At 44.7% G+C, this 72089-nt stretch overlaps 1 protein-coding gene across 2 annotated transcripts; it reads right to left on the reverse strand.

Moving 5' to 3' along the window:
- Window positions 1–21539: 21539 nt before the first annotated feature.
- On the reverse strand, window positions 21540–43009 carry LOC124025634 (Wilms tumor protein homolog). Of its 2 annotated transcripts, none has more exons than XM_046338979.1 (9): window positions 42173–43009; window positions 33927–34049; window positions 33096–33195; window positions 26239–26316; window positions 25463–25571; window positions 24844–24991; window positions 24651–24740; window positions 24338–24421; window positions 21540–22615 (listed from the first exon to the last, which is right to left on the reverse strand). In XM_046338979.1, exons 1-9 carry the CDS (start codon window positions 42600–42602, stop codon window positions 22494–22496), a joined length of 1284 nt encoding a protein of 427 aa, XP_046194935.1. In that variant the 5' UTR covers window positions 42603–43009; the 3' UTR covers window positions 21540–22493. The 2 variants fall into 2 exon arrangements, with proteins under 2 accessions (XP_046194935.1, XP_046194934.1); XM_046338978.1 differs by having other exon boundaries at window positions 24329–24421.
- Window positions 43010–72089: the final 29080 nt, after the last annotated feature.

Genomic DNA, 72089 nt, shown 5'->3' on the forward strand with positions numbered 1-72089 from the left:
CCTTCATCCATCTCCATCCTCATCCTTCCTCTCTATCCCTCCATCCATCCCTCATCCTTCATCTCTTTATCCCTCCATCCCTCATCCTTCATCTCTGTATCCCTCCATCCATCCATCCATCCCTCATCCTTCATCAGTTAGGGGGAGTGATGAGCTCTACAGCAGAGTCTCACAACTCAATCGCTGGTTGAAAACTGTTTTCTGCCCCTCCCAAAAGATAGAATTTGTAGATAATTGGCCCTCTTTCTGGGACTCGCCCACAAACAGGACCAAGCCTGACCTGCTGAGGAGTGACGGACTCCATCCTAGCTGGAGGGGTGCTCTCATCTTATCTGCCAACATAGACAGGGCTCTAACTCCTCTAGCTCCACAATGAAATAGGGTGCAGGCCAGGCAGCAGGCTATTAGCCAGCCTGCCAGCATAGTGGAGTCTGCCACTAGCATAGTTAGTGTAGTCAGCTCAGCTATCACCATTGAGACCGTGTCTGTGCCTCGACCTGGGTTGGGCAAAACTAAACATGGCGGTGTTCGCCTTAGCAATCTCACTATCCCTGATAAAGACCACCTCCATTCCTGTCATTACTGAAAGAGATCATGATACCTCACATCTCAAAATAGGGCTACTTAATGTTAGATCCCTTACTTCAAAGGCAATTATAGTCAATGAACTAATCACTGATCATAATCTTGATGTGATTGGCCTGACTGAAACATGGCTTAAGCCTGATGAATTTACTGTGTTAAATGAGGCCTCACCTCCTGGCTACACTAGTGACCATATCCCCCCGTGCATCCCGCAAAGGCGGAGGTGTTGCTAACATTTACGATAGCAAATTTCAATTTACAAAAAAAAATGACGTTTTCGTCTTTTGAGCTTCTAGTCATGAAATCTATGCAGCCTACTCAATCACTTTTTATAGCTACTGTTTACAGGCCTCTGGGCCATATACAGCGTTTCTCACTGAGTTCCCTGAATTCTATCAGACCTTGTAGTCATTGCAGATAATATTCTAATCTTTGGTGACTTTAATATTCACATGGAAAAGTCCACAGACCCACTCCAAAAGGCTTTTGGAGCCATCATCGACTCAGTGGGTTTTGTCCAACATGTCTCTGGACCCACTCCACTCTCACAGTCATACGCTGGACCTAGTTTTGTCCCATGGAATAAATGTTGTGGATCTTAATGTTTTTCCTCATAATCCTGGACTATCAGACCACCATTTTATTACGTTTGCAATTGCAACAAATAATCTGCTCAGACCCCAACCAAGGAACATCAAAAGTCGTGCTATAAATTCACAGACAACACAAAGATTCCTTGATGCCCTTCCAGACTCCCTCTGCCTACCCAAGGACGCCAGAGGACAAAAATCCGTTAACCACCTAACTGAGGATCTCAATTTAACCTTGCGCAATACCCTAGATGCAGTTGCACCCCTAAAAACTAAAAAAATGTCTCATAAGAAACTAGCTCCATGGTACACAGAAAATACCCGAGCTCTGAAGCAAGCTTCCAGAAAATTGGAACGGAAATGGCGCCACACCAAACTGGAAGTCTTCCGACTAGCTTGGAAGGATGGTACCGTGCAGTACCGAAGAGCCCTTATGCTGCTCGATCGTCCTATTTTTCTAACTTAATTGAGGAAAATAAGAACAATCCGAAATTCCTTTTGATACTGTGGCAAAGCTAACTAAAAAGCAGCATTCCCCAAGAGAGGATGACTTGCACTTTAGCAGTGATAAATTCATGAACTTCTTTGAGGAAAAGATTATGATTATTAGAAAGCAAATTACGGACTCCTCTTTAAACCTGCGTATTCCTCCAAACCTCAGTTGTCCTGAGTCTGCACAACTCTGCCAGGACCTAGGATCAAGAGAGACGCTCAAGTGTTTTAGTACTATATCTCTTGACACAATGATGAAAATAATCATGGCCTCTAAACCTTCAAGCTGTATACTGGACCCTATTCCAACTAAACTACTGAAAGAGCTGCTTCCTGTGCTTGGCCCTCCTATGTTGAACATAATAAACGGCTCTCTATCCACTGGATGTGTACCAAACTCACTAAAAGTGGCAGTAATAAAGCCTCTCTTGAAAAAGCCAAACCTTGACCCAGAAAATATAAAAAACTATCGGCCTATATCGAATCTTCCATTCCTCTCAAAGATTTTAGAGAAGGCTGTTGCGCAGCAACTCACTGCCTTCCTGAAGACAAACAATGTATACGAAATGCTTCAGTCTGGTTTTAGACCCCATCATAGCACTGAGACGGCACTTGTGAAGGTGGTAAATGACATTTTGATGGCATCGGACCGAGGCTCTGCATCTGTCCTCGTGCTCTAGACCTTAGTGCTGCTTTTGATACCATCGATCACCACATTCTTTTGGAGAGATTGGAAACCCAAATTGGTCTACACGGACATGTTCTGGCCTGGTTTAGGTCTTATCTGTCGGAAAGATATCAGTTTGTCTCTGTGAATGGTTTGTCCTCTGACAAATCAACTGTACATTTCGGTGTTCCTCAAGGTTCTGTTTTAGGACCACTATTGTTTTCACTATATATTTTACCTCTTGGGGATGTTATTCGAAAACATAATGTAAACTTTCACTGCTATCCGGATGACACACAGCTGTACATTTCAATGAAACATGGTGAAGCACCAAAATTCCCTCGCTAGAAGCATGTGTTTCAGACATAAGGAAGTGGATGGCTGCAAACTTTCTACTATTAAACCGGACAAAACAGAGATGCTTGTTCTAGGTCCCAAGAAACAAAGAGATCTTCTGTTGAATCTGACAATTAATCTTAATGGTTGTACAGTCGTCTCAAATAAAACTGTGAAGGACCTCCGTTACTCTGACCCTGATCTCTCTTTTGAAGAACATATCAAGACCATTTTCAGAGGACAGCTTTTTTCCATCTACGTAACATTGCAAAAATCAGAAACTTTCTGTCCAAAAATGATGCAGAAAAATTAATCCATGCTTTTGTCACTTCTAGGTTAGACTACTGCAATGCTCTATTTTCCGGCTACCCGGATAAAGCACTAAATAAACTTCAGTTAGTGCTAAATACGGCTCTAGAATCCTGACTAGAACCAAAAAATTTGATCATATTACTCCAGTGCTCCTCTACACTGGCTTCCTGTCAAAGCAAGGGCTGATTTCAAGGTTTTACTGCTAACCTACAAAGCATTACATGGGCTTGCTCCTACCTACCTCTCTGATTTGGTCCTCCATACCTATACGTACTTCTACGGTCACAAGACGCAGGCCTCCTAATTGTCCCTAGAATTTCTAAGCAAACAGCTGGAGGCAGGGCTTTCTCCATAGAGCTCCATTTTTATGGAACGGTCTGCCTACCCATGTCAGAGACCAAACTCGGTCTCAACCTTTAAGTCTTTACTGAAGACTCATCTCTTCAGTGGGTCATATGATTGAGTGTAGTCTGGCCCAGGAGTGGGAAGGTGAACGGAAAGGCTCTGGAGCAACGAACCGCCCTTGCTGTCTCTGCCTGGCCGGTTCCCCGTTTTCCACTGGGATTCTCTGCCTCTAACCCTGTTACGGGGCTGAGTCACTGGCTTGCTGGGGCTCTCTCGTGCCGTCCCTGGGGGGATCGTCACCTGGGTGGGTTGATTCACTGTTGTGGTCGGCCTGTCTGGGTTCCCCCACCCCTTGGGTTGTACCGTGTCGGAGATCTTTGTGGGCTATACCGGCCTTGTCTCAGGATGGTAAGTTGGTGGTTGAAGATTTCCCTCTAGTGGTGTGGGGGCTGTGCTTTGGCAAAGTGGGTGGGGTTATATCCTTCCTGTTTGGCCCTGTCCGGGGTGTCCTCGGATGGGGCCACAGTGTCTCCTGACCCCTCCTGTCTCAGCCTCCAGTATTTATGCTGCAGTAGTTTATGTGTCGGGGGGCTAGGGTCAGTTTGTTTATCTGGAGTACTTCTCCTGTCCTATTCGGTGTCCTGTGTAAATCTAAGTGTGCGTTCTCTAATCCCTCTCTCCTTCTCTCTTTCTTCTCTCTCTCGGAGGACCTGAGCCCTAGAACCATGCCCCAGGACTACCTGACATGATGACTCCTTGCTGTCCCCAGTCCACCTGGCCATGCTGCTGCTCAGTTTCAACTGGCCTGGGCCCTAGGACCATGTCCCAGGACTACCTGACATGAGGACTCCTTGCTGTCCCCAGTCCACCTGGCCATGCTCCTGCTCCAGTTTCAACTGTTCTGCCTTACTATTATTCAACCATGCTGGTCATTTATGAACATTTGAACATCTTGGCCACGTTCTGTTATAATCTCCACCTGGCACAGCCAGAAGAGGATCCACCCCCATATGCTCTCTCTAATTCTCTCTTTCTTTCTCTCTCTCGGAGGACCTGAGCCCTAGGACCGTGCCCCAGGACTACCTGACATGATGGCTCCTTGCTGTCCCCAGTCCATCTGACTGTGCTGCTGCTCCAGTTTCAACTGTTCTGCCTTATTATTATTTGACCATGCTGGTCATTTATGAACATTTGAACATCTTGGTCATGTTCTGTTATAATCTCTACCCGGCACAGCCAGAAGAGGACTGGCCACCCCACATAGCCCGGTTCCTCTCTAGGTTTCTTCCAGGTTTTGGCCTTTCTAGGAGTTTTTCCTAGCCACCGTGCTTTTACACCTGCATTGTTTGCTGTTTGGGGTTTTAGGCTGGGTTTCTGTACAGCACTTTGAGATATCAGCTGATGTACGAAGGGCTATATAAATAAATTTGATTTGATTTGATTTGATTTATCCCTCCATCCATCCTTCATCTCTCTATCCTTCCATCCATCCTTCATCTCTCTATCCCTCCATCCATCCTTCATCTCTCTATCCCTCCATCCATTCTTCATCTCTCTATCCCTCCATCCATCCTTCATCTCTCTATCCCTCCATCCATCCCTCATCCTTCATCTATTTATCCCTCCATACATCCCTCATCCTTCATCTCTCTATCCCTCCATCCATCCCTCATCCTTCATCTCTCTATCCCTCCATCCATCCCTCATCCTTCATCTCTCTATCCCTCCATCCATCCACATCCTTCATCTCTCTATCCCTCCATCCATCCTTTATCTCTCTATCCCTCCATCCATCCCTCATCCTTCATCTCTCTATCCCTCCATCCATCCCTCATTCTTCATCTCTCTATCCCTCCATCCATCCCTCATCTCTCTATCCCTCCATCCATCCTTCACCTCTCTCTCTCTATCCCTCCATCCATCATTCATCTCTCTATCCCTCCATCCATCCTTCATCCTTCATCTCTCTATCCCTCCATCCATCCTTCATCCTTCATCTCTCTATCCCTCCATCCATCCTTCATCTCTCTATCCCTCCATCCATCCCTCATCCTTCATCTCTCTATCCCTCCATCCATCCTTCATCTCTCCATCCCTCATCCTTCATCTCTCTATCCCTCCATCCATCCCTCATCCTTCATCTATCCCTCCATCCATCCCTCATCCTTCATCTCTCTATCCCTCCATCCATCCCTCATCCTTCCTCTCTATCCCTCCATCCATCCCTCATCCTTCATCTCTTTATCCCTCCATCCCTCATCCTTCATCTCTGTATCCCTCCATCCATCCCTCATCCTTCATCTCTTTATCCCTCCATCCATCCTTCATCTCTCTATCCTTCCATCCATCCTTCATCTCTCTATCCCTCCATCCATCCTTCATCTCTCTATCCCTCCATCCATCCTTCATCTCTCTATCCCTCCATCCATCCTTCATCTCTCTATCCCTCCATCCATCCTTCATCTCTCTATCACTCCATCCATCCTTCATCTCTCCATCCCTCATCCTTCATCTCTCTATCCCTCCATCCATCCCTCATCCTTCATCTGTCTATCCCTCCATCCATCCCTCATCCTTCATCTCTATCCCTCCATCCATCCCCATCCTTCATCTCTCTATCCCTCCATCCATCCTTCATCTCTATCCCTCCATCCATCCCTCATCCTTCATCTCTCTATCCCTCCATCCATCCCTCATCCTTCATCTCTCTATCCCTCCATCCATCCCTATCTCTCTATCCCTCCATCCATTCTTCATCTCTTATCCCTCCATCCATCCATCTCTCTCTATCCCTCCATCCATCCTTCACCTCTCTCTCTCTATCCCTCCATCCATCCTTCATCCTTCATCTCTCTATCCCTCCATCCATCCTTCATCCTTCATCTCTCTATCCCTCCATCCATCCTTCATCTCTCTATCCCTCCATCCATCCCTCATTCTTCATCTCTCTATCCCTCCATCCATCCTTCATCTCTCTATCACTCCATCCATCCTTCATCTCTCCATCCCTCATCCTTCATCTCTCTATCCCTCCATCCATCCCTCATCCTTCATCTATCCCTCCATCCATCCCTCATCCTTCATCTCTCTATCCCTCCATCCATCCCTCATCCTTCCTCTCTATCCCTCCATCCATCCCTCATCCTTCATCTCTTTATCCCTCCATCCATCCCTCATCCTTCATCTCTGTATCCCTCCATCCATCCCTCATCCTTCATCTCTTTATCCCTCCATCCATCCTTCATCTCTCTATCCTTCCATCCATCCTTCATCTCTTTATCCCTCCATCCATCCCTCATCCTTCATCTCTCTATCCCTCCATCCATCCCTCATCCTTCATCTCTCTATCCCTCCATCCATCCTTCATCTCTCTATCCCTACATCCATCCTTCATCTCTCTATCCCTCCATCCATCCTTCATCTCTCTATCCCTCCATCCATCCTTCATCTCTCTATCCCTCCATCCATCCTTCATCTCTCTATCCCTCCATCCATCCTTCATCTCTCTATCCCTCCATCCATCCTTCATCTCTCTATCCCTCCATCCATCCCTCATCCTTCATCTCTCTCCCTCCATCCATCCCTCATCCTTCATCTCTTTATCCCTCCATCCATCCCTCATCCTTCATCTCTTTATCCCTCCATCCATCCCTCATCCTTCATCTCTTTATCCCTCCATCCATCCCTCATCCTTCATCTCTTTATCCCCCCATCCATCCTTCATCTCTCTATCCCTCCATCCATCCTTCATCTCTCTATCCCTCCATCCATCCTTCATCTCTCTATCCCTCCATCCATCCTTCATCTCTCTATCCCTCCATCCATCCCTCATCTCTCTATCCCTCCATCCATCCTTCACCTCTCTCTCTCTATCCCTCCATCCATCATTCATCTCTCTATCCCTCCATCCATCCTTCATCCTTCATCTCTCTATCCCTCCATCCATCCTTCATCCTTAATCTCTCTATCCCTCCATCCATCCTTCATCTCTCTATCCCTCCATCCATCCCTCATCCTTCATCTCTCTATCCCTCCATCCATCCTTCATCTCTCCATCCCTCATCCTTCATTTCTTTATCCCTCCATCCATCCCTCATCCTTCATCTATCCCTCCATCCATCCTCATCCTTCATCTCTCTATCCCTCCATCCATCCCTCATCCTTCCTCTCTATCCCTCCATCCATCCCTCATCCTTCATCTCTTTATCCCTCCATCCCTCATCCTTCATCTCTGTATCCCTCCATCCATCCCTCATCCTTCATCTCTTTATCCCTCCATCCATCCTTCATCTCTCTATCCTTCCATCCATCCTTCATCTCTCTATCCCTCCATCCATCCTTCATCTCTCTATCCCTCCATCCATTCTTCATCTCTCTATCCCTCCATCCATCCTTCATCTCTCCATCCCTCCATCCATCCTTCATCTCTCTATCCCTCCATCCATCCTTCATCTCTCTATCCCTCCATCCATCCTTCATCTCTCTATCACTCCATCCATCCTTCATCTCTCCATCCCTCATCCTTCATCTCTCTATCCCTCCATCCATCCCTCATCCTTCATCTGTCTATCCCTCCATCCATCCCTCATCCTTCATCTCTCTATCCCTCCATCCATCCCCATCCTTCATCTCTCTATCCCTCCATCCATCCTTCATCTCTCTATCCCTCCATCCATCCCTCATCCTTCATCTCTCTATCCCTCCATCCATCCCTCATCCTTCATCTCTCTATCCCTCCATCCATCCCTCATCTCTCTATCCCTCCATCCATCCTTCATCTCTCTATCCCTCCATCCATCCCTCATCTCTCTATCCCTCCATCCATCCTTCACCTCTCTCTCTCTATCCCTCCATCCATCCTTCATCTCTCTATCCCATCCATCTTCATCTCTCCATCCTTCATCTTCATCTCTATCCCTCCATCCATCCCTCATCCTTCATCTATCCCTCCATCCATCCCTCATCCTTCATCTCTCTATCCCTCCATCCATCCCTCATCCTTCATCTCTCTATCCCTCCATCCATCCTCATCCTTCATCTCTTTATCCCTCCATCCATCCCTCATCCTTCATCTCTGTATCCCTCCATCCATCCCTCATCCTTCATCTCTTTATCCCTCCATCCATCCCCATTCATCTCTCTATCCTTCCATCCATCCTTCATCTCTTTATCCCTCCATCCATCCTCATCCTTCATCTCTCTATCCCTCCATCCATCCCTCATCCTTCATCTCTCTATCCCTCCATCCATCCTTCATCTCTCTATCCCTACATCCATCCTTCATCTCTCTATCCCTCCATCCATCCTTCATCTCTCTATCCCTCCATCCATCCTTCATCTCTCTATCCCTCCATCCATCCTTCATCTCTATCCCTCCATCCATCCTTCATCTCTCTATCCCTCCATCCATCCTTCATCTCTCTATCCCTCCATCCACCCCTCATCCTTCATCTCTCTCCCTCCATCCATCCCTCATCCTTCATCTCTTTATCCCTCCATCCATCCCTCATCCTTCATCTCTTTATCCCTCCATCCATCCCTCATCCTTCATCTCTTTATCCCTCCATCCATCCCTCATCCTTCATCTCTTTATCCTTCCATCCATCCTTCATCTCTCTATCCTCCATCCATCCTTCATCTCTCTATCCCTCCATCCATCCTTCATCTCTATCCCTCCAATCCATCCTTCATCTCTCTATCCCTCCATCCATCCCTCATCCTTCATCTCTCTATCCCTCCATCCATCCCTCATCCTTCATCTCTCTATCCCTCCATCCATCCTTCATCTCTCTATCCCTCCATCCATCCCTCATTCTTCATCTCTCTATCCCTCCATCCATCCTTCATCTCTCTATCCCTCCATCCATCCCTCATCCTTCATCTATTTATCCCTCCATACATCCTCATCCTTCATCTCTATCCCTCCATCCATCCCTCATCCTTCATCTCTCTATCCCTCCATCCATCCCTCATCCTTCATCTCTCTATCCCTCCATCCATCCCTCATCCTTCATCTCTCTATCCCTCCATCCATCCTTTATCTCTCTATCCCTCCATCCATCCCTCATCCTTCATCTCTCTATCCCTCCATCCATCCCTCATCCTTCATCTCTCTATCCCTCCATCCATCCCTCATCTCTATCCCTCCATCCATCCTTCATCTCTCTATCCCTCCATCCATCCCTCATCTCTCTATCCCTCCATCCATCCTTCACCTCTCTCTCTCTATCCCTCCATCCATCCTTCATCCTTCATCTCTCTATCCCTCCATCCATCCTTCATCCTTCATCCTTCATCTCTATCCCTCCATCCATCCTTCATCTCTCTATCCCTCCATCCATCCCTCATCCTTCATCTCTCTATCCCTCCATCCATCTTCATCTCTCCATCCCTCATCCTTCATCTCTCTATCCCTCCATCCATCCCTCATCCTTCATCTATCCCTCCATCCATCCCTCATCCTTCATCTCTCTATCCCTCCATCCATCCCTCATCCTTCCTCTCTATCCCTCCATCCATCCCTCATCCTTCATCTCTTTATCCCTCCATCCATCCCTCATCCTTCATCTCTGTATCCCTCCATCCATCCCTCATCCTTCATCTCTTTATCCCTCCATCCATCCTTCATCTCTCTATCCTTCCATCCATCCTTCATCTCTCTATCCCTCCATCCATCCTTCATCTCTCTATCCCTCCATCCATTCTTCATCTCTCTATCCCTCCATCCATCCTTCATCTCTCTATCCCTCCATCCATCCCTCATCCTTCATCTATTTATCCCTCCATACATCCCTCATACTTCATCTCTCTATCCCTCCATCCATCCCTCATCCTTCATCTCTCTATCCCTCCATCCATCCCTCATCCTTCATCTCTCTATCCCTCCATCCATCCACATCCTTCATCTCTCTATCCCTCCATCCATCCTTTATCTCTCTATCCCTCCATCCATCCCTCATCCTTCATCTCTCTATCCCTCCATCCATCCCTCATTCTTCATCTCTCTATCCCTCCATCCATCCCTCATCTCTCTATCCCTCCATCCATCCTTCACCTCTCTCTCTCTATCCCTCCATCCATCATTCATCTCTCTATCCCTCCATCCATCCTTCATCCTTCATCTCTCTATCCCTCCATCCATCCTTCATCCTTCATCTCTCTATCCCTCCATCCATCCTTCATCTCTCTATCCTCCATCCATCCCCATCCTTCATCTCTCTATCCCTCCATCCATCCTTCATCTCTCCATCCCTCATCTTCATCTCTCTATCCCTCCATCCATCCCTCATCCTTCATCTATCCCTCCATCCATCCCTCATCCTTCATCTCTCTATCCCTCCATCCATCCCTCATCCTTCTCTCTATCCCTCCATCCATCCCTCATCCTTCATCTCTTTATCCCTCCATCCCTCATCCTTCATCTCTGTATCCCTCCATCCATCCCTCATCCTTCATCTCTTTATCCCTCCATCCATCCTTCATCTCTCTATCCTTCCATCCATCCTTCATCTCTCTATCCCTCCATCCATCCTTCATCTCTCTATCCCTCCATCCATCCTTCATCTCTCTATCCCTCCATCCATCCTTCATCTCTCTATCCCTCCATCCATCCTTCATCTCTCCATCCCTCATCCTTCATCTCTCTATCCCTCCATCCATCCCTCATCCTTCATCTATCCCTCCATCCATCCCTCATCCTTCATCTCTCTATCCCTCCATCCATCCCTCATCCTTCCTCTCTATCCCTCCATCCATCCCTCATCCTTCATCTCTTTATCCCTCCATCCCTCATCCTTCATCTCTGTATCCCTCCATCCATCCCTCATCCTTCATCTCTTTATCCCTCCATCCATCCTTCATCTCTCTATCCTTCCATCCATCCTTCATCTCTCTATCCCTCCATCCATCCTTCATCTCTCTATCCCTCCATCCATTCTTCATCTCTCTATCCCTCCATCCATCCTTCATCTCTCTATCCCTCCATCCATCCTTCATCTCTCTATCCCTCCATCCATCCTTCATCTCTCTATCCCTCCATCCATCCTTCATCTCTCTATCCCTCCATCCATCCTTCATCTCTCTATCCCTCCATCCATCCTTCATCTCTCTATCCCTCCATCCATCCCTCCATCCATCTTCATCTCTCTATCCCTCCATCCATCCCTCATCCTTCATCTCTCTATCCCTCCATCCATCCCTCATCCTTCATCTCTTTATCCCTCCATCCATCCCTCATCCTTCATCTCTCTTATCCCTCCATCCATCCCTCATCCTTCATCTCTTTATCCCTCCATCCATCCCTCATCCTTCATCTCTTTATCCCTCCATCCATCCCTCATCCTCTTCATCTCTCTATCCCTCCATCCATCCCTCATCCTTCATCTCTCTATCCCTCCATCCATCCCTCATCCTTCATCTCTTTATCCCTCCATCCATCCCTCATCCTTCATCTCTCTATCCCTCCATCCATCCCTCATCCTTCATCTCTTTATCCCTCCATCCATCCCTCATCCTTCATCTCTTTATCCCTCCATCCATCCCTCATCCTTCATCTCTCTATACCTCCATCCATCCCTCATCCTTCATCTCTCTATCCCTCCATCCATCCCTCATCCTTCATCCCTCCATCAAATCTAATTTGATTTGCCACATGCTCCGAATACAACAACTGTAGACTTTACCGTTTACTTATTTACAAGCCCTTAACCAACAGTGTAGACTTTACCGTTTACTTATTTACAAGCCCTTAACCAACAGTGTAGACTTTACCGTTTACTTATTTACAAGCCCTTAACCAACAGTGTAGACTTTACCGTTTACTTATTTACAAGCCCTTAACCAACAGTGTAGACTTTACCGTTTACTTATTTACAAGCCCTTAACCAACAGTGCAGTTCAAGAAGAAAATATTTACCAAGTAGGATAAAATAAAAAGTAAGAACAGAAAGTAACACAATAAGAATAACAATAACGAGGCTGTATTCAGGGGGCACCAGTACCTAGTCAGTGTGTGGGGGTACAGGCTAGTTGAGGTCATCTGTACATGTAGGTGGGGGCGAAATGACTATGCTTAGGTAACAAACAAACAGCAAGTGTACAAAAGGGGAGGGGGGGGGGGGGTTCAATGTAAATAGTCCGGTGGCGATTTTATGAATTGTTCAGCAGTCTTATGGCTTGGGGGTAGAAGCTGTTGAGGAGCCTTTTGGTCCTAGACTTGGCGCTCCAGTACCGCTTGCTGTGTGGTAGCAGAGAAAACAGTCTATAACTTGGGTGACTGGAGTATCTGACAATTGTATGGGCTTTCCTCTGACGCCGCCTATTATATAGGTCCTGGATGGCAGGAAACTTGGCCTCAGTGATCTATTGGGCCATTCGCACTACCCTCTGTAGGGCCTTACGGTCAGATGCCGAGCAGTTGCCTTACCAGGCGGTGATGCAACCGGTCAGGATGCTCTCGATGGTGCAGCCGTAGAACCTTTTGAGGATCTGGGTACACATGCCAAATCTTTTCAGTATTCTGAGAGTGAAAAGGTTTTGTTGTACCCTCTTCACGACTGTCTTGGTATGTTTGGACCATGATAGTTCATTGGTGATGTGGACACCAAGGAACTTGAAACTCTCGACCCTCTCCACAAGGTCATAAGGCTATAAGGCCATAAGAAGAAAATGCTCACCCAGAAGAAGCGCTCCTAGTGGCCGGGGACTTTACAAGCAAACAAATTTTACCAAATGCAACATCCGCATCGAGCTAAAGGCTAGAGCTGCCGCTTTCAAGGAATTGGAGACTAATCTGGACGCTCATAAGAAATCCCACTCTTCCCTCAGACGAACCATCAAACAAGCAAAGCGTCAATACAGGATTAAGATTGAATCCTACTACATCAGCTCTGATGCTCGTCGGATGTGGCAGGGCTTGAAAACTATTACGGACTACAAAGGGAAACCCAGACGCGAGCTGCCCAGTGACGCGAGCCTACCAGATGAGCTAAATGCCTTTTATGCTCGCTTCGAGGCAAGCAACACTGAAGCATGCATGAGAGCACCAGCTGTTCTGGATGACTGTGTGATAACGCTCTCAGTAGCTGATGTGAACAAAACCTTTAAACAGGTCAACATTCACAACACCGCTGGCCCAGACGGATTACCAGGACGTGTAGTCAAAGCATACGCGGACCAACTGACAAGTGTCTTCACTGACATTTTCAACCTCTCCCTGACCGAGTCTGTAATACCAACATGTTTCAAGCAGACCACCATAGTCCCTGTGCCTAAGGAAGCGAAGGTAAACTGCCTAAATGATTACCGCCCCGTGGCACTCACGTCGGTAGCCATGAAGTGCTTTGAAAGGTTGGTCATGGCTCACATCAACAGCATCCTCCCGGACACCCTAGACCTGCTCCAATTCACATACCGCCCCAACAGGTCCACAGATGACACAATCTCAATCGCACCTTACACACCACCCTTTCTCACTTGGACAAAAGGAACACGTGTGAGAATGCTGTTCATTGACTACATGTCAGCATTCAACACCAGAGTGCCCACGAAGCTAATCACTAAGCTAAGGACTCTGGGAGTAAACACCTCCCTCTGCAACTGGATCCTGGACTTCCTGACGGGCCACCCCCAGGTGGTATGAGTAGGCAACAACACGTCTGCCATGCTGATCTTTAACACTGGGGTCCCTCAGAGGGGTGTGTACTTAGTCCCCTCCTGTATTCCCTGTTCACCCACGACTGCGTGGCCAAACACGACTCCAACACCATCATTAAGTTTGCTGATGACACAACAGTGGTATGCCTGATCACCGACAACGATGAGACGGACTATAGGGAGGAGGTCAGAGAACTGGCAGTGTGGTGCCAGGACAACAACCTCTCCCTCAATTTGAGCAAGTCTAAGGAGCTGATCATGGACTACAGGAAAAGGCGGGCCGAACAGGCCCCCATTAACATCGACGGGGCTGTACCTTATAGGATGCCCTACATCCTTCGATCCCTCCATCCCGCCATCCCTCTATCCCTCTATCCATCCGTCTATCACTTCATCCCTCTATCCCTCTACCCTTCTATCCATCCATCCCTCTATCCCTCCATCCTTCTATCCCTCTATCCCTCCTCTTCCTCCATCCCTCTCTCCCTACATCCCTCTATCATTCTATCCATATATCCCTCCATCCCTCTATCCCTCATCTTCCTCCCTCCATCCATCCATCTCTCGATCCCTCTATCCCTCATCCTTCTATACCTCTATCCCTCCTCTTCCTCCATCCCTCTATCCCCCCTCTTCCTCAATCCCTCCATCCATCTATCCCTCTATCACTCCATCCTTCTATCAATCTATCCCTCCATCCCTCCTCCTCGCCCCTCCATCCATCCATCTCTCGATATCTCTATTGGAGGAATAGAGATATCGAGAGATGGATGGATGGAGGAGGGATGGAGGGATAGATTGATAGAAGGATGGAGTGATAGATGGATGGAGGGATTGAGGAAGAGGGGGGATAGAGGGATGGAGGAAGAGGAGGGATAGAGGTATAGAAGGATGAGGGATAGAGGGATCGAGAGATGGATGGATGGAGGGAGGAAGATGAGGGATAGAGGGATGGAGGGATATATGGATAGAATGATAGAGGGATGGAGGGAGAGAGGGATGGAGGAAGAGGGATAGATATTCCTCCATCCCTCCTCCTCGCCCCTCCATCCATCCATCTCTCGATATCTCTATCCCTCCATCCCTCCTCCTCGCCCCTCCATCCATCCATCTCTCGATATCTCTATCCCTCCATCCCTCCCCTCTCCATCCATCCATCTCTCGATATCTCTATCCCTCCATCCCTCCTCCTCGCCCCTCCATCCATCCATCTCTCGATATCTCTATCCCTCCATCCCTCCTCCTCGCCCCTCCATCCATCCATCTCTCGATATCTATCTATCCCTCCATCCCTCCTCCTCGCCCCTCCATCCATCCATCTCTCGATATCTCTATCCCTCCATCCCTCCTCCTCGCCCCTCCATCCATCCATCTCTCGATATCTCTATCCCTCCATCCCTCCTCCTCGCCCCTCCATCCATCCATCTCTCGATATCTCTATCCCTCCATCCCTCCTCCTCGCCCCTCCATCCATCCATCTCTCGATATCTCTATCCCTCCTCCTCTCCCCTCCATCCATCCATCTCTCGATATCTCTATCCCTCCATCCCTCCTCCTTGCCCCTCCATCCATCCATCTCTCGATATCTCTATCCCTCCATCCCTCCTCCTCGCCCCTCCATCCATCCATCTCTCGATATCTCTATCCCTCCATCCCTCCTCCTCGCCCCTCCATCCATCCATCTCTCGATATCTCTATCCCTCCATCCCTCCTCCTCGCCCCTCCATCCATCCATCTCTCGATATCTCTATCCCTCCATCCCTCCTCCTCGCCCCTCCATCCATCCATCTTTCGATATCTCTATCCCTCCATCCCTCCTCCTCACCCCTCCATCCATCCATCTCTCGATATCTCTATCCCTCCATCCCTCCTCCTCATCCCCCTCCATCCATCCATCTCTCGATATCTCTATCCCTCCATCCCTCCTCCTCGCCCCTCCATCCATCCATCTCTCGATATCTCTATCCCTCCATCCCTTCCGATTGAGCCGACATATGCAGATTTTCCCCCGAATACAGTCTCCGCTAACGCAGGAATATTTCCTTTAAATGTCAATCAGGCTACAACATGAAACTTCTATAATATTGATTGAATCCAGCCCAATGTCTCATTTTCCATCCCTCCATCTTCAGGAAGCAGGGTCCTGTGATCTGATGTCTCACATGATGGAAACACATCTAATCTTATTTCAGCCAAGCATCCTCCACAAGAGGGGAGTTGAGAGAAGACGAGATGAGAGAAGACGAGATGAGAGAAGACGAGATGAGAGAAGACGCGATGAGAGGAGGAGAAAGGAGAGAAGACAAGATGAGAGAAGGAGAAAGGAGAGAAGACGAGATGAGAGAAGACGAGATGAGAGAAGACGAGATGAGAGAAGACGAGATGAGAGAAGACGAGATGAGAGAAGGAGATGAGAGAAGGAGAAAGGAGAGAAGACGAGATGAGAGAAGGAGAAAGGAGAGAAGACGAGATGAGAGAAGGAGAAAGGAGAGAAGACTAGATGAGAGAAGAAGAAAGGAGAGAAGACGAGATGAGAGAAGGAGAAAGGAGAGAAGACGAGATGAGAGGAGGAGAAAGGAGAGAAGATGAGATGAGAGAAGATGAGATGAGAGAAGATGAGATAAGAGAAAGCAAGATGAGAAAGGAGAGAAGACGAGATGAGAGAAGACGAGATGAGAGGAGGAGAAATGGAGAGAAGACGAGATGAGAGAAGATGAGATGAGAGGAGGAGAAAGGAGAGAAGACTTGATGAGAGGAGGAGAAAGGAGAGGAGGAGAAAGGAGAGAAGACGAGATGAGAGAAGAAGAGCTGAGAGGAGGGAAAAGGAAAGGAGAGAAGACGAGATGAGAGAAGATGAGATGAGAGAAGGCGAGATGAGAAAGGAGAGAAGACGAGATGAGAGAAGATGAGCTGAGAGTAGGAGAAAGGAGAGAAGACGAGATGAGGAAGGAGAGGAGGAGAAAGGAGAGGAGGAGAAAGGAGAGGAGGAGAAAGGAGAGGAGACGAGATGAGAGGAGGAGAAAGGAGAGGAGGAGAAAGGAGAGAAGAAGAGATGAGAGAAGACGAGACGTGAGAAAGGAGAGAAGACAAGATGAGAGAAGACATGATGAGATGAGGAGAAAGGAGAGAAGACGAGATGAGAGAAGACGAGATGAGAGAAGACAAGATGATAGGAGACGAGATGAGAGGAGACGAGATGAGAGAAGACAAGTTGAGAAAGAGGAGAAAAGAGAGTGCCATGTATCAGAATGTAAAAGTGTGTGTGTGTGTGTGTGTGTGTGTGTGTGTGTGTGTGTGTGTGTGTGTGTGTGTGTGTGTGTGTGTGTGTGTGTGTGTGTGTGTGTGTGTGTGTGTGTGTGTGTGTGTGTGTGTGTGTGTGTGTGTGTGTGTATATATGTATCTGTGCCCTCTCTCTCTAGGGACCATCCCATTGTTCCTTCCTTTTTTCTGTGACAGACTCAAGGTGTTTTCCTCTCCTGTCTTCCCTCTCTCCTCCATCTCTCCTCCATCTCTTCTCCCTGTGTGAGAATGTAACCCTCCCAGGCCGCATCTGAGCTCGGGCCCCCGAGGGCCCTACAGTCCCAATGCTCCAAACCCCAGCAGCCCCTCAGGTTCCCCACTCTACCATAGGGAATACCAAGGCCCCCCAGGCCTTCAGACTATGGAGCAGCAGCCCAGCACAGGGGAGCCAGCCCAGAGGGGGAAACGTGTCTGGGAATACAACTAATGCTTCAGTGAGCATGGAGACAGCTCTTGATAGTGCCTTCTGTTGGTGTAGCTCTGCATGTGTCTGGGCATAATCTGAAGGAGGGCATTTTGCATACACATATGCAGATGTAGGATCTTCATTTGAGACAGTTTGCTACAACATTACATTTGTAATAATTCTGCAGCCACAGGAAATGTGCATTATTATGTGGATTATAATTCATGGACATTTGTGTACATGTTGATATATTTTTCATAAGGGGAAAAAAAGTCAAATTCAAAATGGAAATTATAAACTTCAGAAGCCTTTTTAAACCTCAAATACACTAAAAGTTTTACAAAGGAAAGTTCTCCTGCAACAGGGTGATCAAATTAAGATCCTGTGTGTGCAGGAACACAGGTAGTTGTGCTCAGTAGGGGTCTAGCCTGCGAAGAACTCTGGTTCCCTGCTCTGCTCCTCAACCCACTCACATTCCAGTCAACTGGTTCAGTTCTATAACCTCTGATTTACACCAGGACCTGCTCTGCTCCTCAACCCACTCACATTCCAGTCAACTAGTTCAGTTCTATAACCTCTGATTTACACCAGGTCCTGCTCTGCTCCTCAACTCACTCACATTCCAGTCAACTGGTTCAGTTCTATAACCTCTGATTTACACCAGGTCCTGCTCTGCTCCTCAACCCACTCACATTCCAGTCAACTGGTTCAGTTCTATAACCTCTGATTTACACCAGGTCCTGCTCTGCTCCTCAACCCACTCACATTCCAGTCAACTGGTTCAGTTCTATAACCTCTGATTTACACCAGGTCCTGCACTGCTCCGTAACCCACTCACATTCCAGTCAACTGGTTCAGTTCTATAACCTCTGATTTACACCAGGACCTGCTCTGCTCCTCAACCCACTCACATTCCAGTCAACTGGTTCAGTTCTATAACCTCTGATTTACACCAGGTCCTGCTCTGCTCCTCAACCCACTCACATTCCATTCAACTGGAGAATAGCTGGATCAATGGAAGAAGGTTTAGGTCTGTGTCTTTTACGGTGTGTGTGATCAGGGCCTTTTGACGGCACTAACCAAGATTTTGCCATTGAGTGTAGAAAACTGTTGCATTTTTAAAGCAAGTTTTTTTTTGCAATTCTACACATTTCTGCCATAGGGAGGAGAACAAATGTTACAGTTTTATAACACATTTCATGCAATTCTACACATTTTACCATGAATTATGCCATGCTACTTTGATATCTGAGTGAGAATGACTAACCAAATCAACGGGGCCCCCTGGAGGTCAGGGCCCCTGGGCACGTCGGCTGTGGGCCCCGTCGCTATTTGGCCATGATTACTACAAGTTTAGATAGCTGGCAAAAAATGGTGAGCTGATATGGCTAATTCAGTGACTGACACAAGATAAAAACTGATAAACGATGCACAACCACAATGATAAATTGCACCTGGTGTAGTGTTACCTCTCGGCTCCCTGCAGTCAGACTCCTGCTGGGGGTGTATTGGAGAGAGTAAAACTTGGTAAAACTCTCCTCTGTCTTCTTCTGATCTCTCCCTCCATACTGGTACCCCCACAGAGACAGACCAAAGAGAAGCACTGCTTAATCAGAGTACAGTGGGATTAGCAGAGAGAAAACCCCCCATGGATATCAACCCAGATCACACCAGCCCCGGCTTCAAATGACTGACCCATGACCCAGACATAGAAGGCTGCCATTATAATATTTCTAGTTTAGTTTGGCATGTATCCATGTCCATCTCAGAACTGATTCAGGTGGTGGAGTTGTGTAATGGAGTATCATTAACCCACACAGAGCCATACAGCAGCCCTCATCATTAACCCACACAGAGCCATACAGCAGCCCTCATCATTAACCCACACAGAGCCATACAGCAGCCTCATCATTAACCCTCACAGAGCCATACAGCAGCCTCATCATTAACCCACACAGAGCCATACAGCAGCCCTCATCATTAACCCACACAGAGCCATACAGCAGCCCTCATCATTAACCCACACAGAGCCATACAGCAGCCCCCATCATTAACCCACACAGAGCCATACAGCAGCCCTCATCATTAACCCACACAGAGCCATACAGCAGCCCTCATCATTAACCCACACAGAGCCATACAGCAGCCCTCATCATTAACCCACACAGAGCCATACAGCAGCCTCATCATTAACCCACACAGAGCCACACAGCAGCCCTCATCATTAACCCACACAGAGCCATACAGCAGCCCTCATCATTAACCCACACAGAGCCATACAGCAGCCTCATCATTAACCCACACAGAGCCATATAGCAGCTAACATTGACTCATGTTTTATTAAGCTGCATGCTATAACAGGATCACTCCTCCTCTTACTGCCCTGCACACACACTGACACACAACTCCATCCACATCATGCATTACTTCACAGGCCTGAGCAAACTGCCTCACTCAAAGCCCCTCACACTCAAAGCCCCTCACAACTGGGGTGCATCAGTTCAGAATGTGATGGATCAGGACTAGGGAAGGTACTGGTCTGGTAACAACAGAGGGTAACATCAGCTTTAGCCCTCCTCCTTTTCATTCCACAATCTCAGATCAATCTGACACAGTAGAATTTGGCCTTTGATTCTCACTGACAGGCAGACACTGCCCTCGTGTGGCAGGAGGGTGTAACATCAGAGCATTTAAATTACTCAGGTGTCAGGAATGGGGATCATGGTGAACATACAGATCTCGGCCAGGTTTCAATCTGTGGAGCGTTGTGGACAACGCGCCATTTAAAGGTATTTCCGATTGAGTCGACATGTGAAGCGTTCACCGTGAATGCGAACGTGCGAACAGATCGATAGATTGGATAGAATCCCGGCCTTAGACCTTGATATATGTAGGCTTTTACATGTGTGGTGATGAGACCCAACCAATGGTGTTTATATGTGGTGATGTGACCCAACCAATGGTGTTTATATGTGGTGATGGGACCCAGCCAATGGTGTTTATATGTGGTGATGGGACCCAACCAATGGTGTTTATATGTGGTGATGAGACCCAGCCAATGGTGTTTATATGTGGTGATGGGACCCAGCCAATGGTGTTTATATGTGGTGATGGGACCCAGCCAATGGTGTTTATATGTGGTGATGGGACCCAGCCAATGGTGTTTATATGTGGTGATGGGACCCAGCCAATGGTGTTTATATGTGGTGATGGGACCCAACCAATGGTGTTTATATGTGGTGATGAGACCCAGCCAATGGTGTTTATATGTGGTGATGAGACCCAGCCAATGGTGTTTATATGTGGTGATGGGACCCAACCAATGGTGTTTATATGTGGTGATGGGACCCAACCAATGGTGTTTATATGTGGTGATGAGACCCAGCCAATGGTGTTTATATGTGGTGATGGGACCCAGCCAATGGTGTTTATATGTGGTGATGGGACCCAGCCAATGGTGTTTATATGTGGTGATGGGACCCAGCCAATGGTGTTTATATGTGGTGATGGGACCCAGCCAATGGTGTTTATATGTGGTGATGAGACCCAGCCAATGGTGTTTATATGTGGTGATGTGACCCAGCCAATGGTGTAGATGTCTCTCTAGAAACAAGGGCGATATTGAAGCACATCCAGAGGAATGCATGTTTCTCTTCTAATTTATAGGGGTCCATATGTTCCTGGTTTTGGAGATGTGTGTGGGAGATTTAGGAGGGGGAGACCTGCACCTTGTCCGGGTCACGGAGGGGTTGTGTTATCTCAGTCTGAACCCCGTTGGCTCCTCCTAAGGGTAAGATGTCTTGATATGAAATATGAGACAACACCACATACCAAAAAAACGACACAACAACACTGACCAAAAGATCAACATTTAGTACATTTGAACAGTACAAAAATACAAAACGACTGTTTAAAAAGGATAGCAATGAGTCATATATACACAAAGGAAGTGACATTTTACACTGTAGGCACATAAAACACATCTACACATTTCCTCCAGCAATCACAGTATCATTTTCTGTTTTACTCGTTGTCTCGTTGGACATAGTGACATTGTCTGTTTCCTAACTCCAGTTTACATGGTCCATCTCCTGTACATACAGGTCTAGGATCTTAATTTGATATGCAGAAAATGTCAAACTTGTTTGAGGTTTTAAAAGGCTTCTGAAGTTTATAATTTCCAATTTGAAATTTCAGACTTGATTTTCCCTAACAAAAAATATATCAACCCCTACTTAAATATCTATTAATTATAATCCACATAATAATTCCCATTTCCTGTTGCTGCCGTATTATTTTCTTGCTGTAGCAAACCGTCTCAAATTAAGATCCTACATCTGTAGTAAAACATTTATGGCAGAAAAATGAACATAAAGCCAGTGCAATTATAATACAACAACAAAATAATAACAATTGATGTTCTTCTCACCCAGACAGCAGATTCTTAATCATGACTCAGGATGAAGCTGGTTGGGTACATAAGAAAAATATCAACTATTTGATTTCTAACAATAAAACCAGGGAATCGTAGTGCTGGGTTATCAGGGGTTGAAGCTACAGTAACCGTTGATATTCATTGGCTGATGTGACATAAATCTGAGGTGGCGTTGATCTGTTCGTCTTCCATTCAAAGGGGTGCATGGTGAAACTATGTTCTTTAGTTGGAGCAATAGAGGCCATATTTGAGTTGTACTTTCCACTTATGGCATCGGTGGGCATAGGTCCAGTCATCATTGTTGCTCAGATGGCTATGAGTTTGGTACGGTCCAATCCAGTCCTGTCCAGTCCAAACCAGGTTTAGTACTGGTCAGATGGCAGACTGTAATTTGATCAGGTTCCTCTGGTGCATGCTGTGGTGGCGAACTAACTCATCAGACCTGGCAAACTTCTTCTGACAGCTGGACCAGCGGCATGTAAAGGGCTTCTCACCTGAGAGGAGGAGAAGAGAGGAGAGGATAAGAGAGGAGAGGAGGAGGAGGATAAGAGAGGAGAGGAGAGAAGGAGAACAGAGGAGAGAAGAGAGAAGAGAGGGGTGAAGGAGAAGAAAGGAGGGGGAGAAGAGCGGAGAAGAGGAGAGGATGGAGAGAGGAGTAGAATAGGGGAGAGGAAAAGAGAGGGGAAGAGAAGAGAAGAGAGGAGAGGATGAAGAGAGGAGGAGAAGAGAGAGGAGAAGAAGAGAAGAGAGGAGGAAGAGAGGAGGAGAATATGGGAGAAAACAAGACGAGAGGATGGAGGAGAAGAGAGGAGAGGAAAAGAGAGGGGGAGGAAGAGAAGGAGGAGAATGAAGGGAGAGGAAAGAGAAGAGAGGAGAGGAGAAGAGATGAGGAAGAGAGGAGGAGAATATGGGAGAAAACGAGACAAGAGGAGAGGAGAAGAGAGGAGAGGAGGAAGAGAGGAGGAGAATATGGGAGAAAACGAGAAGAGAGGAGAGGAGAAGAGAGGAGGAAGAGAGGAGGAAGAGAGGAGGAGAATATGGGAGAAAACGAGACGAGAGGAGAGGAGAAGAGAGGAGAGGAGAGGAGGAAGAGAGGAGGAGAATATGGGAGAAAACGAGACGAGAGGAGAAGAGAGGAGGAAGAGAGGAGGAGAATATGGGAGAAAACGAGACGAGAGGAGAGGAGAAGAGAGGAGAGGAGAGGAGGAAGAGAGGAGGAGAATATGGGAGAAAACGAGATGAGAGGAGAGGAGAAGAGAGGAGAGGAGAGGAGGAAGAGAGGAGGAGAATATGGGAGAAAACGAGACGAGAGGAGAGGAGAAGAGAGGAGGAAGAGGGGAGGAGAATATGGGAGAAAACGAGATGAGAGGAGAGGAGAAGAGAGGAGAGGAGAGGAGGAAGAGAGGAGGAGAATATGGGAGAAAACGAGAGGAGAGGGGAGGAGAGGAGGAAGAGAGGAGGAGAATATGGGAGAAAACGAGACGAGAGGAGAGGAGAAGAGAGGAGGAAGAGAGGAGGAGAATATGGGAGAAAACGAGACGAGAGGAGAGGAGAAGAGAGGAGAGGAGAGGAGGAAGAGAGGAGGAGAATATGGGAGAAAACGAGACGAGAGGAGAGGAGAAGAGAGGAGAGGAGAGGAGGAAGAGAGGAGGAGAATATGGGAGAAAACGAGACGAGAGGAGAGGAGAAGAGAGGAGAGGAGAGGAGGAAGAGAGGAGGAGAATATGGGAGAAAACGAGACGAGAGGAGAGGAGAAGAGAGGAGAGGAGAGGAGGAAGAGAGGAGGAGAATATGGGAGAAAATGAGACGAGAGGAGAGGAGAAGAGAGGAGGAAGAGAGGAGGAGAATATGGGAGAAAACGAGACGAGAGGAGAGGAGAAGAAGAGAGGGGGAAACAAGAAGGGAGAAGAGAGGATTGTCAGTGGTGGCGATGATTTAGTGGTGAGCTGAGCCATAACAAAAAAATCTAATCTGTTATTTAAATCTACAATTAATAATAAATGTATACACTCATTAGCATGGTTACTAAGGTAATCATTAGGCCTACTGGCTATTTAATTAGTTGTATTTCATTAGGATCCACATTAGATGGAGCTACCACAGCAGCTATTCTTCCTGGGGTCCACATCATAGAAGCAGTGTAGTGACCAGGATAATTAACACAGTAGAAAAGCAGAGGAATAGGTAGAAAATAAAGGTATACGCACTTGTTTTACCTGTATGTGTCCGAGTGTGTGTCTTAAGATGGTCTGACCGTGAAAACTTTCTCTGACACGTCTCACACTGGAATGGTTTCACTCCTACACAGAGAGAGGTGGAGAGGGGAAGACAGGTGGGGTTAAGAGTTTATAAAGATTATTTTTAAACTCTAGGTAAAGAGAAAAGAGTTGGAGAGAGCAAGAGAGAGAGAGAGAGCAAGAGAGAGAGAGAGAGAGCGAGAGAGAGAGCGAGAGAGGGGAGAGAGAGAGAGAGAGAGAGAAAGAGAGGGAGAGAGAAGCTGAGAGAAGCTGAGAGACAGAGAGTTCTGACCTGTGTGTCTGCGTTGGTGTCTCTTCAGTTGATCTGATCTGGAGAATCTCCGTCCACAGTCTGTGAAGTCACACTGATATGGCTTTTCTCCTGCAACCATAATCATCATCATCACCACCATCATCATCCTCATTATCACAACCACCATGCCACTGTAAAGCAAATGACTGTTGTCTATATGGGGTGTACTGACCCGTGTGTTTCCTGCCATGCATCTGCAGGTGGGAAAGTTTGAAGTATCTCTTATTGCAGCCGGGGTAGGCACACAAAAACGGACGCTTCTCATTGGTCTCTGATGACCTCACCACAGACGGTGTGATACCAGGCACCCGCCGCACATCCTGAGAGAGAAAGAGAGAGAGTGTGAGAGAGAGAGAAATAAAGAGAGAGAGAGAGGTAAAGAGAGAGAGAGAGAAATAAAGAGAGAGAGAGAGGTAAAGAGAGAGAGAGAGAAGTAAAGAGAGAGAGAGAGAGAGGTAAAGAGAGAGAGAGATAGGTAGAGAAAGAGAGAGCGAGAGATAGAGAGAGAGAAAGAGAGAGAGAGAGAGAGAGAGAGAGAGAGAGAGAGAGAGAGAGAGAGAGAGAGAGAGAGAGAGAGAGAGAGAGAGAGAGAGAGAGAGAGAGAGAGAGAGAGAGAGAGAGAGAGAGAGAGAGAGAGGTAGAGAAAGAGAGAGAGAAAGAGGGAGAGGGAGATAGAGAGATGGAGGGAGAGAAAGAGAGAGAGAGAGGGAGGAAGAGAGAGAGAGTAGGTGAGAGAGTAGGTGAGTGTGTGTGTGCGCGTTTATGAGTGTTTATGCGTATCGGACCCTGACCTGTAGTCCTCTGTAGAGGCCGTGTGTGTGGATGTGGTACTGGGCACTACAGCTGAGGACCACCGGAGGAGGGGGGGGAGCGGGGTCACTCTCATATCCTGTCCCATGACTGTAAGGGCAGCAGAGGTGAGGCTGAGGTGAGCACAGTGCAGTACCATGACAACAAGACTGAACATCTAACAACATGCTACTCTAACAGTCAGTGATGTCACACTTCTTCCAGTTAATCCTGTTGGAGTGAGAGGGAGGATGGTGGACAAGGGTCAGAGAGGGATGCTTCTATCTGCTATCCTCACACCTTCAGCCTGTCCTCTGTTCAGGGACATATCAGTTCCTACTCCTGTGTTGGTCTTGGTGAGGGGGTGTAAAAATGGGGAAGAGAGAGGTGAGAGAGAAGAGATTGAGAAAGAGGGAGAGACAGGGAGAGAGAGAGAGAAAGAGAGGGAGAGACAGGGAGAGAGAGAGAAAGAGAGGGAGACAGGGAGAGAGAGAAAGAGAGGGACAGAGGCAGCAGCTGTGTATCCATTTCATTGTACTCTCATCCCCGTCTTTCTATCCCCCTGGGCAGCAGACCAAATCTTACCTCCCTCCTCCCATCCTTCTCTTCCTCCTCCTCCATTACCTCCCTGACTATGGTCAAGGCTCCGCTAAATAAATATACTACAAGAAGCTAAACACACACACAACACACACATATACACACAACACACGCAACACATACAACACACATTGATGGACCATACAGATAGAACTCCACAGTCAACCCAGCTTGGTACCTTTTGATGGTGGACAGTGTGTTAGCAGGGTTCCACGCTACACACTCCAGCTGAGAGGCCATCTGGTACAAGTTATCACTGAGGAAAACACACACAGACAGAAAGATCACAGGTTATCACTGAGGAAAACACACACAGACCGAAAGATCACAGTTTATCACTGAGGAAAACACACACAGACCGAAAGATCACAGGTTATCACTGAGGAAAACACACAGACAGAAAGATTGCAGGTTATCACTGAGAAGAAAAAAACACACACAGAAAGATTACAAATTGTCACTGAGGAAAACACACACAGACAGAAAAATTACAGGTGATCACTGAGGAAAACCCACACAGACAGAAAGATTACAGGTTATGACTAAGGAAAACACACATACACAGAAAGATTACAGGTTATTACTGAGGAAAACACACAGATAGAAAGGTTGCAGGTTATCACTGAGAAAAACACACACACACAGAAAGATTACAGGTTACCACTGAGGAAACCACACACAGATAGAAGGATTACAGGTTATCACTGAGGAAAACACACACAGACAGAAAGATTACAGGATATCACTGAGGAAAACACACACACACACAGACAGAAAGATTACAGGTTATCACTGAGGAAAACACACAGACAGAAAGATTGCAGGTTATCACTGAGAAAAAAACACACACAGAAAGATTACAAATGATCACTGAGGAAAACACACACAGACAGAAAGATTACAGGTGATCACTGAGGAAAACCCACAGATAGAAAGGTTGCAGGTTATCGCTGAGAAAAACACACACACAGAAAGATTACAGGTTATCACTGAGGAAAACACACACAGACAGAAAGATTACAGGTTATCACTGAGGAAAACACACACACACACACAGAAAGATCACTGGTTATCACTGAGAAAAACACACACAGACAGACAGGTTGATTACAGGTTGTCGCTGAGGAAAACACACAGACAGAAAGATTACAGGTTATTGCTGAGGAAAACACACAGACAGAAAGATTACAGGTTATCACTGAGGACAACACACAGAAAGATTACAGGTTATCACTGAGGAAACCACACACAGATAGAAAGATTACAGGTTATCACTGAGGAAAACACACAGATAGAAAGGTTGCAGGTTATCACTGAGAAAAACACACACACACACACAGAAAGATTACAGGTTACCACTGAGGAAACCACACACAGATAGAAAGATTACAGGTTATCACTGAGGAAAACACACACAGACAGAAAGATTACAGGATATCACTGAGGAAAACACACACACACAGACAGAAAGATTACAGGTTATCACTGAGGAAAACACACAGACAGAAAGATTGCAGGTTATCACTGAGAAAAAAAACACACACAGAAAGATTACAAATGATCACTGAGGAAAACACACACAGACAGAAAGATTACAGGTGATCACTGAGGAAAACCCACACAAACAGAAAGATTACAGGTTATGACTAAGGAAAACACACACACACAGAAAGATTACAGGTTATCACTGAGGAAAACACACACAGACAGAAAGATTACAGGTGATCACTGAGGAAAACACACAGATAGAAAGGTTGCAGGTTATCGCTGAGAAAAACACACACACAGAAAGATTACAGGTTATCACTGAGGAAAACACACACAGACAGAAAGATTACAGGTTATCACTGAGGAAAACACACACACACACAGAAAGATCACTGGTTATCACTGAGAAAAACACACACAGACAGAAAGATTACAGGTTGTCGCTGAGGAAAACACACAGACAGAAAGATTACAGGTTATCGCTGAGGAAAACACACACACAGAAAGATTACAGGTTATCACTGAGGAAAACACACACAGACAGAAAGATTACAGGTTATCACTGAGGACAACACACAGACAGAAAGATTACAGGTTATCACTGAGGAAAACACACACAGAAAGATTACAGGTTATCACTGAGGAAAACACACACAGACAGAAAGATTACAGCTCCACATTATTTACTGTATACACCATTGAAGCTAACAAAAGCTTGATCTCGGTTAACGCTGAACTAAAATCTTGCATAATGTGGTTTACTTAGTCTGTCCACGAGACATCAACACAAGCTATACTGATATGATTTGACTCACTGAAATCAGTTGAACAGAGAAGAGACAGAGGGGGTGCGTAATGGCTGGACAATTTGCTTTTACGGTCAGAAACCCCCCTCCCTGAGAAACCACACACCCTGAGGAAAACCCTCCCTCCCTCCCTCCCCCCTCCCTCCCTCCCACTCTCCCTCCCTCGCTCCCCCCTCCCTCCCTTGTTTCTGGATAATGAAGACATGACAGTATGGGAAACCCCACATACTTCCTTCATGAACACATCCAGTCCTCAAAGAGCTCATTAGAAACCATGGGCTGTGAAGCCATTAGTCACATTGGCAGATGATTACACTGGCTACAACACACACACACACACACACACACACACACACACACACACACACACACACACACACACACACACACACACACACACACACACACACACACACACACACACACACACACACACACACACACACACACACACACACACACACACACACACACACACACAGAGAGAGAGAGAGACGTGATACACACCCACAGGCATTGAGGGTGAGTTTGACCGTGCCTAGTACATGGTGAACCAGTGCATGACATCACTCTGTCCTCACAGTATCATTACTGGAGGAGGTGGAGGAGGAGGAGGAGGAGGAGGTGGAGGAGGAGGAGGAGGTGGAGGGAGGAGGAGGAGGAGGAGGAGATGGGAGGAGGAGGAGGAGGAGGGGAGGAGGTGGAGGAGGTGGGAGGAGGAGGAGGTGGAGGTGGAGGAGGAGGAGGTGGAGGTGGAGGTGGAGGTGGAGGTGGAGGTGAGGGAGGAGGAAGAGGAAGAGGAGGGGGTGGAGGTGGAGGAGGAGGAGGAGACGGCGGAGGAGGTGGAGGAAGTGGAAGAAGAGGTGGAGTTGGAGGTGGAAGAGGTGGAGGAGGTGGAGGTGGAGGACAGTGTACAATATCCTGTACATCAGTGGAGGCTAGTGAGGGGAGGAAGGCTAATAGTAATGGACATAATGGAGTGGATGGAATGGAATGAATGTTTCCATGTGTTTCATTCCATTCCAGCCATTGCTATGAGTCGTCCTCCCCTCACCAGCCTCCACTGGTGTACAGAAAACATAAATGACCTGTGTGACATACCAGGGTCAGTTGTACTGTATGAGGCAGCACTGTTGGGAAGCAGGCTGATGATAAGTGTGTGGGTGTGTTAGTGTGGGGGGGTTGATCTGATGGTTCCTAGCTCTGGGATAGGAGACGAAAGTCCTGGCTATAAAGGGAGAAGGGACTCTTCTCTTCCTCTCTTATCAGAACCTGTTCCTGTAGTTTGAGTTCCTTCTGTTCCCCCTCTCCAAAAACAAACTGAGGTCAGCATTTGAAGAATCCTGGCTCAGTTTGCCTGCTGAGCTGTTTTGGGTTAAAGAAATCCCCCCATGTTACAGAAAAACAGAAATCCTCCCCTTCCACCCACCACTTTACCTCTCCCTCTCACTCTCCTCCCTCTCCTCTTCCTCTCGTCTCCTTCTCCTCCTCTCCCTCTCCTCTCTCTCTCCACCCCATCCAAAAAACAGAAATCCACCCCATCCACCCACCACTTCACCTCTCCCCTCCTCTCCCTCTCCTCCTCTCCCTCTCCTCTCCCTCCTCCCCTTCCACCCACCACTTCACTCTCTCCTCCTCCTCTCCCTGACTCCCTCCTCTCCCTCTCCTCCTCTCCCTCTAGCCCTCTTCCTCCCACCCTCTCCCTCCCTCCCCTTCCACCCACCACTTCACCTCTCTCCTCCCTCTCCTCTGACTCCTCTCCTCTCCTCTCCTCTGACTCTCTCCCTCTCCTCTCCCATTCTCCTCTCCTCTCCTCTCCTCTCCTCTCCTCTCCTCTCCTCTCCTCTCCTTTCCTACACTCCCACATTTTACCTGTTGTTTTTCCTCTCCATTTCCTTCCTCTCACATTCCTTCTATGACTCTGTACCGGTACCCCCTGTATATAGCCTCCACATTGACTCTGTACCAGTACCCCCTGTATATAGCCTCCACATTGACTCTGTACCGGTACCCCCTGTATATAGCCTCCACATTGACTCTGTACCCGTACCCCCTGTATATAGCCTCCACATTGACTCTGTACTGGTACCCCCTGTTTATAGCCTCCACATTGACTCTGTACCGGTACCCCCTGTATATAGCCTCCACATTGACTCTGTACTGGTACCCCCTGCTTATAGCCTCCACATTGACTCTGTACCGGTACCCCCTGTATATAGCCTCCACATTGACTCTGTACTGGTACCCCCTGTATATAGCCTCCACATTGACTCTGTACCAGTACCCCCTGTATATAGCCTCCACATTGACTCTGTACTGGTACCCCCTGTTTATAGCCTCCACATTGACTCTGTACCGGTACCCCCTGTATATAGCCTCCACATTGACTCTGTACCAGTACCCCCTGTATATAGCCTCCACATTGACTCTGTACCGGTACCCCCTGTATATAGCCTCCACATTGACTCTGTACCGGTACCCCCTGTATATAGCCTCCACATTGACTCTGTACCGGTACCCCCTGTATATAGCCTCCACATTGACTCTGTACCGGTACCCCCTGTATATAGCCTCCACATTGACTCTGTACTGGTACCCCCTGTTTATAGCCTCCATATTGACTCTGTACCGGTACCCCCTGTATATAGCCTCCACATTGACTCTGTACCAGTACCCCCTGTATATAGCCTCCACATTGACTCTGTACCGGTACCCCCTGTATATAGCCTCCACATTGACTCTGTACCGGTACCCCCTGTATATAGCCTCCACATTGACTCTGTACCAGTACCCACTGTATATAGCCTCCACATTGACTCTGTACCAGTACCTCCTGTATATAGCCTCCACATTGACTCTGTACCGTAACACCCTGTATATAGCCTCCACATTGACTCTGTACCAGTACCTCCTGTATATAGCCTCCACATTGACTCTGTACCGTAACACCCTGTATATAGCCTCCACATTGACTCTGTACCGGTACCCCCTGTATATAGCCTCCACATTGACTCTGTACCTGGTACCCCTGCTTATAGCCTCCACCCCTGTACCCCTGTAGCCTCCACATTGACTCTGTACCGGTACCCCCTGTATATAGCCTCCACATTGACTCTGTACCGGTACCCCCTGTATATAGCCTCCACATTGACTCTGTACCGGTACCCCCTGTATATAGCCTCCATTGACTCTGACCCCTGTATATAGCCTCCACATTGACCCCCTGTATATAGCCTCCACATTGACTCTGTACCGGTACCCCCTGTATATAGCCTCCACATTGACTCTGTACCGGTACCCCCTGTATATAGCCTCCACATTGACTCTGTACCGGTACCCCTGTATATAGCCTCCACATTGACTCTGTACCGGTACCCCTGTATATAGCCTCCACAATGACTCTGTAACGGTACCCCCTGTATATAGCCTCCACATTGACTCTGTACTGGTACCCCCTGTTTATAGCCTCCACATTGACTCTGTACCGATAACCCCTGTATATAGCCTCCACATTGACTCTGTACCGGTACCCCTGTATATAGCCTCCACATTGACTCTGTACCGGTACCCCCTGTATATAGCCTCCACATTGACTCTGTACCGGTACCCCCTGTATATAGCCTCCACATTGACTCTGTACCGGTACCCCTGTATATAGCCTCCACATTGACTCTGTACCGGTACCCCCTGTATATAGCCTCCACATTGACTCTGTACCGGTACCCCTGTATATAGCCTCCACATTGACTCTGTACCGGTACCCCTGTATATAGCCTCCACATTGACTCTGTACCGGTACCCCCTGTATATAGCCTCCACATTGACTCTGTACCGGTACCCCCTGTATATAGCCTCCACATTGACTCTGTACCGGTACCCCCTGTATATAGCCTCCACATTGACTCTGTACCGGTACCCCTGTATATAGCCTCCACATTGACTCTGTACCGGTACCCCCTGTATATAGTCTCCACATTGACTCTGTACCGGTACCCCCTGTATATAGTCTCCACATTGACTCTGTACCGGTACCCCCTGTTTATAGGCTCCACATTGACTCTGTACCGGTACCCCCTGTATATAGCCTCCACATTGACTCTGTACCGGTACCCCCTGTATATAGCCTCCACATTGACTCTGTACCGGTACCCCCTGTATAAAGCCCCGCTATTGTTATTTACTGCTGCTCTTTAATCATTTGTTTTTCTTATCTATTTTTTTAGGTACTTTCTTAAAACTGCATTGTTGGTTAAGGGCTTGTTAGCCAGCATTTCACTGTAAGGTCTACTACACCTGTTGTATTCGGCGCATGTGACAAATAACATTTGATTTGATTTGATTTAGCTCTGTGTACAGTCTCAGACGTACACCTCCTTCATACCCTGCTGATCTAACTTCCTTCCTACCCTGGTGATCTCACTTCCTTCCATTGGTCATAAGGTCCTCCTCCCTCTCAAAGACAGACTGACATTTGATGAGCTCATCAAAGGCAATTGAAAATATATATATATATTATTATCTCTATAGGACTTCCTGGTTGAAATATAAATACAGTACAATGAGTATCTATCTGTGATCATCACTGGAGTCAGATCCTAAATAACTACGTAGTCAAAATGAACCCTGGTATCCTAGCAACGGTAGCACAAACATGTACAGTGTAATGGTATGAGAGTCAGGCGTATGGATCTCAAGCTAAGGGGATCCAAGGTGATGAGAAGGCTTGTCAACAGAAAGGTACCTGTTATAGTTCCTCAGCAGTAGAGCCTGGCTGGTTGGACAGTTCTCTGAGGGGGGGTGGCAACCAAACATGGGGGGAGGGGCAGGGTACTGCTGGTCACCTGCATAGCATACAGTAAATGAACCAGACAAACAAACCAATGAATTAGCATAAAGACCTGTTGGACAGTAGTTACAGCACGATGAAACCACATGCTCAATATAACACCAGATTGGTCTGTTTACCAGCTGACTATCTCTGCTGCTATATCCCCAGGAGTCACAGAGAAAAGATCTGTCATCCCCAAACACACACACACACACACACACACACACAGACGGACGGACGCACTCCCACACAAACACCAATAACAAGACGTTTCCTCTAAACAATGATCAAAACAGCAGTCCTCCCAGAGGTGGTAAACCAATCCATCTCCTTTTAAAGGACCTGCATAGCTCTTCTCTGGCTCAGTTGTGGATTGGTCCCCTGGTGGCGGTCAACATTCCACCAAGTCTCTCATAAAGCTGTTTCCTTATCATCTCCAGAGCCAGTATATTCATTTGACCAAAATGAAAAGAAAACATACCCAGCTTTGAATAAGAGCATAGTGAGAGGTGGTGTTAAAAACAGAGAGGTTGAGGGGAGACAGGGAGAGAGAATGGATGATAGTCATTTATAGCCCTGTAACCTCTGGGTGACTTCCTTACTAACCTTGCTGAGACCTCAGAGTCTTCATTGTTTGTGAGGTTAACTTTCACATGCTGCACACACACACACACACACACTAAAACACACACACACTATCATACACACAGGTGGACAGGAAGTGTTAAGGACAGTGAATGTTACCCATGGTAGTTGGAGGGGACAGGATGTCCTCGTGTTTGAAGGAATGACAGGAGAACTGAGGGGAGTGGTGAGACGGAGTGTGACCATAGCTGGGAGCCCCGTCCAGACCTACTGTCCCATAACCTACAGAGAAAAGACACATTATAAAGACAATACTTTCTCAGTTTCACCATCATGGCAACATTTTGGAGGAAACTGTGAGTCTCCGGGAGCCGGACGGATGTCTGAATCCTCATAGCAACATCACTGTAGTAAGTTAATGACACCACTGAACCCCGTCTCCCTGGAAGGTTTTCATTCACGGTTTCAGTAAAGCTGGAGAGGAAAGTTGGCATCCAGAGACTATGAAGGTCAGTAAATCTAAGGACCAAGTGGTGTGTGTGTCTGCACTTGCTCATACACACAAACGCACAACACACACACACACACACACACACACACACACACACACACACACACACACACACACACACACACACACACACACACACACACACACACACACACACACACACACACACACACACACACACACACACACACACACACACACACACACACACACACACACACACACACACACACACAAACATGCACATAATCACGCATACACACTTGCGCATGCACTCACATACACACACGCACACACTCACCCACACATGACATTAGCAGGACAGGAGTCAAGGGGAGTGTTGGACAGTTCCTGAGGAGACTGACTCACCTACACGTCTCTAAATCACTGGAGCCCTTAAAGTCCCACACTGACCCTCAGACCACTTCATCAAAAACTACTTTCCACAGAATCAACAATCTCTCAGTGCTCAGTGGGTCTGAGCCTCACATTACCAATCACACAGGCTAAACCCTATGAGCCTCACATTACCAATCACACAGGCTAAACCCTATGAGCCTCACATTACCAATCACACAGGCTAAACCCTATATGAGCCTCACATTACCAATCACACAGGCTAAACCCTATGAGCCTCACATTACCAATCACACAGGCTAAACCCTATATGAGCCTCACATTACCAATCACACAGGCTAAACCCTATATGAGCCTCACATTACCAATCACACAGGCTAAACCCTATGAGCCTCACATTACCAATCACACAGGCTAAACCCTATGAGCCTCACATTACCAATCACACAGGCTAAACCCTATGAGCCTCACATTACCAATCACACAGGCTAAACCCTATGAGCCTCACATTACCAATCACACAGGCTAAACCCTATGAGCCTCACATTACCAATCACACAGGCTAAACCCTATGAGCCTCACATTACCAATCACACAGGCTAAACCCTATGAGCCTCACATTACCAATCACACAGGCTAAACCCTATGAGCCTCACATTACCAATCACACAGGCTAAACCCTATATGAGCCTCACATTACCAATCACACAGGCTAAACCCTATATGAGCCTCACATTACCAATCACACAGGCTAAACCCTATATGAGCCTCACATTACCTAAACCCTATATGATCACACAGGCTAAACCCTATATGAGCATTACCAATCACACAGGCTAAACCCTATATTCACATTACCAATCACACAGGCTAAACCCTATGAGCCTCACATTACCAATCAGCAGGCTAAACCCTATGAGCCTCACATTACCAATCACACAGGCTAAACCCTATATGAGCCTCACATTACCAATCACACAGGCTAAACCCTATATGAGCCTCACATTACCAATCACACAGGCCTCACATTACCAATCACACAGGCTAAACCCTATGAGCCTCACATTACCAATCACACAGGCTAAACCCTATGAGCCTCACATTACCAATCACACAGGCTAAACCCTATGAGCCTCACATTACCAATCACACAGGCTAAACCCTATGAGCCTCACATTACCAATCACACAGGCTAAACCCTATGAGCCTCACATTACCAATCACACAGGCTAAACCCTATGAGCCTCACATTACCAATCACACAGGCTAAACCCTATATGAGCCTCACATTACCAATCACACAGGCTAAACCCTATGAGCCTCACATTACCAATCACACAGGCTAAACCCTATATGAGCCTCACATTACCAATCACACAGGCTAAACCCTATATGAGCCTCACATTACCAATCACACAGGCTAAACCCTATGAGCCTCACATTACCAATCACACAGGCTAAACCCTATGAGCCTCACATTACCGATCACACAGGCTAAACCCTATATGAGCCTCACATTACCAATCACCAATCACACAGGCTAAACCCTATATGAGCCTCACATTACCAATCACACAGGCTACCAAACACCTAAATATGAGCCTCACATTACCAATCACACAGGCTAAACCCTATATGACTAATGGAAGTATGAAGCAATACTGAAAATAGACTCTATCGTTGTTGACAAATTATCATGTTTATTGCTGTTGTCAAATTTGATAAAGTCTCAATAATAACACACAGGAAACAGAGAAATTAAATATAAATTCAGATAAATATCAGTTAAACATTCCCCTGACTTATCTTCTGGGGTCAGATCTTGGGGGAACAAGACCCCAAATACTATTGGGACTAATAAATAAAAGAAACCCGTAAGTCAGCGCTTGTTTTTAAATGAAAATAATGAACAATATGGGATTTGGAAATTGGAGAGCAATATAGACCCTAGATATTCTTTTAGTCTTTGTGTAAATCTTGGAGTAAACATCTTGACCCAATATATCATTTTGATTTAGAAAAGCCTGTTTCGGAGTGGATCATTGCAATATGGGCTCAGGATAGGTTTCTCCGTTGGAAGGAAAAGTGCTCTCAAGGTCTGGATAATTGTCACGATAGTCGTAAGCATACTCAGACCAAAGCGCAGTGTGATATGGGTTCCACATCTTTTATGATAAGTGAACCGTACAACAACACAACAAAGAATAACCGAAACGTGACGTTCTGGAGTGCTGACAGGCAACAACACAAAAACAAGATCCCACAAAACACCGTGGGGAAATGGCTGTCTAAATATGATCCCCAATCAGAGACAACGATAAACAACTGCCTCTGATTGGGAACCCTACCAGGCCAACATAGAAATAAACAACCTAGATAGGAACACCCCGACCTAACCGAAATAGAGAATAACAAAGCTCTCTATGGTCAGGGCATGACAATAATAAAGTAAGGCTAAGGGTTAGTCTGTAAAAAGTGTGTTTGAATGTGAGGTATTTTTGAGGAAACTACATGAAAACACTCAAACATTATCACACATAGAACACATAACATCAAATGTTACAACATTCCAGAAATCCTAAGAATCAGGCGTGTGTTTTCACGTGTGTGTGTGTGTGTGTGTGTGTGTGTGTGTGTGTGTGTGTGTGTGTGTGTGTGTGTGTGTGTGTGTGTGTGTGTGTGTGTGTGTGTGTGTGTGTGTGTGTGTGTGTGTGTGTGTGTGTGTGTGTGCATGCATGGATGAACGCGTGTGTGTGTGTGTGTGTGTGCGTGTGTGTGTGTGTGTGTGTGCGTGTGTGTGTGTGTGTGTGTGCATGTGTGTGTGTGTGTGACGTGTGTGTGTGTGTGTGTTGTGTGTGTGTGTGTGTGTGTGTGTGTGTGTATGGTGTGTACTGTCGTGCGTACTGTCAACATCTTCACACCGTGTTTTTGTGCTTTTGAAGGTTGCATGGATGAGCGTGTGTGCATGCGTGCATTATGCTGTGCGCATGTGTTATCAATTTTCATAAACACGGTCCAAGGTAATGGACCTGTATGGAAACGCTTTACTAGTCAACATCTTTCTTTAAACTACTTTGAAGGCTTCATAGAGCATACATAAAGGCTTCATAAACACTACATAAAGGCTTCATAAACACTACATAAAGGCTTCATAAACACTACATAAAGGCTTCATAAACACTACATAAAGGCTTCATAAACACTACATAAAGGCTTCATAAACACTACATAAATGCTTCACTAATCATCTTTAAGCTTATCTCATGCTCTGTAAATGGTGTATGAACATACATAGTGCGTTTTGTCACATTTGGCAATTCAACCTACAATGGTTTTGTCACCCTTTATACACCTTCTATAGAGTATGACATACACTTATAAATGATTTATGTAGTGCTTATGAAGCCTTTATGCATAGTATATAAAGCCTTTATAAGGTCTACTTTGTTTAAGGGGGGGACCGAATAAACAGTAACATGACTGTAACTAGACACAGTAAGAAACTGTACAACTAGGAATATTATACAGGAAAATGTTGTCTTCCTAACAGGTTCATTTAAATCAGGAAACATTATGATAGGAAGGTTTTTATTTGATCATTTGTCATCATACTGCATTAGTATTTTAGTTTGTAAAACAAATATGATTACATTGTTTTGACTGAGGGGAAACACTGATAATGTAGCTAAACTGGGAAAATATAATTACATTGTTTTGACTGAGGGGAAACACTGATAATGTAGCTAAACTGGGAAAATATGATTACATTGTTTTGAATGAGGGGAAACACTGATAATGTAGCTAAACTGGGAAAATATAATTACATTGTTTTGAGTGAGGGGAAACACTGATAATGTAGCTAAACTGGCAAAATATTATTACATTGTTTTGAGTGAGGGGAAACACTGATAATGTAGCTAAACTGGCAAAATATAATTACATTGTTTTGACTGAGGGGAAACACTGATAATGTAGCTAAACTGGCAAAATATAATTACATTGTTTTGACTGAGGGGAAACACTGATAATGTAGCTAAACTGGCAAAATATAATTACATTGTTTTGACTGAGGGGAAACACTGATAATGTAGCTAAACTGGGAAAATATAATTACATTGTTTTGACTGAGGGGAAACACTGATAATGTAGCTAAACTGGCAAAATATAATTACATTGTTTTGAGTGAGGGGAAACACTGATAATGTAGCTAAACTGGCAAAATATAATTACATTGTTTTGAGTGAGGGGAAACACTGATAATGTAGCTAAACTGGCAAAATATAATTACATTGTTTTGACTGAGGGGAAACACTGATAATGTAGCTAAACTGGCAAAATATAATTACATTGTTTTGAGTGAGGGGAAACACTGATAATGTAGCTAAACTGACAAAATATAATTACATTGTTTTGAGTGAGGGGAAACACTGATAATGTAGCTAAACTGGGAAAATATAATTACATTGTTTTGACTGAGGGGAAACACTGATAATGTAGCTAAACTGACAAAATATAATTACATTGTTTTGAGTGAGGGGAAACACTGATAATGTAGCTAAACTGACAAAATATAATTACATTGTTTTGAGTGAGGGGAAACACTGATAATGTAGCTAAACTGGCAAAATATAATTACATTGTTTTGAGTGAGGGGAAACACTGATAATGTAGCTAAACTGGCAAAATATAATTACATTGTTTTGAGTGAGGGGAAACACTGATAATGTAGCTAAACTGGGAAAATATGACATCATATGAATTCCTCCCGTAATGGACTGAATCCTAATTTGAGATTAGTGTGCATGGTAGGTCTGTCTTTCATATGCACGTCAATACTGTATTTACTCCCTCATCTCAGCTATGGATTCGGCCCATTATGAATTTGAATTTGAGTTGAACAATTAATTAGGGAAAAGTGAACATAAAATGGTATTATGAAGTTGGTGGTTCGAGCCCTGAAATGCTGATTGGCTGAAAGCTGTGGTATGCCAGACCGTATATCACAAAACAAGAATTTTATTGTTATAATTATGTTGGTAACCAGTTTAAAATAGCAATTAGGCATCTTGGGGGTTTGTGATATATGGCCAATGTCCCACGGCAAAGGGCTGTGTCCTAGCACTCCTGTACCATGGTATATTGGCCATATACCACACCAACTCAGCCTAATTGCTTAATTAAACAACATTTTGTATTATAAATAGATTTTGTGAACAACAAGTTTATCATGCTTATTATCATAGCTATAATAATGTTGTACCAACCACCACATCTATGAGGTAGAATATGTGTCCGTCGTTGACAACATTATTTTGTGATAGCTAGGTAGAAATAGATTCCGTTCATTATGTCAGGCATTACTATGATGTAACAATGTTCCTGTTTATTTCATTTAAAAAAAGATATTATTATTTTTTTACAAACAAAAAACGTAAATGCAGAATGATGAGAAATGATCAAATTAACTTAAATAGCTGATGGTTTGAAATTAGCTGAATAAAAAAGAAGACAGTTTTTACAAAATACTGTCCAGAACTACAGCATCAAAACAATATTCATTTATAAGTTTTACAAAATACTGTCCAGAACTACAGCATCAAAACAATATTCATTTATAAGTTTTACAAAATACTGTCCAGAACTACAGCATCAAAACAATATTCATTTGTAAGTTTTACAAAATACTGTCCAGAACTACAGCATCAAAACAATATTCATTTGTAAGTTTTACAAAATACTGGTGGGGGATAAAGGGGAAATCTGCAGTTGCTACATCCATTTTGGGATTTATAAATGATGTACACATTGATTCTTCAATAATATAATTTATAAATGCTTCATGATCTTAGTTCAACTGTCCTACCCCATCAGAACCCATCATATAATCTTGTTTTGCTACAATGTTTGTAAATAAACACTACAGTATATAGCCTCAAATCATGGTTAAAACTATCATTTGTATATCATGGCTGGCCAGTTCTTGTATCCATAGCTCTGTCTATGTTTTTGAGAGAGGTTACATTTCTCCAGCCCAATCCCTCAGCTTTTAACCAAAACAGGGATGGGGAAAACACGTTGTTATTGTTTCAACCGCTAATTGCCCCTTTAACTTGGATATTACAATCAACAATACATTTATAGCTGTATTTAAATCCGGTATTTTTTTTAAACACTGCTTTTAGTATTATTATGTTTCATTATTTTGAAGCACTATGTTCTTTGAGAATAAAGGACATATTAGGACATATTGTTGCATTAACTCTGTGTGAAAGTGAACATGTTGAACACAGGCTGAGGGAGACCTCTAGGCCATATTGTTGCATTAACTCTGTGTGAAAGTGAACATGTTGAACACAGGCTGAGGGAGACCTCTAGGCCATATTGTTGCATTAATTGTTGCATTAACTCTGTGTGAAAGTGAACATGTTGAACACAGGCTGAGGGAGACCTCTAGGCCATATTGTTGCATTAACTCTGTCTGAAAGTGAACATGTTGAACACAGGCTGAGGGAGACCTCTAGGCCATATTGTTGCATTAACTCTGTGTGAAAGTGAACATGTTGAACACAGGCTGAGGGAGACCTCTAGGCCATATTGTTGCATTAACTCTGTGTGAAAGTGAACATGTTGAACACAGGCTGAGGGAGACCTCTAGGCCATATTGTTGCATTAACTCTGTGTGAAAGTGAACATGTTGAACACAGGCTGAGGGAGACCTCTAGGCCATATTGTTGCATTAACTCTGTGTGAAAGTGAACATGTTGAACACAGGCTGAGGGAGACCTCTAGGCCATATTGTTGCATTAACTCTAACTCTGTGAAAGTGAACATGTTGAACACAGGCTGAGGGAGACCTCTAGGCCATATTGTTGCATTAACTCTGTGTGAAAGTGAACATGTTGAACACAGGCTGAGGGAGACCTCTAGGCCATATTGTTGCATTAACTCTGTGTGAAAGTGAACATGTTGAACACAGGCTGAGGGAGACCTCTAGGCCATATTGTTGCATTAACTCTGTGAGTCGGGCCAGCGATGGGAAAACTGACAGCTCTCTTCCCTGTACAGGGCAGAACGACCCTGTCTAGTACAAAACATCCTGTTCAGACACAACACTGTGGACAAGGCCCAAACATCAACTCTGGACAATTACACCCAATGCAAGTAGACACAGTCCAACACATACACACAATGACCCAGGAAGTGCGGCATGGCCACATGAGAAATTCACAAACACACACCGTCACTGACATCAGACAGTGTAGGTGCAACGCTGATGACCTCACAATCAATCAATCAAATGTATTTATAACGCCCTTTTTACATCAGCAATTGTCATAAAGTGCTTATACAGAAACCCAGCCTAAAACCCCAAACAGCAAGCAATGCAGATGTAAAATAACTTTGGCCTTGAGTGGTGAGGAGTAGACAGCTTAGCTTGAGCTGAATTCAAGAGATGCTGCAGAGGATAGAGTGAGCCCAGAGATGGTCAATGAGGTGGCTATAGAGGAGGAGAGAGGGGAGCAGAGAGCAACCTTACCCTGGTTCCTGTGGGTCGGCGGGCTGTCCACACAGCCTGGGAGGTAGGCTCCATTAGGAAACACCCTGGACTGGCTTGGAGCTGGCTCACCGAAGGCCCCAACCCGACAGGGGCTTGTCCCAGTGAACTGGCCAGAGAAGTGCAACGTGAAGGCCCCCAGGCCACAGTGAGGGTCCTCCAGAGGGTCGGTGGAGCCCCAGCCAGGCTCCTGCTTGATGAGGGAGTGGTGGGAGGGCAGGGAACTGTAGGGAGAGCCAGGGTGGAGGTCCAGGTAAGGTGCCCACTGAGGGGCACCCCCAACGGGCAGGCCACAGCCCCCGCTGCTCACTGGTAGGGAGGGTACGGAGGGCACCGGGGGTAAGAGAGAGCTCAGGTCTCGCACCTCGGAACCCATGGACCCCATCATCCCATACGGCTCTGTCAGCATCATGGAGGGTGGCAGAAGATGGACCCTGAAAAACACAACCTCCTGAGAGGCAGAGACTTGAACAGACTCCTGAGGCGCAGAGAGGAGGATAGTCGAAAAATCTAACTCTATATGGGTGTAAGAGCCGCCTTAGGAACAGTGAAGAAAAAGATTGAAAAAAATAGTCAAGGCAACTTCTCTTCGATGCGATTTAACCCGGAACTGAACGCAAAGTCAAAAAGTCCACCAACGAACCATCTTTTTCCACTTGGATCCTCTCTGTTTCAGTCCATTTCAGCGATCGTCCAATGGAGTCGTAGAGTGTTCAGGTTGTCAGTTCAGTGGACAGGCCAGAGAGTGTAGTATCACAGCCGTGTGGATGCTGTGCTGTGTGGAAGTGTGTGTAGTAGTAACAGTGCCTGGTCTCTGAGTGTGATGTCTGGTTTTCCTTACACTGCTGAAGGCTCTACTGCCTTACTCACAGGCCAGGGGAGGAGCAAGGACCGAAAGGCAGAAAGGATGACTCCTTCACTTCATTCACTACAGGCATACCATAGAGATAGATAGAGGACTCTATTGCCCAAAAGCTCATTTTAACATGGGCAGCACTATGGAGGACTTTCACCATTTTGAAGTTGTCAACTGGTTGGGGACTTCCTATGGGTTAAGGAAGGTCGCCAGGAGGGATCAGCCAATTCATTTTATTTGTGAGCAAACATTCCATAACTGCAGGGGGCAAATCTTTGACCAGATAGGGGTGGCAGGTAGCCTAGCAGTTAAGAGCATTGAGCCAGTAACCAGAAGGTCACTGGTTCAAATCCCTGAGCCGACTAGGTGAAAAATCTGTCGATGTGCCCTTGAGCAAGACACTTAACCCTAATTGCTCCTGTAAGTCACTCTGGGTAAGAGCATCTGCTAAATGTAAACAACAATCTCCTGGTGGCAGTACGCACCTTTTCAGTTTGTTTACCGACTCATAGAAGTAGTCGTAGAATAAAACAGACTACTTCAAAATGGAAGTGGCCTCAATGGCCCTGCCCATCATAATGGAACAGATACAATGATGTGATATCTATCTAAGTCTATGAGACACATACACTCACTAAGCTGTGTGTGTGCGTGTTTGCATTTTTCATCACTTTTGATATAAACTTCTAAACATGGATAATTCTAAACATGGATGTTCTAAACATGGATCGTTCTAAACATGGATGTTCTATATATGGATCATTCTAAACATGGATGTTCTAAACATGGATAGTTTTAAACATGGATGTTCTAAACATGGATGTTCTAAACATGGATAGTTCTAACATGGATAGTTCTAAACATGGATTATTCTAAACATGGATCAACATGGATAGTTCTAAACATGGATGTTTCATGGATAATTCTAAACATGGATGTTCTAGACATGGATCATTCTAAACATGGATGTTCTCAACATGGATAGTTCTATACATGGATCATTCTAAACATGGATCATTCTAAACATGGATGTTCTAAACATGGATAGTTCTATACATGGATCATTCTAAACATGGATCATTCTATACATGGATCATTCTAAACATGGATCATTCTAAACATGGATGTTCCAAACATGGATAATTCTAAACATGGGATGGATAATTCTAAACATGGATGTTCCAAACATGGATAATGGATTCTAAACATGGATAATTCTAAACATGGATGTTCCAAACATGGATAATTTAAACATGGATGTTCCAAACATGGATAATTCTAAACATGGATGTTCCAAACATGGATAATTCTAAACATGGATGTTCCAAACATGGATAATTCTAAACATGGATCATTCTAAACATGGATAATTCTAAACATGGATGTTCCAAACATGGATAATTCTAAACATGGATAATTCTAAACATGGATGTTCCAAACATGGATAATTCTAAACATGGATGTTCCAAACATGGATAATTCTAAACATGGATGTTCCAAACATGGATAATTCTAAACATGGATGTTCCAAACATGGATAATTCTAAACATGGATCATTCTAAACATGGATAAACAAACATGGATAATTCTAAACATGGATGTTCCAAACATGGATAATTCTAAACATGGAACATGGATCATGGATGTTCAAACATGGATCATTCTGGATGTTCATGGATCTAAACATGGATGTTCCAAACATGGATAAACATGGATGTTCTAAACATATTCTAAACATGGATGTTCCAAACATGGATAATTCTAAACATGGATGTTCTAAACATGGATAATTCTAAACATGGATGTTCCAAACATGGATAATTCTAAACATGGATGTTCTAAACATGGATCATTCTAAACATGGATGTTCTCAACATGGATAGTTCTATACATGGATGTTCTCAACATGGATAGTTCTATACATGGATCATTCTAAACATGGATGTTCTAAACATGGATCATTCTAAACATGGATGTTTCTAGTTCTATACATGGATAAACATGGTTGAAAAACATATGTTCTCAACATGGATCTATTGTAAACATGGATGTTCTAAACATGGATCATTCTAAAAATGGATGTTCTCAACATGGATAGTTCTATACATGGATCATTGTAAACATGGATAAACATGGATAATTCTCATGGATGTTCTAAACATGGATGTTCTCAACATGGATATTTCTAAACATGGATGTTCTAAACATGGATGTTCTCAACATGGATCATTGTAAACATGGATGTTCTCAACATGGATAGATCTATACATGGATCATTGTAAACATGGATCGTTCTAAACATGGATGTTCTCAACATGGATAGTTCTATACATGGATCATTGTAAACATGGATGTTCTCAACATGGATGTTCTAAACATGGATGTTCTAAACATGCATTCCCTAAATGTCCTTTTATTCTGACATGTTTCACACACAGAAACGTCTCCTTAGGTCCGCTACATATGAGCTTATTGGACATTTTACAATTACAATGAACTTTTTTATCAGGCTATTCAAATATGTTAAGCAGTTAAAATTATGTTTTGTTGGGTACAAATAACCAAAATACAGCATTTTCAATCAAAGCCTACTGTTTGCTCTACGATATTGCCAATTATTTTGCACAACTTTGTCATTCTTTTTAATATAAAGATTTATTAGCAGTGTTCCGTTGGAGCACAGCACACGCCTTTTGTTGCCAAAGCTTCGTGTAAAACTTGCTGACAGCTTTGGGAGAGCTTGAAGCGAGGGCCCAGCTGCTCCTTAGTGCGCGCATGTTTCATCCACATTCCTCGAGACGTATTCGCTGCTAATAAACACAAAATACAGAAGATCCGCTCACAGTCAACATCAAAACATCTACAAATAATACTTGTTTGTGTCGATAGATACATTTTTCGATGATAATGGAATGTATCAAACTATTACAAAATATAGCGTCTAAATAACGCCTAAATATAGTCTATTATCAGACTGTTTAAACCAATTACAAATTGTTCCAGGTTAAAATTAGGATAGGGCAAAAAATATTTCCCGTTCATTCTTTTAATTACTTATTAAATCATACAATTATTACGAATCTATATTGTTATATATGCCTACTTACTTACTGTGTAATGAGTAAAATGCACAATCCCCTTAAATACAATTTTAAGAAATATGTAGGCCTAGTCTGCAATGAAAAACAATTGTTCATATTCACTTCTTGAACTAAATTAAACTGAAACGAATTATTTACTGGCTGAAGTGGATAGTTTGAATTGGATGGGACCTTATTAAAAATATATTGACGCTTACGACAGCATCTTTGCTGGTGCTGCCGTTTATTACTATATTGGTTGATTTGCGAAGGGATGTTTATCTTTGACTAGAGAGGTGATGACCCAGGTTTGGATGGACTGGGACAAAGAGGAATGGAGACAGGATTCTGGAATTCTGGAAAACTCCATAGCTTCTGAAGATTCATGAAGATTCAAAGGTTTCCCCTCACAGCAAATTGTCCAGTGTTAAATCAACACTGAGAGTGTCAAATGTAACACTGGTCCAGTGTCTCTACTAGTCCACACTTTTCAGGTCAACACCTTTCAAGTCAATTGTAGAGTTTCCACCCGTGACCGTATTTGATAGTCTTCTGTGTTGGGTTCTAATGGGGTTAAACAGTCTTCTGTGTTGGGTTCTAATGGGGTTAAACAGTCTTCTGTGTTGGGTTCTAATGGGGTTAAACAGTCTTCTGTGTTGGGTTCTAATGGGGTTAAACAGTCTTCTGTGTTGGGTTCTAATGGGGTTAAACAGTCTTCTGTGTTGGGTTCTAATGGGGTTAAACAGTCTTCTGTGTTGGGTTCTAATGGGGTTAAACAGTCTTCTGTGTTGGGTTCTAATGGGGTTAAACAGTCTTCTGTGTCGGGTTCTAATGGGGTTAAACAGTCTTCTGTGTCGGGTTCTAATGGGGTTAAACAGTCTTCTGTGTTGGGTTCTAATGGGGTTAAACAGTCTTCTGTGTTGGGTTCTAATGGGGTTAAACAGTCTTCTGTGTCGGGTTCTAATGGGGTTAAACAGTCTTCTGTGTCGAGTTCTAATGGGGTTAATCAGTCTTCTGTTTTGGGTTCTGATGGGATTAAACAGTTGAACTAAGCCCGTGAGGCATTTATAAGTTACTTGTATATTCTTCAATAATCAATAGGTATATATTATGAATTTAAAAGTTAAAAAAATAGATGTAGCAATCGCAGATCCGTCCTTTACGATACGTGACCCTAAACATGAGGTTCTTAATGATGATAATGTATTGAAAGAATGTGAAAGTAATCCAGAGGTTGCTACAGCCCTGATGATGGGAGTTAATGAGAAGCTCCACACCCTGTTTCTCCTCTCATGACTGTGGCTAGCGGTCCACTGAAAAGCCACTTGATTGGTTATGTCTGACTTTACTCTGCATGGGTCTGAGGTGTGGGCTAGGCCCTAGTAGGATGAGTGCCTGCCTCAGGGAACTGCTACCCAGGAATTGAGTGAAGTTAGTGGGCCGCTTCTCGTCACCACCTCCTCTCCTACCACCACCTCCACTATGTGGAATTTCAGTCTTGTACTCCAGAGAAAGTCACTGACCCCTGATTCAACTGGGGAAGGAGGAAGGGAGCGTGAGCAGTCTGTCATGAATGGATAGCCCAGTGTGTCAGAGTGTGCTCTGTTTTATCATTATCCAGGGGATTAAAGCTACTGGAGAAAGTCCTCACTTTGGCATTAGACTGAGAAATACATACAGCAGACTCTCACAACCCTGTAGAAGTGAAGAAATCAACATATCTGGGTGAGAAGACTACAAATTAAACAAACTTCATTTATCCTTGTAGGAACATTGTTTCTGGGCTGAAAGCGACGATGCAGACAACATACACCAACAGACAGGACAGATTCTTACATTAACACACTTCCTGTTGCTGGACTCAAAAGACATGGAGTGCTGATGAAGCATTATTGCTGTTATTCTGTTTTCAGACAGAGTGACGCAACAGACGTCTCACTATGGCCTGGATGAAGAAATGTTCTTTCAATGTTTTCCCTTTTCACAACGTTTGCCAAGAAATTGTCACAGTTCCTATATATGTTGGTTATTGTGGTGAAGGGATGGGTGGACTGGACACACAGAGGCTGATTCACTGCTTGAGTTAGAGGGACATATTTACTAAGAGTTTGCACCATGACTGCACCATGACCTCCAGTTTTGTAGTAATTGGTCATTAATAATTCCATATTTACGATAAATCCAACACCATTTTAATCTATTCACATCCTTGAAATGATAAGGTTGTGGTGATGAATAGAACAGTGTGCTCTCTGACTCACTCTATTTCTGGGACAAAAAAATAGTGCAAAGGCAGCTTTCTCTCCCGAAGGAGCACACAGACATTCTGAAGACGTCCAGGCGGCCATTTTGACAAATTACAGCAAAAAAAAGAATGGATCCCAATACAATTCTAATGTATTTCTTCCCATCCACAGCAAACAACAAATTATCTAGTGTACTAATATATATAGAAACCCAGTGTACTAAGCACAGAGAAGTGTTCCTGACTCTAATATAGAAACCCAGTGTACTAAGCACAGAGAAGTGTCCCTGACTCTAATATAGAAACCCAGTGTACTAAGCACAGAGAAGTGTTCCTGACTCTAATATAGAAACCCAGTGTACTAAGCACAGAGAAGTGTTCCTGACTCTAATATAGAAACCCAGTGTACTAAGCACAGAGAAGTGTTCCTGACTCTAATATAGAAACCCAGTGTACTAAGCACAGAAAAGTGTTCCTGACTCTAATATAGAAACCCAGTGTACTAAGCACAGAGAAGTGTTCCTGACTCTAATATAGAAACCCAGTGTACTAAGCACAGAAAAGTGTTCCTGACTCTAATATAGAAACCCAGTGTACTAAGCACAGAGAAGTGTTCCTGACTCTAATATAGAAACCCAGTGTACTAAGCACAGAGAAGTGTTCCTGACTCTAATATAGAAACCCAGTGTACTAAGCACAGAGAAGTGTTCCTGACTCTAATATAGAAACCCAGTGTACTAAGCACAGAGAAGTGTTCCTGACTCTAATATAGAAACCCAGTGTACTAAGCACAGAAAAGTGTTCCTGACTCTAATATAGAAACCCAGTGAATCATAAAACACGGGACGAGATGTTAAAAACTGTCCATTGTGCCAATAGATGGAATGCACTCGCATGAGATTTGCCGTGATGTTGACAGAGTGGCATGGGAGGTTTATTTCTTAGACTGGGGTAAGATGTCAATTTTTGGGACACATCCTCAGTAGTGTGCCTTCGAATCAGTGGGTGTTTCGGCCTTTAATCACTAAACACCCTCATCAAAGGTGGCCAGCTAAAGGGTGATCAAGCCTTAGCTTGTGTCCCATGCCCAATTAAGATGTCCCACAGGACTGTGCAAGGCAGGGGCGTCCTCTTCTCTGAGCCAGCCATACAGCTGACCGCATACCTCATATGCCCTCCTCAAGTTGGAGGGATCTGAATTGAGTTCTCAGGTGGGGGTGAGGGGTCATGAAGTTATAGCCCAGCAAGGGTCCTTCCGTTTGATCCAGATCCACTGGCTACCTCTTTCAGCTGCTTGAGAAACTGCTCTGACGGTCTGCCGCAGAGCCTGTCCATGGATTCCAAGTTCTTTCAGCAACCTGATGATGGAAGAAGCCACGAATCCTCTGCATCCCACTTCAACTGGCCAGACTTTTGCATTCCAGCCACGCTGAGTTGCGTCTGCTGCCAACTCTGTGTAACGCAGTTTCTTACGTTCGTAGGCCTCTTCAACAGAGTTTTCCCACGGGACTGTGAGCTCTATGATGTACACAGCCTTTCGTGAAGGGGACCAGAGTACCATGTCTGGCCTAAGGTTGGTAGAAGCAATCTCAGGTGGAAAAATGAGTTGCTGGCCAATATCGACAAGCATCTTCCAGTCCCGGGCCATAGCTAGGTGTCCAGTTTCTGGCTTTGTAGGAGGATACTTGGGCCTTTTCTGTCCCTCCCGGATGAATGTTGTTGTTTTGACGGGATTGCTTGTTTTTGGAGGTAATGAATTGGTTGCACTCCTCTTGGTCTCAAGTGCTGCAGCCAGGCTCTTGAGGACCTGATTGTGCCTCCAGGTGTAGCGGCCTTGTGAGAGGCTGGTCTTGCAACCTGTCATTATATGCCTGAGAGTCGCTGGAGCTGGGCAGAGGGGGCAGGTCGAGTCCTCGCCATACCATTGATGTAGATTTTTTGGTGATGGAAGCACATCATAAACAGCTCTTATGATGAAGCTGATGTTGCTTGCCTCCATTTGCCAAAGCTCACTCCAGTTGATCTTTCTCCTCTCCAGGCCTTCCCACCGCGTCCATTGCCCTTGTTTAGCAAGAGAGACAGCCTTTGCACTTCTTGCAGTCTCCTCCTGTCTGCGCACCTCCTCGACCACCAGCTTCCTGCGTTCAGATGTTGTTGCCTTATGGAACGTTGGTTTGCTTGCTGCCAGGCCAAAGCCTCCTCTTCCATGCTGGATATTCCCCACAATGTCTTGGTGTCTCAGGGCTGATGTTGCTTGCTGCACAGCATTGGATGATGTCCATTTCCGTCCAGTTTGTAGGGGAGGTGCAGCCTTGCTAATGGTCTGGTCTTTGGAGTCCTTCAATGTCATCTGAAGTCTTACTTTAGAGCACTTGTACTCCTCCGTTAGACTTGTAAGAGGTAGTTCAAGGACCCCTTTGCCATAGAGGCCGATGTTACTCAGGCATCGTGGGACACCCAGCCATTTCTTCACGTATGAGGTAATGGTTCGCTCCATCTTCTCCACTGTTGTTATTGGGACCTCATAGACGGTGAGTGGCCACATTATCCGGGGAGAAGTCCAAACTGTAGGCACCAGAGCTTGAGCCTCCCAGGCAGTAGGGTCTTGTTGATGTTCTCAAGACCGTCGGCGATGTCCTGCCTTACTTGCTGCACTTGATCTTTATCCCGGAGGCTTTCGTTGTACCATCTACCCAGGCTCTTGATGGGTTGCTCAGACACCGTTGGTATCGGGTCATCTCCAATGCAGAACCTCACATCTTTAAGCTGTCCCTTGACTATGGAGATGCTTCGAGATTTGCTTGGCTTGATTTTCATCCGTGCCCACTTGATGTTATCCTGCAGTTTTGCAAGTAGCCGCCTGGTGCATGCTGCAGTGGTGGTCAGTGTAGTCATGTCATCCATGTATGCTCGGATAGGTGGGAGACGGAGCCCTTCCTTAGTTCTCTCACCACCGACCACCCATCTCGATGCCCTGATGATGACTTCCATGGCCATAGTGAAGGCCAGAGGAGAAATTGTACAGCCTGCCATTATGCCTACTTCCAAGCGCTGCCATGTTGTTGTGAAGTCAGGTGTTGTGAAACACAATTGCAGGTCTTGGAAATAGGCCTTTACCAGTGTAGTGATGGGTTCTGGTACGTGGAAAATGTTGAAGGATTCCCAGAGGAGTTCATGGGGAACTGAGCCAAAGGCATTGGCCAAGTCGAGGAAGATGACATAGAGGTCTCTCTTGTCCTTCTTAGCTGTTTGGATCTGGTGCCAAATCATACTAGTATGTTCCAGGCAACCAGAGAAACCAGGAATGCCTGCTTTCTGTACAGATGTATCAATGTACTTGTTCCTTTCCAGATAAGTGGACAGCCTCTGTGCTATTATACTGAAAAAGATCTTCCCTTCGACGTTGAGAAGGGAGATTGGTCGGAATTGACTGATGTCTGTCGCATCCTTCTCTTTCGGGATTAGCACACCACCAGCCCTTCGCCATGCCTTTGGTATTATTTCCTTCTGCCACACTATCCTCATGAGCCTCCAAAGAAAGCGTAGAACATCCGGGCGTTCTTGTAGAGCTTGTATGGTACTCCATTAGGCCCAGGAGCCGAGGCCGCTCTTGCTCTTCGGACAACGTTCTCTACTTCCCTCCATTTTGGAGGGTCAGTGTCCAGATTGAATTCTGGTGGTTGAATAGGTGGGATGTCATGTGGGATGATTATCTGCTCATGCCTTTTCATGTCCTGGTGGACCTTTTCCAGATGTTCTTCCAGTTCAGGCTTTGTAGTTTTTAGGATTCCGCACTTTTCCTTTGCGAAGAGATCTTTGACAAACTTAAAGGGGTTTTTATAGAACCGTGTTCTTGAGTGTTCCTTCTTCCTACGAAGTTTCCTTAAGTTTTCCGCTCTTCGCAAGGTTGCCAGCCGACATTTAATGTCTGCTTGGAGTAGCATGAGACCTTCTCTCTCTGCATCAGAGGCCTTCTTCCACTGCTTCCTCAGCTGCCTTCTCTCTCTGACAAGTATCTCGATCTCCTGCTGTCTCCTAGATTTGGCTGGCGGGAGGTGTCTTGCCACTTCTCCTTTCGTTTACGCCAAAGCGCTCTTCTCCGTAGTGGTAGATAATGTCTCCCATCCTTTCAAGCTTTTTCTCTGCTTTTCCTACCTGTTGTTCCAAGATTTTTGTCAGGTCGTTGTTGATTGTTTCCCACTCTCTCTTTTCAACGGCTTTGGGCCACTTCACACTCGGTCTGTGCCCTTTGATCTTTTCCTCTTTTAGAGGTCTCTGTGGTTGGGTAAGTTCATCCACCGGCATTTCTGTGCTTGTGTTATCCTCCTCAGTTACAGGGGTGCTGATGCTCTGCGAACTTTGGTTTGCGTCCCGTCGCTGTGCTTCATTCGACTGATTTGACTGGCTGCTTCGTAAGAAGTACTGGTCAATGCGAGGTCCCTGTCTCTGCTTCTCTAACAAGCACCTTTTCCTCCCTTGATGGATCCTTAACCCCCTTGCCGATGTTACTCTCTCCCAACCACAGCTGCACACCTGAAGTGTGTGTCCTGCTGCTGTTATGGTTGTCTCATGTGCTGTGTTCCTACTCGTAGTCGTTTCCGTTCCTGGGTCCGTAACCGTGTGATCAGTCGTTGAGCCATCTTGCGCCCCAGCTCTCGCAGGCTCTAGGGGTATGTTCCTTTGTTGACTTTCAGTAGCACTTAGCGGGTGTCTCCAACATACTGAAACAGCGTCGGAGACTGCCAACATGGGTAGCTAACCCATGACAGCCCCAGTGGGGTCTATTCCCTCCGGTCAGCTGTCTCTCCAAGCTGTCACACAGACTTTCCTATGTTGTCAGCTGTCCTTTCACAGCAGTCACTGGACTGGTCCAGATAATCAGAATCATAAAACACGGGACGAGATGTTAAAAACTGTCCATTGTGCCAATAGATGGAATGCACTCGCATGAGATTTGCCGTGATGTTGACAGAGTGGCATGGGAGGTTTATTTCTTAGACTGGGGTAAGATGTCAATTTTTGGGACACATCCTCAGTAGTGTGCCTTCGAATCAGTGGGTGTTTCGGCCTTTAATCACTAAACACCCTCATCAAAGGTGGCCAGCTAAAGGGTGATCAAGCCTTAGCTTGTGTCCCATGCCCAATTAAGATGTCCCACAGGACTGTGCAAGGCAGGGGCGTCCTCTTCTCTGAGCCAGCCATACAGCTGACCGCATACCTCATATGCCCTCCTCAAGTTGGAGGGATCTGAATTGAGTTCTCAGGTGGGGGTGAGGGGTCATGAAGTTATAGCCCAGCAAGGGTCCTTCCGTTTGATCCAGATCCACTGGCTACCTCTTTCAGCTGCTTGAGAAACTGCTCTGACGGTCTGCCGCAGAGCCTGTCCATGGATTCCAAGTTCTTTCAGCAACCTGATGATGGAAGAAGCCACGAATCCTCTGCATCCCACTTCAACTGGCCAGACTTTTGCATTCCAGCCACGCTGAGTTGCGTCTGCTGCCAACTCTGTGTAACGCAGTTTCTTACGTTCGTAGGCCTCTTCAACAGAGTTTTCCCACGGGACTGTGAGCTCTATGATGTACACAGCCTTTCGTGAAGGGGACCAGAGTACCATGTCTGGCCTAAGGTTGGTAGAAGCAATCTCAGGTGGAAAAATGAGTTGCTGGCCAATATCGACAAGCATCTTCCAGTCCCGGGCCATAGCTAGGTGTCCAGTTTCTGGCTTTGTAGGAGGATACTTGGGCCTTTTCTGTCCCTCCCGGATGAATGTTGTTGTTTTGACGGGATTGCTTGTTTTTGGAGGTAATGAATTGGTTGCACTCCTCTTGGTCTCAAGTGCTGCAGCCAGGCTCTTGAGGACCTGATTGTGCCTCCAGGTGTAGCGGCCTTGTGAGAGGCTGGTCTTGCAACCTGTCATTATATGCCTGAGAGTCGCTGGAGCTGGGCAGAGGGGCAGGTCGAGTCCTCGCCATACCATTGATGTAGATTTTTTGGTGATGGAAGCACATCATAAACAGCTCTTATGATGAAGCTGATGTTGCTTGCCTCCATTTGCCAAAGCTCACTCCAGTTGATCTTTCTCCTCTCCAGGCCTTCCCACCGCGTCCATTGCCCTTGTTTAGCAAGAGAGACAGCCTTTGCACTTCTTGCAGTCTCCTCCTGTCTGCGCACCTCCTCGACCACCAGCTTCCTGCGTTCAGATGTTGTTGCCTTATGGAACGTTGGTTTGCTTGCTGCCAGGCCAAAGCCTCCTCTTCCATGCTGGATATTCCCCACAATGTCTTGGTGTCTCAGGGCTGATGTTGCTTGCTGCACAGCATTGGATGATGTCCATTTCCGTCCAGTTTGTAGGGGAGGTGCAGCCTTGCTAATGGTCTGGTCTTTGGAGTCCTTCAATGTCATCTGAAGTCTTACTTTAGAGCACTTGTACTCCTCCGTTAGACTTGTAAGAGGTAGTTCAAGGACCCCTTTGCCATAGAGGCCGATGTTACTCAGGCATCGTGGGACACCCAGCCATTTCTTCACGTATGAGGTAATGGTTCGCTCCATCTTCTCCACTGTTGTTATTGGGACCTCATAGACGGTGAGTGGCCACATTATCCGGGGAGAAGTCCAAACTGTAGGCACCAGAGCTTGAGCCTCCCAGGCAGTAGGGTCTTGTTGATGTTCTCAAGACCGTCGGCGATGTCCTGCCTTACTTGCTGCACTTGATCTTTATCCCGGAGGCTTTCGTTGTACCATCTACCCAGGCTCTTGATGGGTTGCTCAGACACCGTTGGTATCGGGTCATCTCCAATGCAGAACCTCACATCTTTAAGCTGTCCCTTGACTATGGAGATGCTTCGAGATTTGCTTGGCTTGATTTTCATCCGTGCCCACTTGATGTTATCCTGCAGTTTTGCAAGTAGCCGCCTGGTGCATGCTGCAGTGGTGGTCAGTGTAGTCATGTCATCCATGTATGCTCGGATAGGTGGGAGACGGAGCCCTTCCTTAGTTCTCTCACCACCGACCACCCATCTCGATGCCCTGATGATGACTTCCATGGCCATAGTGAAGGCCAGAGGAGAAATTGTACAGCCTGCCATTATGCCTACTTCCAAGCGCTGCCATGTTGTTGTGAAGTCAGGTGTTGTGAAACACAATTGCAGGTCTTGGAAATAGGCCTTTACCAGTGTAGTGATGGGTTCTGGTACGTGGAAAATGTTGAAGGATTCCCAGAGGAGTTCATGGGGAACTGAGCCAAAGGCATTGGCCAAGTCGAGGAAGATGACATAGAGGTCTCTCTTGTCCTTCTTAGCTGTTTGGATCTGGTGCCAAATCATACTAGTATGTTCCAGGCAACCAGAGAAACCAGGAATGCCTGCTTTCTGTACAGATGTATCAATGTACTTGTTCCTTTCCAGATAAGTGGACAGCCTCTGTGCTATTATACTGAAAAAGATCTTCCCTTCGACGTTGAGAAGGGAGATTGGTCGGAATTGACTGATGTCTGTCGCATCCTTCTCTTTCGGGATTAGCACACCACCAGCCCTTCGCCATGCCTTTGGTATTATTTCCTTCTGCCACACTATCCTCATGAGCCTCCAAAGAAAGCGTAGAACATCCGGGGCGTTCTTGTAGAGCTTGTATGGTACTCCATTAGGCCCAGGAGCCGAGGCCGCTCTTGCTCTTCGGACAACGTTCTCTACTTCCCTCCATTTTGAGGGTCAGTGTCCAGATTGAATTCTGGTGGTTGAATAGGTGGGATGTCATGTGGGATGATTATCTGCTCATGCCTTTTCATGTCCTGGTGGACCTTTTCCAGATGTTCTTCCAGTTCAGGCTTTGTAGTTTTTAGGATTCCGCACTTTTCCTTTGCGAAGAGATCTTTGACAAACTTAAAGGGGTTTTTATAGAACCGTGTTCTTGAGTGTTCCTTCTTCCTACGAAGTTTCCTTAAGTTTTCCGCTCTTCGCAAGGTTGCCAGCCGACATTTAATGTCTGCTTGGAGTAGCATGAGACCTTCTCTCTCTGCATCAGAGGCCTTCTTCCACTGCTTCCTCAGCTGCCTTCTCTCTCTGACAAGTATCTCGATCTCCTGCTGTCTCCTAGATTTGGCTGGCGCGGGAGGTGTCTTGCCACTTCTCCTTTCGTTTACGCCAAAGCGCTCTTCTCCGTAGTGGTAGATAATGTCTCCCATCCTTTCAAGCTTTTTCTCTGCTTTTCCTACCTGTTGTTCCAAGATTTTTGTCAGGTCGTTGTTGATTGTTTCCCACTCTCTCTTTTCAACGGCTTTGGGCCACTTCACACTCGGTCTGTGCCCTTTGATCTTTTCCTCTTTTAGAGGTCTCTGTGGTTGGGTAAGTTCATCCACCGGCATTTCTGTGCTTGTGTTATCCTCCTCAGTTACAGGGGTGCTGATGCTCTGCGAACTTTGGTTTGCGTCCCGTCGCTGTGCTTCATTCGACTGATTTGACTGGCTGCTTCGTAAGAAGTACTGGTCAATGCGAGGTCCCTGTCTCTGCTTCTCTAACAAGCACCTTTTCCTCCCTTGATGGATCCTTAACCCCTTGCCGATGTTACTCTCTCCCAACCACAGCTGCACACCTGAAGTGTGTGTCCTGCTGCTGTTATGGTTGTCTCATGTGCTGTGTTCCTACTCGTAGTCGTTTCCGTTCCTGGGTCCGTAACCGTGTGATCAGTCGTTGAGCCATCTTGCGCCCCAGCTCTCGCAGGCTCTAGGGGTATGTTCCTTTGTTGACTTTCAGTAGCACTTAGCGGGTGTCTCCAACATACTGAAACAGCGTCGGAGACTGCCAACATGGGTAGCTAACCCATGACAGCCCCAGTGGGGTCTATTCCCTCCGGTCAGCTGTCTCTCCAAGCTGTCACACAGACTTTCCTATGTTGTCAGCTGTCCTTTCACAGCAGTCACTGGACTGGTCCAGATAATCAGAATCATAAAACACGGGACGAGATGTTAAAAACTGTCCATTGTGCCAATAGATGGAATGCACTCGCATGAGATTTGCCGTGATGTTGACAGAGTGGCATGGGAGGTTTATTTCTTAGACTGGGGTAAGATGTCAATTTTTGGGACACATCCTCAGTAGTGTGCCTTCGAATCAGTGGGTGTTTCGGCCTTTAATCACTAAACACCCTCATCAAAGGTGGCCAGCTAAAGGGTGATCAAGCCTTAGCTTGTGTCCCATGCCCAATTAAGATGTCCCACAGGACTGTGCAAGGCAGGGGCGTCCTCTTCTCTGAGCCAGCCATACAGCTGACCGCATACCTCATATGCCCTCCTCAAGTTGGAGGGATCTGAATTGAGTTCTCAGGTGGGGGTGAGGGGTCATGAAGTTATAGCCCAGCAAGGGTCCTTCCGTTTGATCCAGATCCACTGGCTACCTCTTTCAGCTGCTTGAGAAACTGCTCTGACGGTCTGCCGCAGAGCCTGTCCATGGATTCCAAGTTCTTTCAGCAACCTGATGATGGAAGAAGCCACGAATCCTCTGCATCCCACTTCAACTGGCCAGACTTTTGCATTCCAGCCACGCTGAGTTGCGTCTGCTGCCAACTCTGTGTAACGCAGTTTCTTACGTTCGTAGGCCTCTTCAACAGAGTTTTCCCACGGGACTGTGAGCTCTATGATGTACACAGCCTTTCGTGAAGGGGACCAGAGTACCATGTCTGGCCTAAGGTTGGTAGAAGCAATCTCAGGTGGAAAAATGAGTTGCTGGCCAATATCGACAAGCATCTTCCAGTCCCGGGCCATAGCTAGGTGTCCAGTACTAAGCACAGAGAAGAGCTGATAATGCCATATAGCCATGTGTTACAGTGAGTCATCAGTAAAACAAAACTCACTCTGAACAATGTTCCTTTATCTGCCTTCTCCTCTCTCACCATAGAGATAGTGACAGACAGTCAACAACATCAAAACAACTGAAGGTCCATTGTACTGTACACTTCAGCATATCAATAAGTATACACTTGGGACAGCAGGTAGCCTAGTGGTTAGAGGGTTGGGCCAGTTACTGAAAGGTTGTTTGATCGAATCCCTGAGCTAACAAGGTAAAAATCAGTTGTTCTGCCCCTGAACTAGGCAGTTAACCCATCTATTCCAAGGCTGTCATTGTAAATAACATTTAGTTCTTAACTGACTTTCCTAGTTAAATAAAGGTAAAAACAGTGTCCCTACAATCTGTCCAACATTTAGCAAACCTCCAAAAGTTACCCAGCAAGCTACAAAACACTATTTACTATATATTTTTTATTATCAACTCTCAACATACTTCAAAGTGAGCTGGGTATCAGAGTGGAGATAAGAAAAGGGGAGCTAGCATGAGACACAGCACTGGTCTAGAGGCTGGCTGATGGGTCACACTCCCTCCGGTCACCCCCACCTAATCTCCCTGCTTTAGTCTCTCTGTCCCCCACAACATGATACAGCAATGCTCTCTCTCTCTCTCTCTCTCTAGCTCTTTCTCTCTCTCTCTCTCTCTCTCTCTCTCTCTCTCTCGTTCAACTCTCCCATTCAACTGTCTCTGTCTCTGTCTCTTCCTCTCTCTCTCTCTCACTCTCTCTCTCTCTCGTTCAACTCTCCCATTCAACTGTCTCTGTCTCTCTTCCTTCCTTCCTCTCTCTCTCTCTCTCTCTCTCTCTCTCTCTCTCTCTCTCTCTCTCTCTCTCTCTCTCTCTCTCTCTCTCTCACACACAAACACAGGAGACAGCCTCAGATAGCACAAAGACAATATACGAGATGAAATAAAGTCAGTGCAGAATGACAAACTTCTGAAATGAAAACACGATAAGACCAGACGTCTGAAGTCCATAGTGAGTGTATCAAATGTGCCAAAATGTATCAATCAAGGCCTCAGAGTACATTTCAAGGGACGATAACTAGGGATATGTCAAAGGTCAAAAACTACAGACATTCCAATCAGTATCACATGTGGTGATAGATGTTTGATATGAAACAGTGGATGATATGAAGGGAAGACTAAACTTGATGGTTTCCAATGAGAAGCTGTTTCCAAGAGTGTCTGGAGACACAACGAAGTACAGCATCTGTTGGAGCTGGCACAACTTCAGAGGAGAGGAAGGGAGGAGAGATACTGGGACTATTCAAGAGGACCAGCATATAATATGTTGTAGTTGGACACTGGATTAGGCCCATATACTGCTAGCAAGAGTGGTGCCATTCACACATCCCTCTATCCCTCTCTCTGCCCACGCTGCAGCTTCAACAGCCTGGAACTATAGTTCTTCTTGAGGAAAAACTCCAGCTCCAAGTGATAGTCTGGGAAATGGGACAGGATCCCTCCAAGCCAGGGTGGTCACAATCACCCAGACAGTGGATGGGATGACTGAGGGTCGTTATGTTGGCTAATTACTTGGTAAGAGTGATCGATAATTTTTAACCTAAACAATGGAGACTAACATTTCTGACTCCCAGTACTCTAATACTGAGGCTCCATACTCCAGTACCATGCCTAACAGGCTACAGTGCCTAACAGGCTACAGTGCCTATCAGGCTACAGTGCCTAACAGGCTACAGTGCCTAACAGGCTACAGTGCCTAACAGGCTACAGTGCCTAACAGGCTACAGTGCCTATCAGACTACAGTGCCTATCAGACTACCGTGCCTAACAGGCTACAGTGCCTATCAGACTACAGTGCCTAACAGGCTACAGTGCCTATCAGGCTACAGTGCCTAACAGGCTACAGTGCCTAACAGGCTACAGTGCCTATCAGACTACAGTGCCTAACAGACTACAGTGCCTAACAGGCTACAGTGCCTATCAGACTACAGTGCCTAACAGGCTACAGTGCCTAACAGGCTACAGTGCCTATCAGACTACAGTGCCTAACAGGCTACAGTGCCTATCAGACTACAGTGCCTAACAGGCTACAGTGCCTAACAGGCTACAGTGCCTATCAGACTACAGTGCCTAACAGGCTACAGTGCCTATCAGACTACAGTGACTATCAGACTACAGTGCCTATCAGGCTACAGTGCCTATTAGACTACAGTGCCTATCAGGCTACAGTGCCTATCAGACTACAGTGCCTATCAGGCTACAGTGCCTATTAGACTACAGTGCCTATCAGGCTACAGTGCCTATTAGACTACAGTGCCTATCAGACTACAGTACCTATCAGGCTACAGTGCCTATCAGACTACAGTGCCTAACAGGCTACAGTGCCTAACAGGCTACAGTGCCTATCAGACTACAGTGCCTAACAGGCTACAGTGCCTATCAGACTAGAGTGCCTATCAGGCTACAGTGCCTATCAGACTACAGTGCCTAACAGGCTACAGTGCCTATCAGGCTACAGTGCCTATCAGACTACAGTGCCTATCAGGCTACAGTGCCTATTAGACTACAGTGCCTAACAGGCTACAGTGCCTATCAAACTACAGTGCCTAATAGGCTACAGTGCCTATCAAACTACAGTGCCTAACAGGCTACAGTGCCTATCAAACTACAGTGCCTAACAGGCTACAGTGCCTATCAGACTACAGTGCCTATCAGACTACAGTGCCTATCAGGCTACAGTGCCTATTAGACTACAGTGCCTATCAGCCTACAGTGCCTAACAGGCTACAGTGCCTAACAGGCTACAGTGCCTATTAGACTACAGTGCCTATCAGGCTACAGTGCCTATTAGACTACAGTGCCTATCAGACTACAGTGCCTATCAGGCTACAGTGCCTATTAGACTACAGTGCCTATCAGGCTACAGTGCCTATCAGACTACAGTGCCTTTCAGGCTACAGTGCCTATCAGACTACAGTGCCTATCAGGCTACAGTGCCTATTAGACTACAGTGCCAATCAGGCTACAGTGCCTATTAGACTACAGTGCCTATCAGACTACAGTGCCTATCAGTCTACAGTGCCTATTAGACAACAGTGCCTATCAGGCTACAGTGCCTATCAGACTACAGTGCCTATCAGACTACAGTGCCTATTAGACTACAGTGCCTATCAGGCTACAGTGCCTATTAGACTACAGTGCCTATCAGACTACAGTGCCTATTAGACTACAGTGCCTATCAGGCTACAGTGCCTATTAGACTACAGTGCCAATCAGGCTACAGTGCCTATTAGACTACAGTGCCTATCAGACTACAGTGCCTATCAGTCTACAGTGCCTATTAGACAACAGTGCCTATCAGGCTACAGTGCCTATCAGACTACAGTGCCTATCAGACTACAGTGCCTATCAGGCTACAGCGCCTATTAGACTACAGTGCCTATCAGGCTACAGTGCCTATTAGACTACAGTGCCTATCAGACTACAGTGCCTATCAGACTACAGTGCCTATCAGACTACAGTGCCTATCAGGCTACAGTGCCTATCAGACTACAGTGCCTATCAGGCTCTATGAGGCTAGAGTGCCTATCAGGCTACAGTGCCTATCAGACTACAGTGCCTATCAGGCTACAGTGCCTATCAGGCTACAGTGCCTATTAGACTACAGTGCCTATCAGGCTCTATGAGGCTAGAGTGCCTATCAGGCTACAGTGCCTATCAAACTACAGTGCCTATAAAACTACAGTGCCTATCAGGCTACAGTGCCTATCAAACTACAGTGTCTATCAAACTACAGTGCCTATCAAACTATGGTACCTATCAGGCTACAGTGCCTATCAAACTACAGTGCCTATCAGGCTACAGTGCCTATCAAACTACAGTGTCTATCAAACTACAGTGCCTATCAGGCTACAGTGCCTAACAAACTACAGTGCCTATCAAACTACAGTGCCTATCAAACTACAGTGCCTATCAGGCTACAGTGCCTATCAAACTACAGTGTCTATCAAACTACAGTGCCTATCAGGCTACAGTGCCTATCAAACTATGGTACCTATCAGGCTACAGTGCCTATCAAACTACAGTGCCTATCAGGCTACAGTGCCTATCAAACTACAGTGTCTATCAAACTACAGTGCCTATCAGGCTACAGTGCCTAACAAACTACAGTACCTATCAAACTACAGTGCCTATCAGGCTACAGTACCTATGAGGCTACAGTGCCTATCAGGCTACAGTGCCTATCAAACTACAGTGCCTAACAGGCTACAGTGCCTATCAGGCTACAGTGCCTATCAAACTACAGTGCCTATCAAACTACAGTGCCTATGAGGCTACAGTGCCTATCAGGCTACAGTGCCTATCAGACTACAGTGCCTATCAAACTACAGTGCCTATCAAACTACAGTGCCTATCAAACTACAGTGCCTATGAGGCTACAGTGCCTATCAAACTACAGTGCCTATCAAACTACAGTGCCTATGAGGCTACAGTACCTATGACGCTCACTGGTTTACCACAGCAGGTGTTCGTGAGTCAGAGCTCTGGAAGGATACAGACGCCCATCATCAGCTCTTTACAGTAACACTGTCTTCACCCTACCACACCCCAACAGATGTGTCTGTCTGAGGAACACACCCAGCAAGTTCAACTGTGTTTATTAGTCATATACACTTCATATACGTGGAGTACAAAATGCAACAATAAAAAAGTACTGAAGTGAATAAAAGAGTAGTAGAAAATAAAAGCTTGATGAATAATAATAAGATACTAATATAATACAACAAGATACTAATATAATACAACAAGATACTAATATAATACAACAAGCTACTAATATAATACAACAAGATACTAATATAACACAACAAGATACTAATATAATACAACAAGCTACTAATATAATACAACAAGATACTAATATAACACAACAAGATACTAATATAATACAACAAGCTACTAATATAATACAACAAGATACTAATATAACACAACAAGATACTAATATAATACAACAAGATACTAATATAATACAACAAGATACTAATATAATACAACAAGATACTAATATAATACAACAAGATACTAATATAATACAACAATATACTAATATAATACAACAAGATACTAATATATCACAAGATACTATTATAACACAACAAGATACTAATATAATACAACAATATACTAATATAACAAGATACTAATATAACACAACAAGATACTAATATAATACAACAAGATACTAATATAATACAACAAGATACTAATATACTATAACACAAGATACTAATATAATAAGATACTAATATAATACAACAAGATACTAATATAATATACAACAAGATACTAATATAACACAACAAGATACTAATATAATACAACAAGATACTAATATAATACAACAATATACTAATATAACAAGATACTAATATAACACAACAAGATACTAATATAATACAACAAGATACTAATATAATACAACAAGATACTAATATACTATAACACAAGATACTAATATAATAAGATACTAATATAATACAACAAGATACTAATATAATATACAACAAGATACTAATATAATACAACAAGCTACTAATATAATACAACAAGATACTAATATAACACAACAAGATACTAATATAATACAACAAGATACTAATATAATACAACAAGATACTAATATAATACAACAAGATACTAATATAATACAACAATATACTAATATAATACAACAAGATACTAATATAACACAAGATACTAATATAACACAACAAGATACTAATATAATACAACAATATACTAATATAACAAGATACTAATATAACACAACAAGATACTAATATAATACAACAAGATACTAATATAATACAACAAGATACTAATATACTATAACACAAGATACTAATATAATAAGATACTAATATAATACAACAAGATACTAATATAATATACAACAAGATACTAATATAACACAACAAGATACTAATATAATACAACAAGATACTAATATAATACAACAATATACTAATATAACAAGATACTAATATAACACAACAAGATACTAATATAATACAACAAGATACTAATATAATACAACAAGATACTAATATACTATAACACAAGATACTAATATAATAAGATACTAATATAATACAACAAGATACTAATATAATATACAACAAGATACTAATATAATACAACAAGCTACTAATATAATACAACAAGATACTAATATAACACAACAAGATACTAATATAATACAACAAGATACTAATATAATACAACAAGATACTAATATAATACAACAAGATACTAATATAATACAACAAGATACTAATATAATACAACAATATACTAATATAATACAACAAGATACTAATATAACACAAGATACTAATATAACACAACAAGATACTAATATAATACAACAATATACTAATATAACAAGATACTAATATAACACAACAAGATACTAATATAATACAACAAGATACTAATATAATACAACAAGATACTAATATACTATAACACAAGATACTAATATAATAAGATACTAATATAACACAAGATACTGATATAATACAACAAGATACTAATATAACACAACAAGATACTAATATAATACAATAAGATACTGATATAATACAACAAGATACTAATATAATACAACAAGATACTAATATACTATAACACAAGATACTAATATAATAAGATACTAATATAACACAAGATACTGATATAATACAACAAGATACTAATATAACACAACAAGATACTGATATAATACAACAAGATACTAATATAACACAAGATACTAATATAACACAACAAGATACTAATATAATACAACAAGATACTAATATAATACAATAAGATACTAATATAATACAACAAGATACTAATATAATACAACAAGGCACGGAAACGAATTAAAGCAGGATATTTATACATGTTCTGGGGTATTGACATTGTGCAGTAATATACTATACATCAGCAAGTATCTGAGATAGCTTGTGTGGTTTTCCTTCTTTTGCAAAGTCCTTTTACCTGTTACCTACAGGGAGTTTGGATGTATTTTGATGATGATAATGGTGATGATAATGGTGATGATGGTGATGATGATGGTGATGATGGGGAAGATGATGGTGGTGATGATGATGGTGATGATGGGGTGGTGGGGGTGATGATGATGGTGATGATGATGGTGGTGATGATGGTGACAATGATGTTGATGGTGGTGATGAGGGTGATGATTAAGATGAGGAAGATAATGATGGCTAGGGGGAAGTGTGTTAGGTCAGACGTGGTTTTAAAAGTGGTCCATATGTCACAGTGAAGGAGATGGCTCACCACATATCAGTTTATTGTGTTCCAGTAAGAGGCCAGTTGTTTTCTTACTGACCTCACCTAGAGTGCCAAGGAAGCAGCACACATATAGATCCACCCACTCTCTCCCCTTTTACTAAGCTTATTTCTAAGAAATCCTGACGGATAGTGAAAATGAGGATGATGTTATTTGATATTTCTAAATCAGTGCTTTCCGAGTATTCAGACCCATGAGACAGGTTGTCAGCACAGTCATCCAGAGTCAATGTGTGAGGATAAAATGTTTGTGCTTCTGGGTCTGATTCTTATCTTAGTGTGACCAGTTTCCTGAGGTCATTCGCCAGTGGAAGCTGATTAAATAAATGGCACAGTTCAGGAGAAATTCTCAAAGTCAAGTACTTTAAAATGCATCAAGGTATACTGGGAAATGAATACACCACTCAACAACAGGGTATTTATCTGCTGTAATTACATTTGTGATCAAATCAAAACGAGTGTAGACCTTACATTGAAATGCTCACTTACAAGCCCTTAACCAACAATGCAGTTTTATGAAAAATACCTAGAAAAAAGTTAGAAATAAAAGAAACGAACAATTAAAGAGCAGAAGTAAAATAACAGTAGTGAGGCCATGTACAGTGGATACCGGTACAGAGTCAATGTGCCGGGACACCGGTTAGTCAAGGTAACTGAGGTGATCTGTACATATAGGTAGAGTTATTAAAGTGACTATGCATAGATAATAACAGAGAGTAGCAGCAGCATAAAAAGAGGGGGTAGGGGGGGCAATGCAAATAGTTGGGGTAGGCATTTGATTAGATGTTCAGGAGTCTTATGGCTTGGGTGTAGAAGCTGTTTAGAAGCCTCCTAGACTTGGTATCATGTGCCGTGCGGTAGCAGAGAGAACAGTCTATGACTAGGGTGGCTGGAGTATTTGACCATTTTTAGGACCTCCCTCTGACACTGCCTGGTATAGAGGTCCTCGATGGCAGGAAGCTTGGTCCCGGTAGTGCGTACAGGGCCGTACGCACTACCCTCTGTAGTGCCTTGCGGTTGAAGGCCAAGCAGTTGCCATACCAGGCACTGATGCAACCTGTCAGGATGCTCTCGATAGTGCAGATGTAGAACCTATTGAGGATCTGAGGACCCATGCCAAATACTTTCAGTCTCCTGAGGGGGAATAGGTTTTGTCGTGCCCTCTTCATGACTGTCTTGGTGTGCTTGGACAATGTTAGTTTGTTGGTGATGTGGATTCCAAGGAACTTGAAGCTCTCAACCTGCTCCATTACAGCCCCGTCAATGAGAATGGGGGCGTGCTCGGTCCTCCTTTTCCTGTAGTCCACAATCATCTCCTTTGTCTTGATCACATTGAGGGAGAGGTTGTTGTCATTGCAGCACACGGTCAGGTCTCTGACCTCCTTCCTATAGGCTGTCTCGTCGTTGTCGGTGATCAGGCCTTCCACTGTTGTGTCATCGGAAAACTTTATGATGGTGTTGGAGTCGTACCTGGCCGTGCAGTCATGAGTGAACAGGGACTGCAGGAGGGGACTGAGCACACACCCCTGAGGGGCCCCGTGTTGAAGATCAGTTTTGTTACCTACCCTTACCACCTGGGGGTGACCCATCAGGAAGTCCAGGATCCAGTTGCAGAGGGAGGTGATTAGTCCCAGGGTCCTTCGCTTAGTAATGAGCTTTGAGGGCACTATGGTGTTGAATGCTGAGCTGTCAATGAATAGCATTCTCACATAGGTGTTCCTTTTTTCTAGGTGTGAAAGGGTAGTGTGGAGTGTAATAAAGATTGCATCGTCTGTGGATCTGACACTTGCCATTTGGTCAGCGCATGTTCGGAGTACACGTCCTGGTAATCCGTCTGACCCTGACCTGTTTAAAGGTCTTACTTACATCATCTGCAGAGAGCATGATCATGCAGTCATCCGGAACAGCTGATGCTCTCATTCATGTTTCAGTGTTGCTTGCCTCGAAGCGAGCATAGAAGTCATGTATCTTGTCTGGTAGGCTTGTGTCACTGCTTTCCTTTGTAGTCTGCAATAGTTTGCAAGGCCTGCCACATCCGACAAGCATCGGAGCCGGTGTAGTACGATTCGATCTTAGTCATGTTTTGATGCTTTGTTTGTCATAGGATTTTTTTATAAGCGTCCAGGTTAGAGTCCCGCTCCTTGAAAGAGGCAGCTCTACCCTTTAGCTCAGTGCGGATGTTGTCTGTAATCCAAGGCTTCTGGTTGGGGTTTGAATGTACAGTCACAGTGGGGACGACGTCATCGATGCACTTATTGATGAAGCCAGTGACTGATGTGGTGTATTCCTCAATGTCATCGGAAGAATCCTGTAATATATTCCAGTCTGTGCTAGCAAAACAGTCCTGTAGCTTAGCATCTGCTTCATCTGACCACTTTTTTATTGACCGAGTCACTGGTGCTTCCTGCTTTCATTTTTGCTTGTAAGCAGGAATCAGGAGGATATAATTATGGTCAGATTTGCCAAACGGAGGGCGAGGGAGAGCTTTGTACACATCTCTGTGTGTGGAGTAAAGGTGATCTAGATATTTTTCCCTCTGGTTGCACATTTAACTTGCTGATAGAAATGAGGTAAAACTGATTTAAGATTCCCTGCATTAAAGTCCCCGGCCACTAGGAGCGCTGCCTCTGGATGAGCGTTTTCCTGTTTGCTTATGGCTGTATACAACTCATTGAGTGCTGTCTTAGTGCCAGCATCGGTCTGTGGGGGTATGTAGACAGCTACGAAATATACAGATAAAAAGTCTCTAGATAGTGTGGTCTACAGCTTATCATGAGATACTCTACCTCGAGACTACCTTAGATATCATGCACCAGCTGTTGTTTACAAATATACATAGACCGCCACCCCGACGTCTGTGATCTGTGATGATATCGTATGCGTGCCACACTACGCTCTAGTCACACAGTATCCGCCCAACAAAAAATCGAAACATATTCCTTTTTCCTTCTCCTTTCTAATCTCAGTCTCTCTTTGTCGTCAATGAGTGTATGTTGTGTAAACACTATGATGACAAGAGGCCAATCTATCATTCCCAAGCCCCCTTCCCATTTCCGCTGCACTGACTGGGTCCTTCAGATGGGATTCTTAGCAGATTGTGGCTCCTTGTTCATTAGGTTGAATCAGAGCACACATATTCCACAAAGGGCAATTAATGACCTCAGATAGCTCAATGCTAACTGTTCACCCACAGTTTGATCGTTAGCTAACTTCTTAGTGATAGTTGGTATGTGCTCATTAAGAGATATGGCATGTGACTGATGTCAGTGTTTATTACCGTATGTTTCTTTTGTGGACATAGTTATGCCCAGTATGTAAATTAATCCTGGTAAACAGTGGTCCTATGTGGCAGATTATGGTTTGAAATGCTTTTCTCCTGAAGGTGTAAAATAAAAGTCCACATGTGGCTTCTGTGTGTGTGAAATAGGAAACAAATATTTAAATTAAAAATATTTTGTCACCTCGTTTAGGGTATCTTTTTTCTTTCCCAATCTGGCAGGTCAGAGATCCATCAGATCGTGACTCCCTTTCAGTATTGATTATCTCGTGTCTGGCCAGATAAGGGATCACAGTCATTGAACCGCTATCTAAGCAGACCACAGACAAGCAGCATCTATCAAGATACACACAGGCGAGCACAGACAAACATGCATGTGAAAACACACACACACACAGGGAGGCAGATCGTCATGGGAAATCATTCCGACTACGCCAAAGGTCATGTCTGATGCTTTGAGAGAAAACAAGTAATCAACTAGATGAACAACATAAGGTCTACATGTTTATTTTAGATTAAGTACATTGTGTGTGTGCAAGAGGTGTAGGGAGGGGTAGAATATTTAGGGGGGTCAGCATCATTGCATACTTCTATCATAACGCTGAAAAGTTATGATAGAATACATCTGCTTCTCACCATTACAATTCTAGACCAAGATAGACCTCTGACTGGCACACAATGGCATACAATACAATTTAGGGTTAGTTTACCACCCTCAAATCCTAACCTGAACCATTCAAATCAAAAATATAAATCACACTTTATTTGTTGCATGCACCGAATACAACAGGTGTAGTAGCCCTTACAGTGAAATGCTCACTTACAAGCCCTTAAACCAACAATCAAATAGTCTGGGTAGCTGTTTGATTAGCTGTTCAGGAGTTTTATGGCTTGGGGGTAGAAGCTATTAATTATTCCTTTTGGACCAAGACTTGGCGAGTCGGTACCTACATACAGGATGAAATGGCAAAACCATAGAGCCGTTTTTAAGGGGAAACTTGGTCTTATTCCAGTGCTCACTCAAGCGAGGCGCTCTTTGATGAGGTCACTGCTAGTCTGATAGATCAGCCCAGGGCAGGGGATTGGACAGTGGTTGGAGAGGTGAGGAGGACAGTGGGAACCAGAGGAGAAAGTTGGGCGGCCATATTGTGTGATGATGATCATGAGAGCGATTTACGTGATGGGTTAGGGTTAGTAGGTGGGTAGGCTACACTTGGCTGAGAAAACTGACACCTAAACTAAATCCTCTCCTAATACAGCCTTTTCTTTTCACACCCCCATAATGTCAAAGAGAGGACGGGTTCATCTCTGCCATTGCTATAGCTGATGTCATTGGGGACATTCATTTATGCTGAATTTCTGAATAAGTCAAACTCTGATAGCAGCGGGGCACAGCAAACCTAAATGATCTGCTACTTTGAAACAGTCATGTACCAACCATTTCCTGTGAACAAACTCTGACGATGAATCACACACATACTGCAATAGCTAATGAGGCCGACTGACCAGTCATTTTCTACTGAAATGTGCGCTAACACTTCAATACACACAGACACACACACACAGACACACGCATGCACGCACGCACGCACGCACGCACGCACGCACGCACAGACAGACAGACAGACAGACAGACAGACAGACAGACAGACAGACAGACAGACAGACAGACAGACAGACAGACAGACAGACAGACAGACAGACAGACAGACAGACAGACAGACAGACAGACAGACAGACAGACAGACAGACAGACAGACAGACAGACAGACAGACAGACAGACAGACAGACAGACAGACAGACAGACAGACAGACAGACAGACAGACAGACAGACAGACAGAGACACATACAAGGTATATTGGGTCAGAGTGAGGTCAGCCTGGCTATGAGAAATAAGACAGACAGATTGTTACACAGTGGACCAAGTAATGTTTCAGTCCAATGAACCTGTAAGACCATGCCTCATAATGTCTGCGGCTTATACCCTGACCACAGACTTCATTTGCGGTCAAATTTTGGCTTAATTTTCAACTAATGTGAATTCAACAAAACATTTCACCAGATCATTGGATTTAGGTTTAAAGTTGGGTTAAAAAACATACAAAATTCCCTTATGTTGATGACTTTTTGCAAATCCAATCAATTTTCCATGTTGATTCAACATCATCGCTTTGAATTTCTTTGTTGAAATGACATGGAAACAACATTGATTCAACCAGTTTTTGCCCAGCGGGATCTAACCATAGGAAGACATGCCTCTCTGTTACATACAGAGGATCATATCCAAACCTGGCGTTTTAATGCTTCTCCTAAAAAAGACAAACACTGTCTCGTATGCATCTGGAGCTTCAAAACCATAAAAAATACACTTTTATTCTGCAGTTGAAATACAACAGGCACTTGACAACAGTTGTTAATCACCTAATGAAATGCTCAGAGTTACACAAGCAAGCACACTTTGGGAGTAGAAGCGGCCATAAATTCCTGGCTGTGACAGCCAAAGAGGGCAAGGAGAGAGTGAGGGGGAGCTTGGTGCTTGGTACCAGGCACTCTCAGGCTGATGAGTGTTACACATTGTACAGGGGCCATGGTGAAACACTCCACCGAACATTTACCCGTAGCTCCCTATTTAAGATCCTTATCCTACTAAACATAATAAAAATGAAGTCGGTTGGTCTAAACTTGGTCTAAACTATAACTGCAACGTGACATACAGTGGGGCAAAAAAGTATTTATTCAGCCACCAATTGTGCAAGTTCTCCCACTTAAAAAGATGAGAGAGGCCTGTAATTGTCATCATAGGTACACTTCAACTATGACAGACAAAATGAGAAAAAAAATCCAGAAAATCACATTGTAGGATTTTTAATGAATTTATTTGCAAATTATGGTGGAAAATAGGTATTTGGTCACCTACAAAAAAATCCAGAAAATCACATTGTCGGATTTTTTATGAATTTATTTGCAAATTATGGTGGAAAATAAGTATTTGGTCACCTACAAACAAGCATGGATTTTTTTCTCTCATTTTGTCTGTCATAGTTGAAGTGTACCTATGATGAAAATTACAGGCCTCTCTCATCTTTTAAGTGGGAGAACTTGCACAATTGGTGGCTGACTAAATACTTTTTTGCCCCACTGTATCTGACTGGCAGACTCTCCAGGAATTATGGTCTGGCCGCTCTCTCTCTCCATTTCATGATGTGAAATGTTCCTGTAATCAAACAGGAATGACTTGTTATAAGCAAACTGTGACCTATGTGCAGTTCATAT

This window comes from Oncorhynchus gorbuscha, unplaced genomic scaffold, assembly GCF_021184085.1.
Source record: "Oncorhynchus gorbuscha isolate QuinsamMale2020 ecotype Even-year unplaced genomic scaffold, OgorEven_v1.0 Un_scaffold_2317, whole genome shotgun sequence".
Taxonomy (NCBI): Eukaryota; Metazoa; Chordata; class Actinopteri; order Salmoniformes; family Salmonidae; genus Oncorhynchus; species Oncorhynchus gorbuscha.

Coding starts and splice junctions, on each gene's coding strand:
- LOC124025634 (XM_046338978.1), bottom strand. CDS start 42,602: ATGATGCTGACAGAGCCGTATGGGATGATGGGGTCCATGGGTTCCGAG. Junction 33,196..33,926: donor GTCCCCTCCAACTACCATGG/GTAACATTCACT, acceptor TATGCTATGCAG/GTGACCAGCAGTACCCTGCC. Junction 24,422..24,650: donor ACACCAACGCAGACACACAG/GTCAGAACTCTC, acceptor CTCTCTGTGTAG/GAGTGAAACCATTCCAGTGT.